This window comes from Halichoeres trimaculatus, unplaced genomic scaffold (assembly GCF_033239565.1).
Source record: "Halichoeres trimaculatus isolate MK-OKI-2021-1 unplaced genomic scaffold, fHalTri1.1 fHalTri1_scaffold_12, whole genome shotgun sequence".
NCBI classification, from domain to species: Eukaryota; Metazoa; Chordata; class Actinopteri; order Labriformes; family Labridae; genus Halichoeres; species Halichoeres trimaculatus.
Genome location: NW_027437190.1, coordinates 6,198,574 through 6,270,662, shown reverse-complemented (window position 1 = coordinate 6,270,662; position 72,089 = coordinate 6,198,574). Strand labels below are relative to the sequence as shown.

At 41.4% G+C, this 72,089-nt stretch overlaps 2 protein-coding genes across 3 annotated transcripts in view; both read left to right on the top strand.

Moving 5' to 3' along the window:
* Window positions 1–25,780, top strand: part of ascc3 (activating signal cointegrator 1 complex subunit 3) — a 211,888-nt gene extending 186,108 nt beyond the window's left edge. Inside the window, exons 37-42 of the mRNA XM_074683393.1 lie at window positions 958–1,182; window positions 5,940–6,091; window positions 7,015–7,165; window positions 12,839–13,045; window positions 23,635–23,810; window positions 24,032–25,780. Coding sequence (XP_074539494.1) covers window positions 958–1,182; window positions 5,940–6,091; window positions 7,015–7,165; window positions 12,839–13,045; window positions 23,635–23,810; window positions 24,032–24,179 — 1,059 coding nt within the window. The 3' untranslated portion in view covers window positions 24,180–25,780. The remainder of the gene's footprint in view (window positions 1–957; window positions 1,183–5,939; window positions 6,092–7,014; window positions 7,166–12,838; window positions 13,046–23,634; window positions 23,811–24,031) is intronic.
* A 4,810-nt stretch (window positions 25,781–30,590) lies between these two features.
* On the top strand, window positions 30,591–62,427 carry sim1a (SIM bHLH transcription factor 1a). Of its 2 annotated transcripts, XM_074683632.1 has the most exons (12): window positions 30,591–30,843; window positions 31,087–31,545; window positions 37,907–37,986; window positions 44,851–44,940; window positions 45,018–45,126; window positions 45,206–45,291; window positions 46,995–47,194; window positions 47,331–47,437; window positions 47,756–47,903; window positions 56,231–56,396; window positions 57,835–58,246; window positions 58,502–62,427. In XM_074683632.1, the coding sequence occupies exons 2-12, from the start codon at window positions 31,371–31,373 to the stop codon at window positions 59,218–59,220; spliced, it is 2,292 nt and encodes a 763-aa protein (XP_074539733.1). In that variant the 5' UTR covers window positions 30,591–30,843; window positions 31,087–31,370; the 3' UTR covers window positions 59,221–62,427. The 2 variants fall into 2 exon arrangements, with proteins under 2 accessions (XP_074539733.1, XP_074539734.1); XM_074683633.1 differs by having other exon boundaries at window positions 30,591–31,545.
* Window positions 62,428–72,089: the final 9,662 nt, after the last annotated feature.

Sequence of the window (72,089 nt, the reverse complement as noted above, 5' to 3'; positions counted from 1 at the left end):
CATCAACTGGGAAAGTTTATCACTTACCATGTTAAAACAGCACTTTAACAAATGCGGTACAGGATTTTTACAGGCATCCTACAGACCCGACTCCCTGCCTTCTATTTGTTTTTTTTTTATCTTTGCTCTGTAATTACTTCTTCAAAGCCCCAGCCTCTCCTTTACTTCCTCCTGCTCTGTCTCTGTAAATGTGACTGTCAGTGTGAGGCATTATGTCGTTGTATATGATGTCTGCTTAAAGATCTATAGCATTCACACCAGCACATCCATATGCAGACACAACGGCAGAGAGAAGTAAATCATTCCGAGATGATTCTTGTTTCTATCCTTCATCCCAGCCCCCTCCTCACTCAGGTCTTTTTTCAGGTTGAAGCTTTTTAAACCCTGGCTCTGGTCAGTGATGGATGGAGCTCTAACAGTCAGGGCTGGGGGAAGCTGTGACAAATGCCTGCAGCATGGCCTGTTGATGGGACTGCGTTAAAGGAAGTTAGAGTGGAGTGAATTAGAGGAGAGGTGCCATGCATGTTCATGCATTTCTTTGTAGATAAACCACACTAGGGCAAAGATGTTGGGTCCTTTGTTAATATTATAACAGGGTGTGGTCTAAACCTTCACTTTTTGTGAATTGGCCCTGTATAATTAAAGTTGAATTAGTTGAATATCCTCTTTTTAAAATCCCTCTGACCTGCTGCATTTCACTGTCTGTCAACAAACGTTAACCAGCTTTCACAGTTGTTCTTTAAAAACAGACTAGTCTGTGCATGGTTGTTAATGGGGGGTGTTCAGGAGTACTGTTAGTAAATCTGGGCTGTGAACAAAGAAGCAGCTGGTTTCCAAGTGAAACAAAGACGAGTTGGGAGTTCAGTGCAGCTGTTAGAGTTCAGATGCTCGGATTATAGAGGTCTCACTGCATCTTGCTTCAGACTTCCTGTTTCACTTTTGATCTCTGTCTCCCAGGATGCTGAGGAGTACGCCGAGCTGCCCGTCAGACACAATGAGGACCAGCTGAACAGCCAGCTGGCTCAGCAGCTCCCCCTACAGGTCAACCCCCACTCCTACGACAGCGCCCACACCAAGACACACCTGCTGCTGCAGGCCTTCTTCAGCCACGCCCAGCTGCCATGCAGCGACTACAACACCGACACCAAGACCGTGCTGGACAACGCCATCCGAATCTGTCAGGTACGATTCAAGCCCTCTTTCTGGGGGTCTTACATCAGGGCTATCTGGACAACTGGAAGTCCATTACGGGCCTTACAATGTCCATAAGTCTTGGCTTTATTTTCTTAATATTTATCTCTTCTAAAGCCATCAAACCTATACCAAGAAAACTCAGTGTATTGCAACTTACCATTATTTTTGTTTTCATTGATTTTGCTATCCCCATATAATACTGGTCGTATCTGTACCAACACCATAGCCAAACATTCTCGACAAAACAAGCGCCCCCTAGAGTACAGCCTCATCTCCATGAATTAGGATATGGTGAAAAAGTTTTTTTTTTTTTTTTTTCAGTAGTTAATCAAAAAAATAAGTTAATATACAAGATTTAGTACACACAAGGTGAAATATTTCAGAATTTATTTTTTCTAATAGTGACGATGATGGCTTACAGATAATGTAGTCTAATGTTATAAACTTTTGGTGTTACACTCTAATCAGGCGATTAACTGCAAAAACACCTGCACAGGTGTCCTGGGCCTCTAAACGGTCTGGGTCTGGTTCAGTCAGCAACACAATCATGGTTCAAACTGCGAACAGGAGACAGTCATTGATCCATAAAGTCCCATTTATGCTCAATGCTAGATACGGATACAGACACAGCCTTCTGTTTGTGCTCTGCGTTTATTTTGTCCGTATTTCTGCACGTTTCCATGAAGCTTACGGTTACAGACCAAATGGAGCAGTACCACTGGAAACCATTGGGCAGTGTTGCTGTTACTACCCAATACAAAGCTTTAGTGAGACATGGAGAAGAAATAGCAATAGAGGAACTTTCGCAATGAATTTAACTGCCTCACCGACCATCGCCTCCTACAACGTTGCTGCTGTTTTTCTCGCCATGCTTGTTTTTTGAGTTTCGTTGTCATACATTTTTGATTCTGGGCTGCCCCCCTGGTGGATGTATTGGTTAACTGCAGTGCCAACTTAAAGAACGTAGAGAAGGATGTGAGCAGTGACAGTAACATTGTTTAAAAGGGACAGATACATTTTTGTATGTAAAGGGGGGATAAATGGGCCTTTAAGAGGGTAAGACACTTAAGAGTGCGGGAAAAGTGCAGGACAAAAAGACAAACAAGCAGCAGAGATAACCACAGCCTTGGGGGAACTTAAAAAAAACACATTCAAGACCTTCACAAGGAGTGAAATGAGTCTGGTGTCAGAGTATCAAGAGCCACAACATACAAACAGATTGAAGAATTCAACCACAACTGAGGCTTTCCTCGAGTCAAACCGCTCCTGAACCAGAGATCACGTCAGAGGATTCTTACCTGGGCTGAAGAGAAAAAGAACTGGACTAATGCTCCGTGATCTAAAAACCTCTTTTCAGGTGAAAGTCATTTCTCGTTTCATTTGTGAATCAAGGACCCAGAGTCTGAAGTAAGAGCAGAGAGGCTCAGAATCCAAGCAGCTTGAAGTCAAGGGTAGAGTTTCCACAGTCAATGATGGGTAACCAGGAAATTTCAGAGCACTTCCTTCCTTCTGCTGACAAGTTTCATGGAGATGCTGATTTCATTTTCCAGCAGGACTTGGCTCCTGCCTACAGCGCCAAAACTACCAAAAGCTAGTTAACGGACTATGATGCTACTATGCTTGATCGATTGGCCAGCTAACTCACAGACCTCAAGTCTTTAAGAGAGAACACCCAGTGACACAGACAAGCTGAAAGCTGCTGTCAAAGCAACCTGGGTTTCACTAACACCTCAGCAGAGCGACAGACTACTAATGGACAAGATCCAGTATGAAGGCTTCTATGTTGTTTGGCCTGCTGATTTAACATGCTAATTGAAGCTAACTTTTTAGCCACATTGTTACCTCCGCCAAGGAGGTTATGTTTTTGGGAGAGTTTGTCTGTGAACAACATAATTTAGAAAGTAACAAATGGATCTTGATGACATTTTCAGGAAATGTTCAAAATGTGATAAGGGAGAAGTGATTAAATTTTGGAGGTGATCTGGATCACCGTCTGGATCCAGGACTTTTTTTAAAGGATTCTTTATCATTGTAAGATAGGGCTGTTTTCACCATATGTGTATATAACTCCACCATAAATGGTCAGATTGCTTTGCAAAACAATACAAGACAAGGTCACCATAATTTCAGACAGATGTAAAAGTACGATCCAGATCCTGCCAATATTCTGGATCCGGAACATGAAATATGTACTGGGTCATCATCATTTTCAACACTGTTAGGTAACAAATTATCGTACAAACCTGCAACTAACACCAAATTGTAGCAGACAGTCTGCTGAAAGGGATTATAACATTAAAGTAGGACTAAAGTGTTGGTGACAATCACAATATGCTTGGAGGAGGTCTGTGCTCTCTGAGTGCTCCCTAGTTTATCAGTGTAATACTTACGGTTTGATGCGACATGACGTGATCATTTTGTGGTGTTGCCCATGTTAGAGAAAGACCAATCAGAATCAAGCATCTCATATATGGAATTTAAGTTTGAAAGTGGGTAATAATAGTTAGATGAAGCTTAATTGTTGATTCTAGGACTGATAAAAATGGGATCATGGTCCAGAGAGCGCACATTGCAGGAAGCCAGGGTCGATTGAAGATGAAGCAGACTAAAGGGAATGTTGAACATTAGTAGATGATTTGTAGTTGAGCTGATCTGTGTCATAAATAACAGATCTAACACCCGACTCTCTCATTGTCTGGCAGCCACAAGCTGAAGCCGACAGCTGCATGAGGAAACACCTCACCTGGTTAAATTATCAGAGTAACTAACACTGATAACAAACACACACATCAGCAATGATTGGTGCATCGTACTTTGCTCCTGAGGCAACATTTAGCAGCCTCAGTTTCTAGCTACACGCTGTTTGATGTTAGCACCATGTCTAAACGCCTGTAAGCCATTGTCCACAGCTCAGGATGTGTGTGTGTGTGTGTGTGTGTACATGTGCTGATGATTTTGCATGCTGTGTGTCTGGCAGTGATATTGCACAGCTCGTGGATGTGGTTACTTCTCTGGGGTCCTGCTGCTACCGTTTACTGGAGAGGTTCTGCTTTGCTCTCTTTATGATGCTTTTTATTGAATGAATGTAGATTTCTACTTTTACTCACCGCATGCATAAATTCTGACAGATTGTAAACACGCAACATTTTAATTAACACTTGCAGATCCTCAGACTTCTTTTCCATTCCACTCATGTTTGTTTACTGCCTGATAAATAACTTAGGATGCAAGTCTCATCTGCATACTCCTTATGGCTTCCAGGATTCAACTTCAGCCAGCGGTTTGCATTTCATCCATCAGATTACAACCACCTTATTCTCAATTTGTAGGCTCCCTTCTTGTCAGGTCCAGGCTGTTCTGGTCCTGACAGTTGACTGTAGTTAAAAATAGATGTATGAGCTCTTTGTCTTTGAAGCAAAGAGATTTAGAGCTCCCTCTGTTGACTGACTGCGTATAAGTCATAAAATCAAACCAAGTTTTCGCTGTTTTTTTAAGCTGGTTTCTACCAATGATAACCGACAAGTTTAGTTTTAAACCCTTGATTATGAAAAGAGTATCTGACGTCATATTTGACTGCTGTGTTGAATAATGAAGCTACAGCAGCGCTGTTTGCACCAGATTATCAGAGTAGAGGAAGAACAGTAAAAGAAAATATAACAAACGTGAACACCAGAGTCATTGAACTTTACAGAACTGTCAGTGTCTGATTCAAACCCTCACAAGAATCTGATCTGCTGTAGGCTAAACTCACCTGAGGATTTATTAAAATAAGGGATGATGTCCCGATCAGCATTTTTTTTGCCCCCCATTCCCGATCCCTAACAATACTGAATAGTAAAAAAAATAATGGTTAAAGCTTATTAAGTCCATTTAACTAAGTCCAGCTAGTTTTGAAGTTAAAACCCTCTAGATCCCAAACACCAAATACTGCTTATTTTTAAATGGCTGGCATTCACAAGCTATTTGTCCAATCCAAAACCTCTGGGCTAATCGTCAGATTCTCAAGTTTCCGAGGGTACTTGAATGTATCACATTCAAATCTGGAAACATGTCTTAACATGAAGCAGAGACTGGAAAATTTCATCAATATCGTTTTGGATCCCATGTCTTCTCAGAACATTTGGAGAAAATGACCGGTTTGCTCGCTAAACTTAGTTGACAAAAATATCTAGGCTTTTTACAGCTTTCAGCAAACCTTGAATGCTGGACAACTTGTATGCATGCTTTACAGCGCACTAAAATCAGAGGCTGCCCTGAACGCAACTCTCTGAAGACTACATATTAGGCACCAACGGGACTTGACCTGAAGCATCCATGGCAAGGGATCAATCTAGTGTGCAGCGAGGCTCAGCAGAAAACTTCTGTTGTGAAACTGATCAAAACTGAACAAACCATCGTCGCATCCTCGCATGTTGCTGCGGACTGTGCTGTAGCTTCAGTGAAGAGGGCTGTTAAACCAAGTGTCTATGAGTCTATGAGTCCAAAAGTTATGAGTTAAGTAATAATATAACTTTTAAAAAGAGTAATGAGTAACATTGTACTTGTTTTTAGTAACAGGCCCAACACTGCCTACAAAACAAGCTCAGGGATTCCCAGAGAGATCCATGGGTAATAACTTGACCAAAACATGAAGACTGAAAGATAAACCAAAGAGAGACTGAAACAGGAGCCCTGTGTGTCAGTTTCCCCCACCAACGGTTTAAACCTAAAGCAGCAGTTTGTAATGATCAGTATCTTCTGCTCAGGCGATGCTGGATGTTGCTGCAAATGAAGGCTGGCTGGTGACGGCCCTCAGCATCTGTAACCTGGTGCAGATGATCGTTCAGGGCCGCTGGCTGCACGACTCCTCACTTCTGACGCTGCCCCATGTTGAACAACAAGACCTCCATCTGTTCAGGTAAGTACATAACAGGGCTGCACCATTAATTGCTAAAAGATCACACTCTCGATTCACACATGTACGTGATCTTATTTCTAAACACAGACGATTCTTGAGCTTTTTATTTGACAAGCTGTGTTGTAAACACATGCCCCCCAAACACTGCACCGCCGCTGCCTTCTCCTTCTTTCTCCAGACAGGAAGAAGATCTTTGGCTGATATTGTGACTTCATCTTTGCTGTGCTTCTAAGCTCATAAAAACAAGACTGGCCCAGTTTTTCCATCTGTAGCTCAAAGACAGGTCCTGGTCAAAAGTGACACTGAGGGTTCAACATAATTTGACACCTGAGCCAGATTAGAAATGATTATAACTGTCTTTACAAAAGGGCCAAACACATTAGTTTTGTCCAAAATCACTCATTTCTTACTACCTACTCACTTAACATTGAATTAGATGTAGTTTACCATAAAGTTCACTCACTTACACAAAATTAAAACAAAAATTCATACACTACGTACTCACTCGCCAGCCGCTGACAGTGATGTAGTCATTCTTGCACAACCAAAATGTTGCTCATGGATGGCTGAGGATTAATAGTTATAATTCTTCTTGAAAAGCAACATGGATCTCAGCGTTAATTAATAATATATTTTGCATATTTTTACACAATGATCAACTATAATTTAAAATAAATGTTTTAAACCTTATTCTTAATAAATGGATAAGCACCAAAAATACATTTTTGCCACAACATAGTATATTTTGGGAAACCTGCACTGCTAAGTAACGATGCGCAATCTCAGTACAAACAGTAAGAGATGGATGACAAGGCTCCACAGCCCCATGGTTAAAAACAGCAGGAGGTTTTGGAGTACGATATTTGGTAAGGCTGCTTTGTGATCATCAGTCTCTCCTGTCCTTTTCTTTGATTCCTCCTCAGGAAGTGGACCAATAGGAAGGGGAGAAGCGATTTGGGAGGTTTCAGTGGGCCAATCGAAGGACTTCCTGAGCTGATTGCTGCCTGCGGCGGAAAAGAGAGTGTATTTGCTTCTATCATCGGCCAAGAGCTTCACTCCAATCAGATCGCACAGGTACTTGTTACAACCACAGATCTTGAAGGGGTAAAGGAAGTAACACAAAACCAGGTTTTAAAGGCAGGGCAGTACAATACGGCCAAAATCCAGTTTCTTGATATTTGTAGGCTATATCTCGATACACGATATATATCTCAATAGTTTAATTTCTCCTCTAAATCACTATACTAATGTTAAATCCAACCTTTGATGCATAAAATGACATCAGTATAATGATCCAAGCATATCTTTTAGTTGGATTTTTAAATTTTGAATGCAAGAAGGGAAAAACCTCAATCGGGTAAACCAAAGTTTATGTAGTTACATAATTTTTGTTCCAGTGAAATAATTCACCCAGATTTATCCAACCGGCTGTTTATATTATTATATTGTATTATATTATATTATATTATATTATATTGTATTGTATTGTATTGTATTGTATTGTATTGTATTGTATTATATTATATTATATTATATTATATTATATTATATTATATTATATTATATTATATTATATTATATTATATTATATTATATTATATATTATATTATATTATATTATATTATATTATATTATATTATATTATATTATATTACACTTTGAAAATATCATGAACCAAAGTTGGAAATAATATTACTTTCATTTCCATAAAGCAGCTACCTGGATAATGTTGGTGATGCTGAAAGGACTCTAGTGACTTCTGTCTTTGAGCCTGGGGTCTGGTTGAATTGTATTAGATTTGGGTTTGTTTTCTGATAATATCCCAGCTTACAGTATTTTGGTATTCAGCTGTAAAATAGCATCAAACTCATCTGCTGTCACGTTTCGAGCAGTGCTCAGCTGAGTGCCGTGCCTTGACCGTGCGCTGAAAAGTGAAAGTGAACATGTTGCGTTCGCTTCTCGTTGGGGACAGTTGGGAGAGAATCAGGGATCATACAGGCAGCAAAGCAAACCCAAGTAAGCTAGTTGATCTAGAACAATCATTCCCAAAGTCTGGGTCCTGACCCAAAGGTGGGTCACCAGAGATTTTTTATGGGTCACCAAATTCGTTTTCAAAATGTTTACATGAAATTCATGTTTTCCTCAACCAGAAGAAGTCGCCCTTTGCCTCGATTTGTTAACTGATGATTGGCTCCCCACACTATCATAGCTGGTTATGTTTTCATAATGAAGGGTCATTGCCACAATGTTTACAGTGACTGGAAACATGCAACTGTTTTTCAAAAGTCTGAAGCCATGAGCTGGTGCTGCTGAAACAACCAAAGCCAAACCACCGTATGTTTCCTACTGTTTTACAGCACTCAGAGGAAAACGCTGTCACTGTGTCACCATCAAACATATGAAAGAGCTGACCCATTGATTGCTATCGTTAGTTTCCAAAAGGAAAGGTTTAAAGTCAGATTCAAAACCCGTTTGAGTTTGGAAGTCCAGAGTCACTGCTGGATCTTGGACTGGCACCAGCTGCAGAAATGGAGCTGTTACAGTTTGTTACAGCTATACAGTGACATCACGCTGAAAAAGAGGCATGGACGGATGCTGTTACCTTTATTCTGAATTAACATTGCATCTTGATATCTTATCCTGAATATCACATTTCTGGGATACATTTCTGAAAAGCAAACAGGCTAACCCTTATATTAAATATGCAAGTATTTTCAGAGTGTAAGCCTAACACAGCAAATATGTTAGGCCTGTTAGCTGGTACAAAAGATGGAAGATGATGCCAAAACATGATTAAAGAACCCTTTTTTTATCCTGTCAATTGAGTTACAGATGGTATATTTGGGATTGGGTCACCATGGCTAGTTTCCCTAAAAATGTGGATCACCTGGAAAAAAGTTTGGGAAACACTGCTCTAGAAAACAAGCCCTGGGAACCCACAACTCGCAACTGATGAGATGTGCGGAAGATAATTATGTTCTGACATCTAAAAACATAAGCGGAAAAGTTTGTGGTCAATGATTGTGATATTGTGATTTTATATATCTCACTTGCAAAAACCTGCGATACATTGAGTATATTCGATATATCCCCTAGCCCTAGTTAATGGTAAATTAGGAGTGTTTAATTAAATAAATAGAATGAAGGGTACAATAAAGGATCTTTTAACAAATTAAATACGACTGACAGAGGATGTTTTATCAGCTGAAATTCTACTAACAAGGATCTTTTATCAAAGGGCGTATTCAGACCTGGACTGTTTGGTCCACTTTAAACGGACCAGGGTTCGTTTCCCACGCTGGTGCGGACTTTCCATGCAGGTGTTAATATACCCAAACGAACCCTGGTGCGGACCAAACAACCGGACCGAGACCCACTTTTTGAGGTGGTCTCGGTCCGCCTCCAGACGAACTCCGCTGCGGTTCGTGGTTCTCTGGTGCAGGTCTGAATACAAACCAAGGTCCATCCGGAATAACTACAGGATACATCCGCCTTTTTGGCTTGTCAAGCCACCGTAACCTAACCGTCTTTGGTTCATGCCTGATCCTCCGTCTTCTGTTTAGCCACGCTGTTGCTGGCATGTTGTGGGTCAGGACACACAGAGCATAGCGTCTCCTTGCTGCGCACATTCGTCTTCGCTGCTCCAAAATCTGAAACAGTGTTGTTAAGCCTGCTTTGAAGGAGCTGCTCTTGAAACTGAAAATGATTTTGCAGCTCTAATAAGAGCACAAACACATGTTTACCTCCATTTCCAGGTCTGTACTCTGTGTGCCGCCCTTTGTCAGTGCCGTCCAATGAGAGCACTGATCGTCCCACACGTGGATGTGTTTACAGAATATAGTCCACTTGCAAAAAGTACAATCTGAATACGAACCGCACCAAACGAAAAAAATAAAGTCCGCTTTTGGTCCGGACCAAACAAGTGGACCAAAGGACTTTTCTGGTCTGAATACAGCCTAAATGAAAGTCCAAACTATGTCTAACAAAGAGCCAAGCCAGACGGGGTTTTTTGGGCGACAGGCCACAGCAGGTCAGTCAGCCTTTTTGAGAACTTCCTCACTGTCCGATCTCCGCTCCATTCCTCACCACTTAGCAGCCTGAGAGGAGGGGAAAAAAACACCCACACACCTAGCGCGCACACACACTCAGCAGCACTCATATGGCCAGGACTGTAACAAACTGTATTGTGTTGTATTGTACCAGTTGAATTATATTGTGTTGTCTCATATTAGCAAGCAGAAGATAAACAATCATTAATGTATCCCCTGATACCTTCACTGTAACCTTTTGAGGGTGTCACTGTTTCAGTAGCCCACTTGATGAGTACTTTAGGGTGACTGAAGTTCATCACCCTTTAACTCTTTCTTCTACAGATTTTACTGCACACTGGCCAAACTTGAGCACACCAGAAAGTGGTCTGAATGTGGTCTGATCTGCACATTGGAGGAAGTAAAAAAAAAGGAGCCAAATAACAGAAAATCATAAACAGCTTAATAATGGGCCTTTTCTCACATTAGGTGCTTGCAGATAACACACCCACACACAAGCACACACCATTATAAGAAAGGTGGTTTGAGCAGTTTTAACACCAAGGTCCTGGATACCTCCAGGATCCCCAATTATACCTCCGCTGATAGGGTTTACAGCTTCAATTTAAGTGCTAATTGCAGCAGTAATGAGAGTATCCGGGCACGACGGCAGGCCCTGTGGCTTCACCCAATCACTGTTCCTGCTTTCCTCCTTTCCCACCTTTCCTCCCCTCCCTGCCCCCGCCCCCCCACAGTGTGGCGGCCTCTCTAATTAAATAATTAGATGTGCAGCAGCGTTCCTGTCTGACTCGCTCAGAGAGAGTAATCCTCACATAAATAGCTTTTGCCGGGTGAATCAGAGAGGCTTTTCTCCCTCTAGCCGTCAATACGCTGGCATCCCTACACCACACACTCTCACGCACACACACACACACTTCCACCAGTATTTCTTGTCCTCCTCTCTGCTGTGCCTTTCTCTGTTCATGTCTTCTCCATGGTGGGGTTTTGAGTTGAACCAAATATTAAATCCTCCATAAAAACACAAATGAGGCTCCCAGTCCTCACCCTACATCAGCCGTTGGTTCTTTGTATCTACAGCAGACCTTCACGTCAAGCTCAGTATTACTTTTTAACAATCTAAGCTCTCATTGTGTACTAAAGAGCAGCTTCGTTACTCATATGTATCGCTCTATATAAGTGGATATAAAAAAGCATCAGGCCTCAGCTCCCTGCGGTCTGAAGCCTCAGTCATGACAAACCTTTTTGCGTGCTGAGAGTGCCCCTGAATCTACATGGACAGGAATTAATTTGTCTATAGGTAATTAAAACTACATGAGGAGTCCTCCAAGGCTTCATCCTGGGGCCCTCCCTGTTTCATGTCTACATCCTCCTACTGTCTCCAACAGAAAACAACCAGTGTCAGGCAACTTACTTTAAAAAAGAAATTACTTACAGTCACTTGTTACTTTCCCCAAAAAGTAATTAAATTAGTAACAGAATTACTTCTTCATAAACGTAATTGGTCACCAGGGAAAGTAATTCTTGCATTTCTTCCTCAAAAAACCTTTGATTTTGCATATAATAATTCAGTTTTTGAGCAGGTTTTGCTCTGGGACATTATGGTCTCATGTATCTTCTGCCTTTAAAGCTTTGACGTTGAAGTGGTGTCTGTTTACTCCCATCCTGAAAACGCTGGTTTTGGCTCAGCACTTGCAGATGTTAAACTTGCAGCCCCTGTCCCGCGTCAGATTGACCTGCTAACTCTCCTGATTTAGGAGGGATTCTCCTGCTTTTAACCCTCCTGACTTGTAATTTCTCCAGATTAACCCCTTATTTCAATTCTGGTCCTATTATCTCAAAAATTTTCAAGAGAATAAGACGGCTACTTGTGTCTCACGTTCAAACCTCAAAAAAGCATCCACCCCTCTCCCTGGAGTTGGTTTGATCCAAAGACGCTGCAGGAGATCCTCTCCGACTGAGGTTACACAGACACACACAGGTAGCTGTGTGAGATTTGTTGCTGCAAGTTTACCTTACCATCAGCTCTTTGTTAAAGATATGTCAACATGATTGTTGTCATCATTACAAGGGATAGACCGTTTATCTGCCGGCTCGATTATCTGGGCCGATATTTGGCATGTGGGGACATATTGGCATCGACCTTTTTTTTAATCCAATGGCTGATAACATAACCAATTCAGAACTGTTAAGATGGCCCTTGATGCAGCTGCGCCGCTGTCTGCAGTCACTACTCAGCCCCCAGCACTGTCCCACCCACAGTACCATCTGATTGGTTACAAGCAGAGCTATGGCTAGGGTAACAGCCAATCAGAAGTGAAAGCTGTGCGCATGCAGCACTGTCTCTCCCACACACACAACACATAGATAAAAAAAGGTTTCGTCATAAGAAGGAACTCTGGATAGCAGTGATGTGTTGAAGGTAAGTTAAGGCAGCAGACTCTCCCGAAATTGTGATTAACATCTCAGTCCTCTACAGCTCACAACTAACGTCACTGTAAGCCCAATGTTGTGTAAACATTGAGTGACGGTTCTGCTCCCTAGCAGTTCCTCCAGACGTGTCCGTTGATCACATGAATTAAGGTTGCTGATAATACTGATATGGAAATAGTCACAGTAGAAGAATGTGCTCCTTTGCACTAGGTGATATGCAGCTCCCTCTCATAACAAATGATAACAAATCATCCCTTCTCTCATCAGGCCTGGTCCTTCCTGAGTCACCTCCCAGTGCTGGAGGTAGAGATGAAGGTGAAGGGCTGGTGGGAGGACAGCCAGGAGCAGACGGAGCGTCGGCTCCCTTCAGCAGGAGCTAACCTGAGGGAGGAGAGCAGCTGGCTGGATGTCCACGCCGACCAGGAGTACGTCCTACAGGTGTCACTGAGACGTGTCAACCAGGGCCAGCAGAGGGTCAGTATGATCTAAGTATAAAAATATAATATAAAATGTATTGTACCTACATTTGCATCAGCTAGTCTAATAGATTTAAAATGGTTTTAAAGCTCAGATAAAAATTCAAACCATATTTAAACAAAAAACATGTCAGCCCCCATGCCAGGCTGTTCAGTTCAGTTCGTCTGTTTTATTTTGTGTAATTTTTTTATTTATTTATTTTTTTATATAACTGTACTTTAAGCCAGGACAAGCGTTTCTCAACATTTTGTTGTTTAATGACCGTTCACATTATTTGAAAGCTATAGACGGGTTTCTTGTGTACAAACAATAGGAGCTGCGCGCGCAGCCAGGGGGCAAAACACTGCTTCGATATAAACTGAGATCTATTGTAGATGCTATACTGATCGTAAGTTTCCCCTGACGCAATAAATGTCATTTAATTGAAATTCTCGCTCTCTTTCATTGTAGCACAAAGTAGAAAAAACACGTTCTGAAAGGTCCATAAATATCACGAAATTTACCAGATTGTGATGGTTATTTTTGCTGGAAACATCAGTGACAGCTAACAAAGTTAACAGCTAATCAAAGTAAGATGTTTTCGGCAATGCTATACTTCACGGCCTGCCGAAAAAATAAAAATTATTATTATAACTATTATGATGACTACGACAGTTATGTGTGCGAGCTTGTTAGCACAGCACATCTATGATTAGCACAGACATGGCTCAGGCAACTTACATCAATAGCTTAAACAGATCGGACTGTATAGATTATCATAAACTCTATCTCAGTCATGGTGGGAAATTACCAGACCCTTATGGTATCTCCAGAGACGAGTGGATCTCTGATATGTCCAAACGGCCTGTTATTATTTGGCCCGACATATATAATTACCTTATGGAGAAACCCAGTGTGTACACTAAAGGAAATCTGCGTGCCTATAAATCTTTGGACGCGTATAATTATGTACTTGGGGTCACGTACAAAACCTCAAGATTTATCATACTGGGTCCGGTTTTTGCGCATTGAGAGCAGGTGTCCTGCCCAGCCAGAGGCTGGGACTAAAGGTAAAACCGTATGATGCCTGGGTGTACGTTCACAGGGATCTAGGGTACATCCTAACCCTTTTTATGGCCTGAAGCCACAATCTCCTCCGGTTCTTCGCAAAAGGATGAGATCCTCTTGGAATATTGAACAACTTCCACCCATCATTTTGCCGGTTGGTGCAGTTAACCGCGCAGCAACTCCTTGTCATTTTCGCTCCTCTAATGCTACTGTCAACGAAGTGCCTCACTTTTTGCCCCCTGGCTGCGCGCGCACATATCGGTGATGACGTTGCACAGAAACCCGTCTATGGAGAGTGATAAAATGTTGACTTTATGGTATCAAAGGTAGAGGTGGGCCGATACACTTTTCTACATTCTGATCTGATCCGATCTATTAGAATTTAATTGTGCCGATACCCGATCCATACTGATACAGTAGGCAACATAGTAAAACATAAAACAAACGAAACATTCTCAATTTCAAGCCATTTATTAAATAGCGTTGCAACAACCTGAGTGCAGTATGTAATGGCATGGTATGTAGGGATGCACTGATCCAACTTTTCTGGTTCTGATACCGCTACCCATGCCTGGACCGATACTGATCCGATACCAGTGTTAAATAATAACCTGCATGCCCTGTGTGATAAAACTGGTAATGTTTTGGGTAAAAGGCAAAAAACGAGTAGATAGAAAACTGAAGTAAATTTTTTATTCAAATTATAGAATATTCAAATGTTTAGCACTGTTTTGAAGAAAAACAAAGCTTCAGAATGTACAGAAATTCTTTTCAACTGTAAACTTTATACCCTGTAGACTGGTAATGCAGCAGAAAAAAGTGCATCAAAGGTAACATTTTCAATCAAGTAGCCAAGAGCAATCTAGATCACCTTAAGCCCCCTTACGTGTCATCAGTGACGTGCTGATGGAAAGCTAATCACACAATCTCAGGCACATGTCCTAAATTTTGAAAATGATGAAACAAGTTCTTGTTTTTTTTCTGACAGTTAGCCTTGAATAACTGCTGTTACCTGTGGTGGGAGTGGGAATGTCAATGAACCTGCCTCTAGTTTCATTTACTCTTTCAAGCTTTATTCTAAATGAAAAATGAAACGAAATCACTTCTCATCTTACCTCCTTTCTGTTAATTAAAATGCCATCTACAACTGTTAAAGATGGGTTGCCAAAACCAGCTTAAAGTCACTGTTAGGTCTTAATTTTTTGAAGGGTTTTTAAAAAGTCTTAAAAAGGTAATGAAATTAACCTCAGGATTTCAACACATACCCTGTTACCTGACTCACTGATAAACCGTACTGCTTCCCAGCTCTTCCAGTGTCTGGTTCAGGAGGGGTCAGTGTTGTACTACTCAAGCCCAGGACTCAAACTTGAGTTCAACGACTGTATAAATTTATACATGAAATTTCTCAACGCAGCAGGAAACTTAAGGACATTGTAAGAGACAAATGCATAGCTTCATCCATATTTTAAGAAAAACTCTGTATGCATCTTTATTTACTGCGTGTAACTTTATTCATGATTTAAATCTCCTAGAATTTCCCAGAATCTGATGTTAATGAAACTGAAGTGTTTTCTACACATCTAAAAGGTCCCACATAGTCGATCCAGGATGATGGAGTATCCTGTCATTTCAAAATGAAGCACCGTGTTCTGGCTCCTGATCGTAAATCCCGATCGTGAACAGGGAGTGTAGTTTGCTACATCACAACAGAAATGCTACACTGTAATACTTTATTTTATTTAAGTGCAATTTTTTTGACAGACAGCCAATTTTATTATTATTGGTTTTTTTTGTTTGTTTTTTTGAAGGATATTTGAAAGTTATTGATATTCCAATTAAAATGGTAAAAAAATACACATGAGAAATAACATTTTATTGCATTTTAGAGGCTAAACTGTATTTTGTTTTTTTTTATTCTAGTACTTCATTTGGTCTCAAAATAATATTGTCAATAGCATCGTTGATCATCAATAGTTGTGGGACAATATATGGTCCAGCAATATTTGTTATTGGCCCAGGCCAAGGTGGGATTCCTGCAGGAATATGTGGTTCTGCGCAAGCCCCATACCACAGCGCCGTGCTGCACAGCACTCACGCTTTTTGTGTGATTTAGGGCTCAGACTTCACCAGGGTGATGACTGGACTTGAACACCTTCTCTTGAATGATTAGATTTAAGTTTCCTCTGGGCTATGTCCTATCTTCCTCTGAGGTGAGCAGAATTAAAATAATAAACACGCTAGAGGTTAAAATAATCAAAAGTAAATGGCAGAAAAAAAGGACATGAGAAAACAAAGTATGAAGTATGTTTTTTATCTTGTGTGTCAGTAGTTTAGATCTTACCTGTAAAAATATACATCCTCACAACTTTCTAACTTCCCCCTGAGGAAGAAGCAACATGAACAATTTGAAACCTTTTTTTTTTTGTTTGATGTTTTGTTTTTTTTATTCAGTTTATATACAGTGTAAGGTAACCGGAGCACCCGGAGAAAACCTACATAAAACAGGTAACATAAAAACAAATGCAGTCACATAAAAAGAGATGCACTCCATACGTTGGAGTCCATCCCTCTCTAAATGTTACAAAGATAACAATAAAAACAAAAACAGACACTTTGAGGGACAGGTGAGACATTCAGACGGCCATGGTCTTGTTGGCGAACATGAGCCTGTCATATCTGAGTTGCAGGTTGCTCTTGTCTCGATAAAGTTGGCGGTTGTCCCGCTTGAGCTGGAATATTTCATCCTGTGCTTCGTGCAGCTCCCTTTTGGTCCTTTCCAAGTCAGTGCCCTGGACGCTGACTCTGAGCTCAGCGTCTTGGGCTTGTTTGAACTTGATGTCGTATAATTCCTTCTGCTGTCTCATTTTCACAGCAAAATCCTCCTCAGTTCTCTGAAGCAGCTCGTCTGATCTCTTCCTCTGGTTGTCCCTGTGCTCTCTCATCATGTCTATCTCTCTGTCATAGTCGATGGCAGCCCTCTGAGCTCTCAGCTGCAGCTCGGAGATCTTCATCTGCTCCTCTCGGAGTGCGGCTGTGAGGGATGCCACTTTTTTGTTGCTCTCTGACTCTTTTTGTTGGAGCTGGTTGATTGTGCGCTGGAGCGTACTGTTGGTGGACGTCATGCTGTTATATTCCCTCTGAATGTCCTCTAATTTGGCCTTGATGTCTCCTTTCTCCATCCTCAATGTTTTCACGTCTTGGCTCAGACGCTCAGAGGTAGCATTGGCCTCTCTCAGCTTGTTTTTATAATGTGATGAGGTGGATTGATGAGGACTATCTGCAGCCTTCTGCTGAAAATACTGCGATCTCAGCTTTTCTTTTTCCAGGGCAGATACTAGTTTGTCTCGGGCCGTCTGACTCTTCTCTAAAGAGAGACTCTTCTCTTTGAGCTTTGTCTTAAGAGACTGAATCTTACAGTACGCTTTTGTGAATCGAGCCCTCTCCCTCTCCAATTCTTTCTCCAATTCGCTGACATGTCTTCCTGCCTGAAGTTCAGCCCGCTGTGATTCTTTCTGATTCTGGAGGCCAGCAGCCTTGAGGTCTTTCTCAAGGAAACCATTCTTAGCTTTTACCTTTTCGAGATCTGAAGTCAAATTGTTATTTCTCCACTGCAGTGAAGAAATGATGGCGTCCTTGTGCTCAACTTCAGTCTGTAAGGTCTGAATCGTGAGGCACTGTGACTGTTTTTTCTGCAGGCATTCCTCCAGAAGGCTGTTTTTCTGTTGTAGCTCTGAACGGCACTTCTTCAGGTCACGTTTGAGTTGGTCCTCTGATTTCTCGCTGCTCTGAAGCTCAGCTGTCAGTTCACTGATTATCTCACTCTGCTGTGATTTGCTCAGCTGAAGCTCTTCCTGTGACATCAACAGTTCGTCATATTTGGCTTGGAGAGACTGATACTGCTGGCTCTCTTTCAGGTACTTTACAAGTTCCTCCTGCAGCCGTGTATTTTCACAGACCAGGTCTCTATTTGTCTGTGTGAGACACTCTAGTTCTTCTTCAGTCTTTTGCAGCAGGGAGACGGAGTCCTCATGTTCCCTCTGGACAGAACTGGTCTTAGCTTGTTCTCTTTCAATGTCAGAGGACATGTAGTTGATCTGGTGCGCCTGCTGCTGCTGCTGCTGCTGCTGCTGCTGCTGCGCTCTGAGGCTGTCTTCCAGGTTCTTGATTTCTTCCTCAGGCAGGTCTGATTCAGTTATATCCTTCTCTGGATAAAGGAGGTCTTGTTTAAATCCTGGGTACTCACACTCAATTTCAACAAGGTTTGAGGATAGGTCCATTTCTAAGTCGGACTCAACCTGTTCAACAGACTCCTCAGACAGGTTCAACTCATCTTTTTTCATATCCTGTGGATTATAGAGGTCTTCCTCAATTTTTGAGTCCTCAGACTCATCCTCAGACTCTTCCTCAGACTCTTCCTCAGACTCATCCTCAGACTCGTCCTCAGACTCGTCCTCAGACTCATCCTCAGATTTGTCCTCAGACTCGTCTTTGGACTTTTCCTCAGATTTGTCTTCAGACTTTTCCTCAGACTTTTCCTCAGACTTTTCCTCAGACTTTTCCTCAGACTTTTCCTCAGACTCATCCTCAGACTCATCCTCAGACTCATCCTCAGACTCTTCCTCAGACTCGTCCTCAGACTCGTCCTCAGACTCGTCCTCAGACTCATCTTTGGACTTTTCCTCAGACTTGTCCTCAGATTTGTCTTCAGACTTTTCCTCAGACTTGTCCTCAGACTCCTCCTCAGACTCTTCCTCAGACTCTTCCTCAGACTCGTCCTCAGACTCGTCCTCAGACTCGTCCTCAGACTCCTCCTCAGATTTGTCCTCAGACTCGTCTTTGGACTTTTCCTCAGACTTGTCCTCAGATTTGTCTTCAGACTTTTCCTCAGACTTGTCCTCAGATTTGTCTTCAGACTTTTCCTCAGATTTGTCCTCAGACTCCTCCTCAGACTCCTCCTCAGACTCCTCTTCAGACTCGTCTAAGGATTCATCCCAGTCTGAGTAGCACTTCTCCTCACTTTGAGGCTCCTGTTCGACTGTCCTCAGTTGTTCACTCTCAAGATTTTTCTTGTCCTCATGAACAGACGCCTCAGACAGGTTCGACCCATGTTTATTGATATCCTCCTGTGGATTATGAAGGTCTTCCTCATTTCCTGAGTCCTCCTCAGACTCATCTAAGGATTCGTCCCAGTCTGAGTAGTCCTCCTTTTCTTGAGGCTCCTGTTTGACTGTCCTCTGTTGTTCACTCTCAAGATTTTTCTGGTCCTTATGAACAGACTCCTCAGACGGGTTCGCCCCATGTTTATTGATATCCTCCTCTAGATTATGGAGGTCTTCCTTATTTCCTGAGTCCTCAGACTCGTCTAAGGATTCGTCCCAGTCTGAGTAGTCCTCCTCACCTTGAGGCTCCTGTTTGACTGTCCTCTGTTGTTCACTCTCAAGATTTTTCTGGTCCTTATGAACAGACTCCTCAGACGGGTTCGCCCCATGTTTATTGATATCCTCCTCTAGATTATGGAGGTCTTCCTTATTTCCTGAGTCCTCAGACTCGTCTAAGGATATGTCCCAGTCTGAGTAGTCCTCCTCACCTTGAGGCTCCTGTTTGACTGTCTTCTGATGTTGGCTCTCAAGATTTTTCTTGTCCTTATGAACAGACTCTACAAACAGGTTCGACCCCTCTTTATTAAAATATTTCGATGATGATCCATTTCTGGTCCTCAGAAAGTTTTTATCTGTATTAATATCATCGAAGTCTTTGTCATCGTCAGAGTCCCAAGAAGAGTACCCATCTTTTTCAGTATGGTATTCTATGTCCTCTTCAACTTCATCAGAGGAATCCTCGAGGAGTTTGTTTGTGGCAGGGCCACTCCATTGAGACAAGTTAAATTTCTTGCTCATTTTCTTTTCGTGAAGAAATGACCAACCAGAAATAAGACAAAACGTAGCTGGGATTGAACCTTGCTATTCTGAGCCACCAAAGAGTGTGTGTGTCCACCGAGTCCTTTTCAACAAGTGAATGTAAAACAGAAACAGCTCATAGAATGATTCAGTCACACATGAAAGCACTATGATGTCATAAGGAGATTCAAACAAAAACATTCTAAAGCCTGGCTCACACTTCAGTCGTGATTCCAACATGTGGCCCCCTGGTGGGCTGGGAAAGGTATTGCAAGTGGGCCACCAAATCATTCGATGACGACAACGTTTGATTGATTTGTAGGGGTGCGGATAAAATAATATGAAAACGAAAATGTTGCAGATGCTGTGTTAGGGACCACGGAGCTTCCAAGATGTTTTTTCCTGTTGAAAAATAAATGGGGAAATACAACAAAAAAAAATCTACAAATAGAATTACATATCAATAAATCAATAAATAAAGGCTCTGTGCACTGATTTATATATATATATATTTATCTATTTATTTATATATATTAGGGCTGCTCCTTACGATTATTTTTAAAGTCGATTAATCTATCGATTATTTCGTGTTTCAACCTAATTTGGCCTTTAAAATGTGCAGACCTTTAAAATTTAACCAGAGTGTTGCATTCTCACTGCATTTATCCAGAGTTAGGTTCTCTCGTCTGATTGGTCAGCCCTGTGTCATGTTTGTTTGTTTATCTTTATTTCATTCATGATGACATAAAAACATAAGTACAATACAAAAAAATAAACAAATCTCGAAATGAATGAAGCAGGTAACAGGGAAATGAAGTTGTTGTATGCAGTGTTGGACGGACCACTTATTAGTGACTTTGGGCTTGTTTTCTAATGTTTATCTGTTTATTGGGGCTTGCTTTGCTCTCCGTATGATCCCGTCTGACTCTCTCCCAGCTCTCCATGACAATGCGTTTAGTTTCTTTTTTTTACATTGCTATTTGCTCATGCGCACTCCGCTCCTCCTCCTCTCCGCTGAGTGTTACCGGTGCAGTGTGAGCTTCAGAGCGAGAGCTCCATCAGATAAATGTCCCCTCTTTTAAAAAGTTAGGGGAGTTTTGACACCAGTTTGTGACTCAGATCCTGAAAAACTGTCTGTTACAGAGAGTGAAGGAGACTCTCTAACCCACGTTATCAGACGCTAAACTCCGGGAGCTGACAGGCTCCGTCAGAGCCTCTGTCAGCGCACAGCGCTCTCTGGGAGTGGAGATTTTTCCTCATGAGTATTCCACACGTAGAACTTCGTGATCTTTTCCCATTAAAGTATCCAATAACACAGCACCTCATGCTGTGAACTGAAGTTACAAATGAGTATTACCCCCTGGTATTTGATTTCACTTTGTGACAACGACGATGAAAACAATAATACGACGCATCGACTGTTAAAATTTGCCTCGATGAATTTTTATCGTCGACGTAGTCGATTATGTCGACTAATCGTGGCAGCCCTAATATTTATATATATATATATATATATATATATATATATATATATATATATATATATATATATATATATATATATATAGGAGCCAACAGCCAGAAAGAGGAAATTGCCACATGACTCTCAATTATTGTGTTTCCATTACAACTTTTCGCAAAATCAAAGCAACATTTCTGAAGTTTTGATAAAGTACAATTGTGCCTTGCTGGTGTTTCTATTACGACTAGAATTGTGCTCAACTTGAGTAAAAGCAAACATAACGTTCGTCCGGACGCTGCACCGATGACAATGCTGACCCATGAACATTAGTGTTTTAATTCAACGCTCGAACTATCGGCCGTGAACACTCCAACTCAAAACAGGCAGGAACAAAACACTGAATGAAACTCATCATCTCCAGCTTGCCTACTCTGTCACTCACACACACACACACACACACACACACACACACACACACCTCTGTCCCTCCCTCCTGCTGTACTCTTACCTGCTCACAGCCTTCCTGATGCCTTTTGTCTGACGCAAGTGAACGATGCAAGTGGAGGAAGGGAGGATAAAACTTTGGAGCTTTGAGACACACCTGATGTTTGTGTGCATTTCTCCCTGCATATTTCCTCTTTCTGTGGCTGTGGGCTGTAGGGCTGCAACCACTTTGGTAATCGATTACTTTGTCAATTATATTTAGATTTAACCGATGAATCTGGGTAAAAAAAAATTTGGGAATGCATGATAGTAAAATTCGCAAAATCAAACATGCAATGTTATTTTAGTTGATGACTATTGTTTGATTAATGATGTATACAAAGGAACAATGAATTTGAACATGCTAAAATGACCAAATGGCATGAATTTGTCACTTCAAGAATCAACAGTTTGGGAAAAATAACAGAAAATAAATTGTTGTGTCATCAGATTAAGAACTTAGTTGGCCGAAAAGGCAATTAAATAAGAATGTGTCCTCAATCTTTTCACCTGTAGGTCAAACACTACACCCCCTCTGCCCTACCACTATCTGTAGCAGCTAACGCTAATGCTAACACTGGTTTAATGAACTCCTAGTTGTTTTCGAACGGGATGACGATTTGATATAAAGACAAAACGAGTCCTAAAAGTCACACCATGCATTTCACAACGTTTAAAAAAAGTGTAAGTGGGATTTTTCAGCAACTCACCTCACTGTTGAGCTCCTGGCTCGTCATCGATGAGTCCAACATGTTTGGGTTTTAAGTGCTGGATCATTGCAGTCATACTGCCATGCCATGATAGGTCATTTTTGTCAGTTAACACACTGTGTACTTTTACTCAGCATGAAATACTCCCAAACTCTGGAATATTTTGCATGAAAGGCTACCTCCGGCTCAGCTTCTCCTCCACCACACTGATCTGTTTACATGTGACGCATACAGCCCCACAGCCCAGGTGACCAACACTCCAATTAAATAGGTGGCGGTAATGCCCCTTCAGCTAGTTGCCAAGCACTAAATAATCGAACAAAAAAGGAAAGTTTAACTGAAGAGAAACTAATACAGTAATGGCGCAGCACGGTGCATCCATTATGGACAAATGTTGTCAACATTTTTACTAATTGGTTTTTATAGATTTTATAGATTTGTGGTTGCAGCCCTAGTTGGCAGGCATACCTCATAGGGATGCACTGATACCCATCCTGGTAACAATGTATCAGTGCCCCTCAAAGCTGTATCAGCATCAGTAAGAAGGGGCCATCCATGGTGCTGATCCAGGCAACCAGCTATAATCCTATTTGTTTTTTTACCACCTCTCAGGACTACTTGATATGAATTGTTACCTTTGATGCCCTTTTTTTTAACTGCATTACCAGCCTATAGGGTATGAAAGTTTATAATTGATTAGAATGTAAAGACATTCTGAGGCATTGTTTTGCTGGATAAAAAAAAGTAATGTTTCAAAGTGTAAATAAATTTCACCTCAGTAATTCCATCCTCTAAATTTTTGCCTTTTACCCAAATCATTACCAATCTTATCCCACAGTAGGGCATGCAGATTATTACTTAACACTGGTATAGGATCAGTATTGGTATTGGTCAATATTCAAAGCCCAGGTATCGGTATTGTATCGAAACCAGAACCAGAAATCTTGGATCGGTGCATCTGTTTACTCTGTTCTTCTGTTGTTTCAGAGGAAACAGGACAGTAAGGCCCAGGCTCCTCGCTTCCCTAAAGTGAAGGATGAAGGCTGGTTCCTTGTGGTGGGAGAGGTGGACCGCAGGGAGCTGCTCGCCGTCAAACGAATCGGCTATGTGCGAAACCACACAGCTGTGTCTGTGGCCTTCTACACACCGGAGAAGACTGGAAGGTAAGCAGCTGGCCTCTCTGTGCACCGTAAGTGGACAGAGGAAGATAGCATCCTCGTCACCATCTTTTTCAGCCATTTACAGAAACTCTGGGCCATTGGTCAGGGATCTGTAGCTGATAGGGCTTTCCAGCCATTCAAAGACATAAGGAGGGGATTATCTTAAAGAAACAGTGAGACAAGTGATGCTGTGAAAGTGTAAACTACCCATCCTCTGTTCCCAGGTGTATCTACACACTGTACCTGATGAGTGACAGCTACCTGGGGCTGGACCAGCAGTATGACATCCACCTGAATGTAACACCTGCCAGCATTGCTGCTCAGGTCAACACAGAGGTGTCCGACTCAACGGCCGACCTCAACCTGAGCTGAGCACAAACACACATCACATCAGCAGAAAAGTTCCAGAAATGTCTGCTGCCTTCTTTTCCACTGGTCCATGTGGTGACAGTTTCCATCTCCTTCTGTTCTCTTTGTGTTTGGTTTTCACCTTTCACTCATCTGATGTGACTGCATTGCTTTCAGAAACATTAAAGGAGCTGTTCAAGCAAAAATTGATTTGTTTTTTTTTTTGCAGGTTTCAAGTCAAAGGTTCATTGCTTTTTTGAAACTGCTTAACTTTATTGACAAAACAAGTAATCTAGTCATAGCAGTAACATTATTTGGGGCAGTTTATGACTATGGTACTCCCAACAGCAAGTTCAGAACCTATGCAAGATTTGTGAAACAGACAAAGCCCTAGTTTTTATTCCATTATGTTTACATACAAACAATAAGTAAAGTTGTTTGATCGCTGGATTGGCGGCAAATCTTTTTGCTTTGTTTTAATGGTGTCAGTCACATTTCACTCAGCTTAATATGGACTTTCTTTACTTAGAATAGAATAGAATAGAATAGAATAGAATAGAATAGAATAGAATAGAAAATACTTTCTTTATCCCCAAGGGGAAATTCAGGAGTCACAGCAGCAATTAAGAAAACAAAAGTAAGAAAGTATATAGAAAGAAAACTTTCTTTACTTATACGCTGAGAGAAGAAGTTTTGAACTACTGCGGACATTTGGAGCTTCAAAACTTCTTCACTCGCATGGCATGTGACATATAATCTCCATCCCAAGCTCTGACACTTTGTCATAGACAAAAAAAAAAACTGAAATGATGTGGTTTCATAAGCCTGCACACACTAGAACAAATACTTTGTGGAAGTAGCTTATGATCGTATTCCAGCACCCAGTCTTTTTGGGTAGGCGCCCGTCAGCGTGGCACACCAGATGTGTCAGACTGAGAGGGCATCTCATGCAAACAGCCCTCTCTCTAGATCAGCTCACAGGTTTTCAATGGGATTCCAGTCTGGGCTCTGGCTGGGCTGTTGCAATACTTGAATCTTCTTCGAGTGAAGCTGTTTTTCTGTTGATTTGGATTTGTGGATGGGTCATGCTGAAAGATGATCCTCATCTTCAGCTTTCTAGCAGAAACCTGGAGGTTTTTTGTGTACACTCATATTTGGACCTGTTTATAACCCCTTCCACCTTAACTAAGGCCCCAGTTCCAGGTGAAGTCAAACAGCCCCAAAGCATGATGCCATACATCACCATGCTTCACTGAGGGTGTGTTGTTCTTTTTCTGATGTGCAGTGTTGTTTTTAGTATGTAGACAAAAAGCTATACCTGGTGTGATGGCCACTGCCACATAACAGTGAGCTTTCAGAGGGTGATGTGTCTGTCATGGAGCTTTCTGCCTGTTGTTTCTCCAGCTATGAGACGTGCCCCACAGCATCAAGGCCCATCAACATGATGATCAGAATAAATTACGCCATATTCAAGATCCCGTTTGATCTGTAAAGGCTGAGAGTTACTTTGTAAGTATAGTAACTAAGTTACTTCTTAAAGGAGTAATCAGATTACATTTTCAACGTACCTGGCAACGCTGCCTGTTACAGGTACTGTAACTCTTCCCTCTAAAAGTCGACCCTCCATTTGACTTTGTTTGGCATGAAGCAGCCGTCTGAATGAAAAGGTCTCGATAATAAACAATCTAAAATTTGGATCATTTTGATGTGTTTTGTGATAATTATGTAGATCTGTTTTGTCCAATATTCACAGAGGAAGCAGAAATCGCTGAGCTATTTTGAATTGTCACTATATCACAAACACAGGTTAGTCTCATAACCTCACAGTTTCCTGCTTCATTGACTGTCCTGTCTTCCACAAAGTAAGGTGTTAACACCTGAAAGTGTTATTTTAAAAATAATATTTATACATATTTTAGAAATGCACTGCTCGTTCCTCCCATGATATCAAAACAACAAAATATGGACAACAGACTTCAGTATGACTTATTAAAAAGCACATCACTGATTTTAATTCAAAGGCAAAACAGTTGTTTTATTAAAAAACAGAGAGAGAGAGAGAGAGAGAGAGGGAGAGAGAATGAAACCAATGAAATTAAAGAACAGTATAGGCTACACTAGGCCTATAAATATGAACAGTAAACATGTTATTTAATGCAGTACATCAGAGCAGGGGAAGGCAGAAACATATAGGTTTATTTGAACTGTTTGGATCAGTGAACTTCAGAGAGGTGTGTCCTTTTTTCAGACCATCATTTGGAGGGCTGTTTTAAGTTTTACACCCAAGGCTGGGCCTTATATCAATATTTTAATCATATCCACATATTTCTTCTACGCAATATAGAAATAGCTCTATCATTTGAATCATGAAAGTCATTTTGCGTATCATTCAGCTGTACATTTTTTTACGTGGTCCGCAAGACACTAGCCTGGAACTAGCAACAGCTCTGTTGAAAAGAGAGCAAGGATTCGGTGTTAGTGCTTGGTTAGTCCGATCACGTTTTTCCCAAGAGCCTGTTTGGTTTTCTATCTCTAAGAAGCCAAGTTGCAGGTCATTGTGTCACTGTAAAACATCAATACACCACTGCATACACAATTGTGCCATTGGTAACACTGTGGGAGCTCATCCTATGCATGAAAGTGATGATCCTGGCTTTGCAAGCAGAGACTGAAAAAAAAACTGCTACAGGTTACCTGTCTTAAGTGATGACTAATCAAATTTTGGCTGAGGTTTTGACACTATTTTAAAACATGATTCATTACTCAAGGCTCCAATGACACACAGTGCTTGAGTAGGACATCTAGTGGTCAATAAAATGAATTGCAATCGATATCAATACAGTAGTTCAGTTTGGAGAGGCAGAGGAAAGTTTTTATTATTATTAATTCATTTATACTGTGTTATAATACTGTAGACTTGACAGCTTTGGAAACCACAGAACTAAGTAGAAGAGATCCACTGTCACATCGGTCAACTCATGCATGGCCTAAGAAATTTATGGAGAAAGGGACAAAAATGGATAAAAGGAGGAGTGGACGATGAAGAACATCAGAGGAAAGCACTGCTCATGAAAGACAAGTTAAAAAAAGAATCAATACCTACTTCTTCAATACTTGTTAGTTTCCACATAATCATCTCTTCATTTACTTGAGTACATTTTTTAAGGTTAAAAGAGAGTTAAAAGAGGTTAGAGCTAGAGAGGACACCCTGTGTCTTTAACACCAGCAGAGAATAATGAGTTTGTCTGTTTCTGCTGTGAATGGCGCCCCCTGTGGACAAAGTGAGCCCTCTCAAACCTTTGCTCAATTTTCCTCCATATGTGAGAGGAGTTTTTCCAGAGGATTTGGCCTCGTGTTGGTTACTTTTAAGAGTTTAGCTGTCCTTCCTGACTGCTGGCAGGGAAAAACCTTTGAAAGAAAAATGAAACAGATAAGAACACTCAGGCTCTCAAGCTTTCATGGTCTGTATGTTGGAGCTGTGGGCACAGCAGTGATGGGATGTGTGTCTGTGTGGGGGTGTGAACAGAGGGGCCCTCCCACATGTTGGAGGGCTCTGCTGGGCCTGAGAGCTGAGTCACTCCTTGAGTAGATGGTAATCCAGGGTTGTATGTAAATAAATCTTCCAGTCTGAGTATAAAATGGTGATTTTAACAGAGATTGTTTTAGAAACTCAGGGAAAATCCTGATAACACAGAAGAAGAACATGATCAAGTTGTTTCTAATGCAGCCTTCCCTCTTACAGTTTATGAAAAAGTAGTTTTCAGCTCCAAACGTGTCACTATTGACTCCACGTTAACTGGAACATAAAACTGAGCAAACAGCAGGAGATCCTGAATTATCTTTGATCCTCCCCTGATGTGATCTCTGGAGATCTGAGTGTGAACTGTAAGGACTCTGAGTCACGTGGTGTGTTTTCTGTCATCATATTTTCCACAGTTTGTCAGAGTTTCCACAGCATAATTATCAGAGGGTCTACATGTGGGGTTTAAGTGGAGGTTAAACCGGCGTCAAACAGTCCTTCAGCATCCCGCAGGCTGGATCCTTTTAAAGTGAGCAGCCACACCATCTTAGGGCAAAAAAAGAGGTAAGGTGGCCCAAACGTGCAAAACAGGGTGACAAAATGACAACCAGAAAAATAAATGAATAAAAATACAGATTTGAAGGAGCAGTGGCACAAATATTGTGAGGAAAAACCCACACATAAACACAGTTTGTACATTTATACTAATCAGCAGCAATCTCTGTCTGAGCAGGTACCTGCCTTTTCCATTTTTTCTTTTGTGTTTGTCTTTTTTTCTTTTTTGCATTTGTCTTGTCTTATGCGATTGTTCTTTTTTTTCTCTGTGCATTTGCCTTTTCATTTTTAAGTTTGCCTTGAATTTTTTCTTTTTTGCTTTTTCTATTTTATGTTTGCCTTTTCTCTTTTGCTTTTGTCTTTCCCTTTTTTGTAATTGCCTTTTGGTTTTGTTTGTCTTGCTTTTTGCTGCTTCTCTTTTTGGCATTTCTCTGTCTTATTTTTTATTTGCATTTGCATTTTTTTTCCCCTTTTGCTGTGTTTTTTTTAAATTTTCTCTTTCTTTCTTTTTCTTTTTCGCTCCCTTTTTTTTCACTTGAAGGCCACCATATAAGGGGAGCTTGCGCCATCGTCATCATCAACACCATCATCAACACACTTGGCTTCTCCTAAATCAGAGGAAGAGAAGAAGAGGAGTATTAGTCATAACAACAGTCTGTCTGTTGTACTCAAAGGGGTTCTGCATGTGGAAGAGTCAGGATGTTTAAGGGCCCATGACTGTCAGGGACCTTTATTTTATTATTATTATTATTATTATTATTATTATTATTATTATTATTATTATTATTATTATCAAAAACAACAACAGCGACTGACGCGCCAATAAATCAATTTCTTCCCTTAAATCGTAAAAATAACATTCACAACTTCTACACTGAACAACCACCCCTGTGTCTCAATGAAATGGTTTGGTCCTGCTTCTACACCCGGTGAAACTGCATCCTAAAGTTTAGAACCTGGGAAGTTTTAAAAGTTTCTGGGTGAAGTTTAGCCACAGTACAAAGAGAGTGTACAACCCACTGTCACGCAAGTGGTGGAGAGAGGACAGGTGTGTGAGTGTGTGACACGGTCAGGTAGTGGGGCCAGGCCTATGTCCGTAAGGCTGAGGTGCGTCATGGGCCAGAGGAGAGTGAAAGGTATAACGATCGTTTAAGAGCTGATGTAAGGCGTCATTTAAGGACAGGATAATAGAAACTGTTCTGCAGTCTTAACTTATTTCATTCACCGTGATCACATTGAAAAGTAAAAGACAAGTTAAAATGCTTCATGCAAACGTGAGCGCAATCAGGGTCTGCATCAACATCTGATCCAAAATACAAACCAAGAGCAAAGGGGTAATGAAATTTGGTTCAAATTCTCTCAATTTCTATCAGTAGTGCATGAGCAGGGGGGAATTTTAAACTAAATTCTAAGACTTATTCTAATCAGTTATAGTTGTGTGGTTTATTGGGGTTTGTAATTAAAAAATAGGACCCGGTAAGGGTCTAAGGAGGGCCAAACAAGGGGGTTGCACAAAAGTGATGCTGTGTATTCCTTTATAAAGAAAAAACACAATTATTGCCTGTATTAGCCTACTGTAAAAGTGTGGTTTCACCAAACATTTAACACAAACCGTATTTTTTTTCTGTCTTTAGCCTATATCTGATAAATGCACCAAAAAAGTTTACTCCCCAATTTACAAGTAGCTAATAATCTTTTTATTCGAAGTCCTCAAAGAACCTGCTCATCTCATCTCATCTCATGGTTTGTATGTAGATCGTGTGCAGAAAGCATGCACGTATCCAAAACCCTATGCATGTTAAATGAGTCATGTAAACAATATGAGCATCACCTCGTCTCAGTTTATCTGCGAGGCCTCTGTTGTAGAAATGAAAGAGTAAAGTCCCGATAAAAAGTAGCCGTAAAAATGTGAAACTGCCAGTAGGCTATCTCAAAATATGGATTAATAATAGATTTTAAAATAGGCTACTGTCGACCATAGGTAGGCTATTTATGTAGGCCTACACAATATGAAAATAAATGATGTAAAGTTGACCCCAGTTTGTGACAGTTTTAGGTGATTAACATTTTAAAAGTAGCTATGTGAAACCTGACGGCACGTTTGGGTAAATTAGGCTACATTGAGTAGCTTATTTGAGTTGAACAGTAAGATATATGTGCCGAATAAAAGAGCACCTAATCTGATTATCTTTTTAAAATCATGTTTATTTGTTTACAGACAATAACTCTTCAAATTAACAGATCTTTAAAGGAAATTTGTGGTCTCGCCGCTCTAGTGCAGAATGGACCCACTCGGGGCTTTATTTCCCCACTTCGGGCCAGAGGTGAACATCAGCACACGCCAATCCCCGTTTCTTCTGAACAGCGTCATCGTTCAGTGTAGCCAATTGTAGCGCGAGTAGAGAACGCACTCGTCCAATGGCGGCAGAGATGCCTGAAGTGGGCGGGACTTTGAGCTGGAATCGCTTAGCCGGGGTTTGGAGCCGCTTCAATCCTCAATATCAGACAGAGTGAAGAAATGCGAGAGCGGGGTTTTATGGGGGATCTTTCCGGATACTTTTAAAGTCTGCAGGCCTCACCTTCGAAGAGAATCGTGTTTATATCTACAGTGGGGTGAGTAAATAAGAATTTTTGAGATAGATTTTTTGATAAATGTTAATTCGAGCTTTTAATTTCAGAGTAAATATTCAAACAAGTGTCCTCGTGTGTTACGCGCTCTGTTGGTTTCAGCTCCCCCTTTTTTCCCACCGAAACAAACTAAAGGTTCCTCCTCCAAGCTGAAGGTTTGTCTGGTTAATTACTCCATCTTACAAAGCCTAACGTCTCCACCTGTTTCTCAACTACCTCTATCCTCAGGTATGATGAATCCATGTGTGAGGTGAGCCCTCCAATGGGCTGACCGAAACATCCAATACACCTTTACAAAGATCCAGGAATTAGCCGCATCCTGCACGTCCATAACTCACGCGAATACCTGGAAATATGGGGATGTGTCCACGCGCCTGCAGCTGTGGATTTTAGGCCGAGCCGGGGAGGAGATTTGACGCGTAGCCTGCAACTCCGGTAGGATGCTATGAGAGCAGCGGGCAGGGAGTGAGTGCAGCTGGACCGACGGGGGAACAGTACCGAGGTTTCAAAAGATGAAGGAGAAATCTAAAAACGCGGCTCGGACTCGGAGGGAGAAAGAAAACAGTGAATTTTATGAACTGGCCAAACTACTGCCGCTGCCTTCCGCCATCACCTCCCAGCTGGACAAAGCGTCCATCATCAGACTGACCACCAGCTACCTGAAGATGAGGATCGTCTTCCCTGAAGGTAAGAGAGGCTCTGGAGACAGTAATTTTCTTCATAAATACAGTTTTAGATTTGATAAACATTTTAAAATAGCAAACTAACACATCCATTTTTTATACAGTAGCTGGTTTAATTTCTCTTTAATATTTCAACCTTCGTTAAGCTTTCTGGTTGCCACAGAAATGTGCTTCTTGATTACATCTTTATTCAAAAGCGTGTTTTTTTCCACGTTTTCAGAAAATTCAGAGCCAAATAATAATAATACCCTTGGAAATATATGTTTAATCTCTTGTCTTTGAAAAATTTCCACCCGCCATCAATCAACACAAACTCAGCCTTTCTTTACACCTATAGGCCTACACAGTGCTCTGCATGAATATAATTTCAAAAAGCTGAATGAATAAAACAAACTGTTTTAAACAAACACATCAGAAGGCAGCGTTTTATTTTACACCTTGTCCGGCTTTGGCGAAAAAGAAAAGATCCAAATGCGCGTAAAGTGGAGGCAGAAATGTGCAACTTTTAAAATTTTGAATTAATTTTTCCACTTGAATTTCACTTCATGACTCTTTATCGTGTTTATCAATTTTCGCCTTAAGTCCTGGAGGAAGTTGATGATTTCATCCATGAAATAGAAGCAAGAGTTGTTTTTTTTTTCCTGAGCAGATGATAAAGTGTGTTTATGTCATAAATACATGTTTTTTAATCATAGCCTTTTCTTTCTGATGTGATGGGACAAAACATCAGATTCGGGGAGTCCGTAAGTCGGCGCAGAGCTGTACGGCCCGCAGTGATGTGGTTTCTCTCCGGGGGCCCCTGGTGGCCCCTGGCAGCAGATTAGCTGAGATGAGGCTCCATCCTTCCTGCGTGACTGCTGCAGAGCTGCGGATATTAGTATGATGTGCACGTCTGATCCCCCAACATATGGAGCTTCTTGTAACAGTAAAGCGGGAGGTGGTGCAGGAAGGTGGAGCGACGGAGAACATGGAGGCTCAGGCTGCAGAATGAGAGACGCGTTAGAATAACATTTAAAGGGAGATTACGCATTTTTATTAATGCGGTCATGAACGCAATTTTAATCTGATCAGCAGGGGGAACAGATTATTTAAATTCTAATTTTAAAAAAGAGAGCTCAGTTTTAGCTCCGTGTTTGACCTTTTTATGCACGCTGCAGGGCTGTAAACTGTAACCCTATGAATTAACATTTATTTCAGAAATGATGTTTGAGAAATCGTATAAATCAATCTCAGCATCATCGGTACATTAAAACAGCTATTCTGCTAAAATAGCAGAAATCCAGGAGATGGGAATTCATTTCTTTTTTTAAATCTGCCTTTTTTCTCACTGTTAATCCATTCATTGTATCCTTAGAGTGTTTAAAAAAAATACTAGAAATACCCCTCCACAAAGAGCAAAATAATCTCTAAATTCACAGCTATACTATGTTCATATTTATTTCATCTTTATTTAACCAGTTTATTCCTGTTAAAATCAGATGATTGCTTGTTCAAGGAAAACCTGTTCTACCTGAAATATTAAGACCTGATATATTAATATTTTAGCACTATAAGCACTGCAGCACTATAACTTGTGAAAACACACTCCAAACATGCTCTTTTATTTTTCAGTATGTAAAAAGAAATGTCTAAATATAGTCAGAAAACTGCTTTACATCCAAAATTGATCCCTCTGTTTTTGTGTCAAAAAAAACCCAATCATGGATAACAGTGAAAATTTTAACCCTAAACATTTCAGGACACTTAAATTTCAAAATAAAACACTTAAGTTACCATCCTTCCTGTGACTGGTTAAGCTCAGGTTTCAGGGTTGTATGCACTGCTAAAAAAGTAGCACAGACCTGTAATATTGTTTTATAATTTCAGTTTTAAACCAACTCGTGCTTGTTTTAAAGAAGCGTCATCAGTTGACTCTTAATTTCACTCTTTCAGTAAACCGTGGTCTGCCTGACGTTTCCAGCTGTAAATGTTAAATCTGTGAGCAGTATAAAAGTCATACGAGTGTGATAATTCCCTCCAGACATTTCTGATTCTTCTCCCAGGAGAAAAAAGTCTTTAATCTGAGAGAAGAGTCTTAAAAATGTCATCATGAGCCTGAAATGTGTGGATTTAGGATTCATTGTTTTGAGGGCCTGTTGTAGGTTTTTGTGTGACTCTGTTTCATTGAGAGTTCAGTGTTTGGTTGGGTAAAAATCATTTCAATGTATTTTTGTTATCCTCTGCACTCAGTCTGCACAGGAGTGAAGAAACTCTGCCGTCTGAGCTGGTTCACGTGTGCTCCAACATCGGCATGTTGGTGAATAATTCAAAAGACAATCTGTGTCACACAGAGCTGCAGGATTTCACTCCTTCCTCCTCTGACTGCACACTGTGCTGTGTTTTTTCTCATTAAATCAACTCTGCTGCTTAAGAGAGCAGGCCTCCTCACACACACACTCACACTCACACACACACACGCTCCACATGTGATGATTGAGTCAGTGAGGAAGCTTGTCTGAAGAGGCTCTGCAGGAGAGGGGAGAGGAAAAGCTGAAAGTGTTCTTCATTTGAAGGAGGATTTGTTCTTTTTGTCTCAGCCAGTGTGTGAGTGTGTGTGAGTGTGTGTGAGTGTGTGTTTCAGGGGGGGGGTACACCTTTATTTATGGCCCTGAGATTGGTCAGCATTGTGACCCTTGACCTCAGCCGTGTTGTCTTAAATTACGTGACACCACACACCACAAATATCTGGCTGAATTCTCAACACCCCGGCTCCCAAACAAGAGCTAACTGCTCAGGGAGCAGAAATGACTGTGATCAGATTATCTGCTGACTGAGATAATCTTAATTCACTCTTTATTGTGTGTTATTAGAGATTAAATCTGATTATAATCCTCAGGAGCACAGAAACCCTGTGTTACAGCCGGGTATGAGTGAGTGTAATGAGGATCAGGATAACAACGTGTGATGTTGTTGGACAATAAAAATCACAGCTCAGTGGATTCTCACTCTGATCGCTGCTCATTGGTTACTCATGTTTTGAGGGTAAGACCTGTTTGAGAAAAATTTACACACTAAGGTATCAATGTTATTGGCTATAGTGTTTTTTAATTTACATGAGAATGTTAATGTTTTCCACCACTTATCGGCTGAGAAGGCTTTAACTTCTCATTATCAACCAACAAAAAATAAATGAGTCGATTTATTTTAATTATTGATTAATTGCTAATCTTTGAACAGTCATCATTCAGTTGTTTTACAGCTGGTTGTAGTTTCACAAACTGGATTTTATTTATTAAACGATATGTTACCTCGACTATTTTGTGGCCATTTCAATTTTTTTTCTTTTTCTTTTTTCTTCGTACGTGTTATTTAAAAAACACATTCAGCCCTAAATCCTCGGGTTGTGTCGCTTCAGTTTTGCCGTTCGTGCTTGAAATATGAAAATATATTGACCGTTCAAGGTGACTGGGAGAATACCTTTACAAAATAAACAAATAAATAATTAATTTAATTTAAAGACAGAGAGAGTACGCGTTGGGTGATTATCCCTGTGATTTTTAAAGGTCACCGAGCAGAAAAGAAACAGAATTTTATTTCAAATAAATCAGAGATTTGAACAGTGATTATCCGATACGGCAACTCTGTGGAGAATAAAATTAAATTTATCTTCTGCAAAAGAAACAAATGAATAAAAAAAGTGTGTTTAGTGTATCAGCCTTTCAGTGTGTATGAAATCAAAATGGGCTAAAACTCTCATTACCGTGTGCCCTTTCACAATAAAAGTCCTGAGTTGCCCGTATTCGCATATAATCAGTGCCCATTCTTTATTAACCACTTTCTTAACCCTATTAATTAAACTGCATTCTAAAGCTGTGTGACTATATATTTCCATAAAGATCCTGCTAACAGTTGTGATGCTGTGAAACAGGCCCACACGCCAAACCCACTGTGTTCGTTACTAATGTGCAGCTCGTTAAATTGCTTCTCATTAAACCGCTGAATGTCGATTATTCAGATGTCATTCTGGGTTTCTTTGAGCTGCACACATCACCACACTTTAATGACCAATAAAACAAGGCGTTAAAACAGACGAATTACCCCAAATGTAACGAAAAAAATCGCAGATAATGATAAAATAATCATTAATTTAAAAAAAAGGATTAAGTCTTTAAAGACAACACCGAGCTTTGAAACCTGTCTGTGGGGATCAGTATTTAGAAAAGGGGGAATTGTTATTATTTATTTATTCTATCAACATTTCTTTAGTTTATTTTATCTTGTTAGATTTATCGCTGTGTTTTATTGTGAAGTCTCTTGAATTCTTCACGTAGAAAAATGTCCTTAGTTGATTTCAATTATATGGAGAAATGATTATGTGACAAATTTCATTATTATTATTATTATTATTATTATTATTATTATTATTATTATTATTATTATTATTATTATGTAATGCCAAAAGAAAACACTAAAAGAGATGAGTCGTTCTATTTCCCCGGTGTTGATTATTTTTGCTTCAGTATTTCTCTGTATTTAATAACAGCTCAGCGGATTTTCTGCGTGTATTTTTCTAAGCAGTAACCAAACGTATTTACTGACTCTGTCTTCTCATGATCTCTCCTGTTATTTGAAGTGGAAGCCTGAGATTATTCCTGAACACAGTTACGGGTATTTTTGAGAGGTAATCATGTTGTGTTGTTTCATACAGACGTGGAGTCCATCTCCGCTCCGCCTGAAGCGTGCGGGCTGCGGGGCTGTGGGGCTGTGGGGCTGCTGGCTGCGGGGCGCTGATCCCCGCATGCCGCCTGTTTGCTCTGCAGAGAGGGATTTGCATGTCAATGCTTTGCAGAGACTCCTGTTTGCTCTCAGCCTCCTCGGTCCAGCCCAAATGTTAGTTTTCACTGCTGCTGGGAAATGTATTTACAACTCCTGCAGCGATCCGGTGAAAGTGTGAGCGGGTTTAATTTTAGGTTTGGTGTATTTTTAGGGGAAGCATGGTCAGAACGGCACTTTAACGAGCCTGTGCTGTCCAAACTGGAAACCAGCAATTCACTCTCCCTCTCTGCTGACATGCTGTTCCCACAGCGGAGACTTGTTCTCATTTTTCTGGCTATTTTCATCTTGATGTTTCTGTTTCCTGATCACATGAGGTCGAGAAACACTCTTTAATAAGAGTTGTTTTTCTCTGTAGATCCAAGGTTTGCGCAACAATTAACATGTGGAAGTGTCACTGACTCTGTCAGTCTGTGAAAGCAGAGGTTAGAGGAATGTTTTCCTTCTTTGATTAAAATTCATAGTATTTGAAACCTCTCTGGCTGGCATGTTCACTAATAGCTACTTCTAGATTGAGATTAATAACATTTTGGATCAGCTAAAGAGAGACCGGAAGTAGAGTTTGGGAAGTTATGCTGTCTCCATTGAAACTGGTTCAGAGAAATATTGTCCATGATTGATTTTAAAGGTAAAATGATTTAGTGATAACACATTAGAATGTCTGAAACATGCAAAATGATCCTTCAATAAAATACACCAGGATGGGTCATTGGGTCCTATTGTGTTCATTAAATCAAAAGAAAAAAAAGTTTAATTTAATTTTTTCATTAAAGTATTGATATTTAATACTGTAATTGTGAAAAAGGAGTCAGGACGAATACTTTTCAATAAGCTCATATTTTGTTTCTTATCTGTTGAATGATTCAAAATGTAAACAGTACCTTCCTGCTGAGCACTAACCAGGATATATTTTTTTAACTTTGTAAAATCAATTTTGATATCATTCAGCACCTTTTTAATGGGCTAAATTAAGACATCAGGGCATGTGAAAATGCATTTCAGTTTTAAAGATTATTATCATAGGGGTCAAAGAGGATGGAATTTATTACTGTGATTTTGTTAAAGGTATTTTCCAAGCTGTAGTGAAAACCTATGTAGATGTTACATCATCATGTTTAATTTCTATTAAAAAAAATCAGTTGAAGGGCAGATTTTGGAGTTTGGGGTGTTAACAAGAAGGTTCAGTGTGATCTAAAGCAGCATTAAACATTCACACAGGAGAAGCAAAAGAAGACTACATGCACCGAACATACAGCTCCCACTGTAGATGTAAGAAAACCCAAATACTCTCGTTGATACATACAGAGGGGCTGATGTGCTGGAGGCCTAAGGTTTCAGTGTTTTGCAAACCCTGGAAAAAGGAAATTAATGTGTGTAAATGGAAAAACAATCTTGTGGTGTCTACAGATTTTTTTGTGAAATCTGGTCCAAGGAAGACCTAAAAAACATCCATTCTTCAAACAGTTTCTTAGGTCTTTTTAGGGATGCCCCCTTTTGACATCATTTATTTGTTTGTCTATTTTCAGACTGTGTGTGTGTTTTTTGTTTCTCAGGTCTGGGGGAGTCCTGGGGTCACGTCAGCCGCAGCAGCTTGGATGGAGTCACTCAAGAACTGGGCTCTCATCTCTTACAGGTACTTTATTCTGTGTGTTTTATTCTGCGTATGAACACTCCAAGAGCAAATTCAGAAAAGCTTTACAAGTGACCGAGCTGCCACAAGGTCGCCTAAACGGTTTATTTACCATGTTAGAATGAAAAATTAAAATTTTTACAACCTATTCAGCAAAGATTATTCAGCCTTAGATGGAAGGGAGTGTGAGTGCGTGTGTGTAAGTGTGTGAGTGCGTGTGTGTGTCTGGTTTAGTGGCTGCTGCCATCTGCCTCTCACTGCCTCCATTCTTGTTGCTTTAAGAGTGAAATGAGCTGAACACATTCCTGGTCACGCACAGAGCCTCAGCCTGTCCTGCAGCCCGTCTCACATCAGCTGCAGCACAAAGGAGCAGGACTACAGAGTTACAGCACTCCAGGGCTGCAGGTTCACTAATACAGAGGAGGACAGCAGCAAAGAGGGATCAGCTGGGCTTTAAGATTTTAAATAACTCTATGAAATGGCTTAAAGTAGTTTCATAATGACTGACACACACTAAGTGATCAATCCAGGCAGCAAAAGACCAGCCAAACTGGTGCTCTGTGGGGTAAAAACCCTGTGTTTGTCTGGAGGAGTCAAAATGCTTTGTGTACTGTTGTGATATGTGGCTGTTTGTGGCATCCTTTTCTTTCTCTGCAGTTTATTTCCATTATCTACAAAGACACAAAAGACAATAACATGACAAAGGGTTTATAAGAGATAGACAAAGAGTAAGAAAGAGGAAAAACATAAAATTCATAGAAAGAAGCCCTTTAAAATTATAGTTGAAAAGACAAATATCACAGCGCTATTACTTTTTTAACATGCATCTCAGTCTGGAGCACCATCGCTAAGGATACTTTTCAACTGCAGGAACTTTCCCAAGGGACTTTTTAAAGAACTACAGATGCTTTTTGAACCACAGGATCTAGGGTCTGAATTAAGTTTTGGGGTCTACTTTATAGGGCAACATCTGGTTTGGAAAAATGAAGCCATTGCAGAAGGGCTGAAAGTCTTCACTGAGAATCCACTTGAGGCTGGCTGCAGACAGAAACCATGTAAAAATCAAGTTAAAAAAAAAAAAGACTTTTAATTGGATTTTTTTTTCTAACTCTGTGGTTTAGAAGATATAAGGATCACAAGTCTGTCCAATCAGAGACACAGCTCAGTTCATGTGACTGTTGGGCGCCCATAGCCATTAGAAAGGGAAGTTCAAAGCTTGCATCAGATCCAATATGGCCATATGCGACAATTGGCTTAATTTTACCGTATCAGGAACAGATGGGTGATGTCATGGAAACTATGTCTATATAATACAGTCTATGATCTGCCCCTTGATATGGCCCTGTCTGGGGGGTAGTACTTTCCAGAGGACCTGGGGGTTGGGTCTGCAAGCTGAATGTTTCTGATTGGTGAAGCAGCCATAGGGCTCTACTTTCGTGGGGCAGCGCAGGGGGTGCAAGCCTGGCGCACCCTGCGCAGTGCGGCGCACCACCATGCGCTGCCAATTTGATAATTTGGTAGACCGTTTGCGCAGAGATGGGTGTGACGGCGCGCCAGAGGGGAGTTGACAGCGCACCAGGGGGAGGTGTCAGCAGATTCATGTTGGCGCAGTGACAATTTTGTGCCAAAAAAGTGTGCTAGGCAAGGCAAGGCAAGTTTATTTCTATAGCACATTTAAGAAATGCAATTCAAAGTGCTTTACAGACAAAACAAGTTATAGAAAACAATTAAAATTCAATTAAAAATGAGATTAATTGAAAAGATCCAATAAAACAAACAACGACAAAAAACAAACAAAAGATTAAAATAGATTTTAAAACAGATTTTAAAACAGATTTTAAAACAGATTTTAAAACAGATTTGAAAAACAGATTTTAAGATAAAATTTGCAGTGCAAAATTAAAGACAAGATATTAAAATGATTTGTTAAAATGTTCTAATAAAAGGCAGCTGTAAAAAGGTGGGTCTTCAACCTGGATTTAAATGGGCTAAGAGTTTCAGCAGACCTAATATTTTCTGGCAGCTTGTTCCAGATATTCGGAGCATAGAAGCTGAATGCTGAAAGCTTGCCAGCTCCAACCTGGTCTATCCTCGGCGCAAAGCGGAGCTCACCCTCCGCAGCTGTAATTTGGTGACAGGCGCACATGTGCGCACATGTCAACAAAGCCTCAGAGGCAGGTTTCCAGAGTGTCAAGCACATTTTAATGCAGTAAAAAAATCATAGCAATCACTATTTAATTTAATTGGCTGAACCAGCATATACATTTATATCTATATTAACTATCCCGTCACATCTGATGTCAGATTAAAGCCGTTGGTCATAATGGAAAGTTAACCTGACGGCAGCTGGAAGTTTGATGCACATCTTACAATTAAACAATAAACAGCCTTAACATCAGATACTGAGTATATATCTGGTTCTCTCATTTCATTTAATTCAAAGAAAAGAGGGAGAGAAAAGACGAAGAAAAAAGAGAGAAAATAAATGTATGTCACTCAGGATTTACCCGTGATTTCCCATATTTCTCTGTTTTAGTCTTTATCTTTAACGTGATCTAAAAAGATGGAGTACATTATTGTAAGGAGGATGAGGTGGAGACACTGGGAGAGTATACAGTATATCACCAAAGGCTCTGCTTGGCGATGACAAACCAGGAGTGCAGGTGGATCAAAAGTATTCTGAATGGATAAGCCAGCTGTGTAACTGCCTCTTAATTTTTTACTCCTATTAATGACAAAGGAACAGATTAAATCTGTCCCGGGAGCTGGCCCACATGGTGACGTGCTTTGTGTCCTCCGATGTGCCCCGCTGTCCATTCTCCTGCTGCAGGGACAGCAGCTCTGACCGTCTCCACTGCCGGCTCTTTCCAGCATATCTTTTGCGGTGCTGGGGATCACTCAGACCAATCAGACGCTGCGCCTCGGCTGCAGGGCATTTAAAGGCGAGGAGAGGCGCTCATTTAATTGGTGAAAACAGCGTTTGGCTGTGTTAAACCCACTCACGGCTTTTCTCCTCCCTCTCTGCCATTTGCGCGGAGGGAGGTGTGGACGCGCAGCTCTACGCTCCTCTGCGCCTTGACTGCGCCTCTCTTGGCACTGCAGGAAACTTGCAAAGTGCGCTGGTTACGCCCTGTCCACGCGGAGGAGGCCGGCGCAGGACAGGTGCGCCTGGTCTACGGAATTAGAGCTCATAGTGTTTTTCCCCCCTCTCTTCATCCACATTAACATGACCCCCAGCTGTAATGGACTTGGTTTAGTATCTCCAGAGCTCTCCTCTGAGCCTGATACTGTGAATGTGTCTGTCAGCTCCCGGTGTTCCAGTTTAAAGAGATACCCTGTAAACTGGAGACCTTCAGCTGAATGTGTCAGTGAATATCCAGTTTACAACAGAAAGACACACAGAAGAAGTCATCAGGATTGCATCCTAGTTTCATTTTTTGATATACGTGTCAACATAGTCTCATCACATAACTATACAGTAATGATTTAAAGCTGTTGGAGAGGATGCATCCTGCTGAAAGACATCAATCAACAGAGCTGCTCTTTTAGCTAGAACACTAGTTAATCTCTGGGAACGTCATACACTTTGTCACTCACGCTCGTCTCTTTTCAAATGTTGATCAACAAATCTATCTGCAGTGTGATAAAACACAATTAAAACCAGTACAGGCTGAATATCCTCAATGCTAACTGGCTAACTGCTGTGTTGCACACAACAAAGTTGGCCTGTTTTTGTCTTCTGTTGGTGTAATATTTCCTGAATGGCCTATATTGTTTTGCCTTACTGTCCTCTACTGGTCTTGTGGTGTAGTACAATTCTTTTTTGTGTCTCTCCATACGTCACTGGACTAAATGACATTACCTTCATTGGACTCCAGGCTTCAGTGGAAACAAAGACAACAGGAACTATTCAGTTTTCTACTAAAAGCACCTTATGATGTATTTCCAAGCTGCATCAGGTGCTCAAATGATACGAAACACATGCAAATGTCCATAAAAAATGCTACAGTAGAAACAACTGCTAATGAAAAATTCATGATGCAAAAAGCCAACACAACTGATGTCAAAAAGGGAATAATGACTTGACTAACAGGCGGGCACTTTGTAGCTGTTTACCCAGACTCTACAGTCTGGCTTCAGAGCCACCTCTTTTCTTTTTGCTAAGTCGACCAAAAGACGAGTCAAAATTTCCAACTGTCATCTTTTGGCTCCAAAACTAAGCCCAGAGGGTGACGTCACTAAAACCATGTTTTATACAGTCTGTAGCTCTTCCAGCTGTGCAAAATGAGCCTGACTGCTACGCTGCAGCTCTTACTGAAAGAAAGCAACCTTTGTACAAAACAATAGTAAATAAACAAATACACCAAATAGAATGGGCCAGACCCCACTGATCACAAAAAAACAAAACAGTGTAGTCTCAGACACGATGAGGGTTGCTGGTGCTGCTCTTTGGTTTGGGTGATGTACAGTGAATAGTGATGGCTGGAATTCAGCCCCATTAAAATGAACAGTTCCACTGAAGGCATCGTTAGACGAGAGGAATAGGGCCTCTGCAGGAACATCTCTGTTGATTTTTCAGTCCTCGATCAAGTCTCCTTTTTTTGGAGCAGTTTTGTAGAGATCAGCAGCTTAGAGAGTCTCTGACCAACTCTGCGGTGTGTCTAGATTGCAGGACAAGGTGCTGCTCTTCCTTTCTTGATCAGAGATGGTTGGGCTATGCGTCATATTTTTCCCATTATTTCCCCCATCAACGATGGCCCTAAAACTCTATATCAGAAACAAATGGGTGACATCATGGAGACTATGATCATGGATTATATAGTATATGGTTATTTCTCGACAAAATTGGGAGAATTTGTGCAACAACTTGTGGTGGAGATTCACCACTTTTTGAAGGAATGCCAAAAAAAATCAACTATACTGAAAAAATCATTTAAGAAAGCTCTATTTATCCAAAAAGAGGATGGAAGTGAGAGTTGATTCTAGATTGATCAAATTACTAGGGTAGGGAATCTACGGTTTATGTTCAGTCTGTTTGTAAATCAATACGCTAACCATCCAATGAAAACGTCCATCTTACCATTATGACAGGGGCAGATGATTGGCTTATATCCATCAAACAACAAAGTCTTGTTTGTGCTCAGCGCCCTGGCCTCCCTATGTTGTTATCCATCCATATGCTGCAGGTCATGGAGAGGGGCCTGTTATTCAGAACTTCAAACTTGTCATTTGAAATGTTTTATGGGAATCAACAGTGGAATAAGAGGCCAGCTGTAATTTAGTACTCAGCAGATTGGCCGAGATCCCCAGACCCTTTAAAGTACACTGTTATTTCTCACATCATAGCTGCCAGCTGGAGAAGGCTTCTGAAGCTGTTTGACATGCCTTTTAATCAATATGTAGGTAATTTAGCCAAGTTTGGCTTAAAATATATAATCATATAGCTCCCTTCAGAATACATGAAACAAATCTTGGGGAAAATATTCATCACAACTCTTGTCAAAAGTATCCAGATTATTGATATATGCCTGATTGTAATCAACACTTTAAGATGACATTGGTATTAAAGATAAACTAAGACATCACATGTACAAAAGTATTCACAGTCTTAGCTTCAAACTGAGCTCAGGATCATCCTGTTTCCACTGATCATCCTCAAGATGTTCATAAGGATGGTCCCAAGGCACAAATCTGGAAAAGGGTCCAGAAACATTTCTGCTGCTTTGAAGGTCCCAATGAGCCCAGAGGACTCCGTCATCTGTAAATGGAAGAAGTTCAGGGCCACCAGGACTCTTCTAGAGCTGGACCCCATCTAAACTGAGGGATCAGGGGAGAAAGGTCTTAGTCTGAGAGGAGCCCAAGAACCTGATGGTTCCTCTGTCAGAGCTCCATGGTCCACTGTGGAGAGAGGAGAACCTTCCAGAAGAACAACCATCTCTGCAGCAATCCACCAATCAGACCTGTATGGTAGAGAGGTCAGACTGAAGTCACTCCTCAGTGAAAGGCTCATGGCAGACCACCTGGAGTCTGCCTAAAGGTCCCCGAAGGACTCTCAGACCAGGAGAAAGAAAATCCTCTGCTCTGATGAGACAAAGATTGAACTCTTTGGCGTCATGTTTGGAGGAAACCAGGCCCCGCTCATCACCTGGACCATACCATCCCTACAGTGAAGCATGGTGGTGTCAGCATCATGCTGTGGGGATGTTTTTCAGCAGCAGGAACTGGGAGACCAGTCAGGATTGAGGGAAAGATGAATGCAGCGATGTACAGAGACATCCTGGATGAAAACCTGCTCCAGAGACCTTTAGACCTCATACTGGGGCCACGGCTCATCTTTCAGCAGGGCAACCACCTAAGACCACAGCCAAGATAGCCAAGGCTGTGAATGCTTATGTACATGAGACATCTTAGTTTTTTTTTTATTTTCAATAAATTTTTAAAAACAAAAAATGTGTACAATTTAAAAATTATAATAGTAAAAATTCAATTTTTGGAATGAGACTGTAACTTAACAAAATGTGTAAAATATGAAGTGCTGTGAATACTTTAAGGATGCACTCAGACCTTGATTTTGACTTGACACATCTTGTAACATATTTTTCTGTACTTTTCAGGTGATTTTAGCTGAAGTTCAGTCCTCTGTTATAATATTTACTTGAAATAAGACACTTGATTAGTTTTGAGTTTTTGCAGTGCACTGCAAACAGGACACAACAGCCTGTGTACATGAGGCACAGGCTTTAACTGCTGAGCTATACTTGCACCCTTTCTACTCTGTTTGTTAGGATGGCAAAAAGTTCAGAGAGAATAATGCTGATTTAATGATAGAATATAAAACAATAAAGCTCTGTTTCTTCTTTCTTTCAGACATTAGACGGCTTCATTTTCGTGGTTGCTCCAGACGGTAAAATAATGTACATATCAGAAACAGCCTCAGTCCACCTGGGTCTGTCACAGGTTGGTTTGAAACTCCTCTCCTCACACCTCCTGATGTCTGATAAATCACAGCTCTGAGGAAATGTTTACCTCCACAGGTAGAGCTGACGGGGAACAGCATCTATGAATACATCCACCCAGCCGACCACGACGAAATGACCGCCGTCCTCACCGCACACCAGCCTTACCACTCACACTTTGTCCACGGTAATGAACAACACATGCAGGTTGAATAGTAAACAACCTGTTTTATATCAGCGCTGACTTGTTTCTTTGTTTGCTGCAGAGTACGAGATGGAGCGCTCCTTCTTCCTGAGGATGAAGTGTGTCCTTGCAAAAAGAAATGCTGGTCTTACCTGTGGGGGATACAAGGTAGTACTCCGCTCTGCTGAACTTTTTATTCCTTATAAAAATATGAAGTCAATGTGAAGTCTAAAAACCTCTTCAAAATACATCATAAACTAAAAAAAAGGATGTGCAAACTCTGTGATAGTTTTTTGTGTTATATTTATGTAAGGTAAATTTTCAGACGTACTTTGGTTCCAATCTTGAAACCCACAGATAAGTCCTTAACAACAATAATATGCTTCTGGGAACAATTACCAGCTTTTCAAAAATAATAAAGCAGTTAGTGATTAACTATTTCCATCCATGACTTAATCTGCAGTGCACTGCATTTTCAGTCCTGTTAACAACTAAAGAAACAACCATGTTTTCAGATCAAAAGCAAAACAAAGTGTGGAGTGGACCAGTTTTGTTTCTGCCGAGTCCCAGTTTCATCCCAGTCATTAGAAGTGACTAAAGTCTTTCATTCACTTCTGCTAACTTTAGCGTATGACCCCTAGAAAAGACAACTCTTCTCTTTTGACTTGCTCCCCATCATCATGTCCTCAGTCCACTGAAGTAACAGCAACTTTAGTGGTTGAAATACACCAAATGTGTCCACAGTCCGTCTCCACCCATGGCAACAGGATCAGATAGGTTTTCATTCAAGGCAGCTTACACTGGATCTGTTCTGTTGCAGTCCGTCTGTGTGGTTGCTCTGTCATGTCGCAGCCATCTTATTTTTGCCAGACCTGGAGCTGTGACAGATAAAATCAGCATAAGTAAGATTGAGAGGGACAGGAAGTTGTGACCAGAAACGACTTGAAACACCCAGTGATTTTCAAAATGTGTCAAAATCAGTTTGTGTTTCTCTTGACTATGATGATAAATGGACACAATGAGTGGAGCCAGACCAGGAGTCAACAGGTTTGAGGTTTTACAGGCCAACATGAATGAAGAGAGACTTATCAATGGAGAGGGAAGAGCAGGAACTCCTCGGTCTGTGACTCCAGCTGTCTGTCAGTCAAACAGACAATGACTGAACATGCAGCTGGTGTGAGTTAACAAACACAGTCAACACGCGGGTAGTAATCGTGCTACTTTTTTTTTTCATTTTTCCCATTTTTATTTCGTCACTGAACAAGTTTTTTTTCTCTTTTCACGATGAACATTTCATCAGGTCTTAAAAAGTGTTTCTGAGTCTACAACCAAGCAGACAGACAACTGATAACAAAAAACAATAAATACTCAGAAGCTTGCTTCGTCCCAACTCTGATATGGTTAAAAAACATGGCCAACAGTAAACCTGGAATGTGATGCTGTCAGGGCGCAATACCTTGAAGGAAAAAAACTGTTTACAATGACAACCAGCCCACTTGGTGAGATCAGACCAGTGACAGAGGGTTTGGAGCCTATGGACAGGGTCTCTGGTGGCTCTGGAGCCCACAGATGGGCAGCTGAAGTAAAAACAAAAAGACTAGAGTCAAACAACCCAACAAACCGGGAGAAAATCATGCAGCTCCTTTAGGGCATCGGCGGGTCATGATGGAGGAGGACTCCTGGTGAGGATGACGCGCCGCATGTTCCTTACACATGTGGCACCATTTAAATAAATTAGGGCTTTACAGTGGTACAAGCTTTGTTACCAAGAGGCATTGTTACAACAAAGAAATAATCTACCACACACTGGTTTTCTTTATTTTTCTGCTGAGCTTGTGAATGAAACTAATTGAGCATCATTTCTGGCCCAGGTGATCCACTGCAGCGGCTACCTGAAGATCCGTCAGTACAGCCTGGACATGTCTCCTTTTGACGGCTGCTATCAGAACGTCGGGCTGGTGGCGGTCGGTCACTCCCTCCCACCGAGCGCGGTCACGGAGATCAAACTGCACAGCAACATGTTCATGTTCAGAGCCAGCTTAGACATGAAGCTCATCTTCCTGGACTCACGGTACTTCCTGTGTGACTGAGCGCCTTGTGGTTACGTCTGTGTTTGTTTGTTTGTTTGTTTTTTTGGCAAATATGGATGGACTTAGAATAATCCAAGTGTGTGTGTGTGTGTGTGTGTGTGTGTGTGTGTGTCTTAGGGTTGCAGAGCTAACAGGATATGAACCTCAGGATCTGATCGAGAAGACTCTGTACCATCACGTCCACAGCTGTGACTCTTTCCACCTGCGCTGTGCTCATCACTTGTGTGAGTTAGGTTTGTTTAACCTTCCTACAAACTCTCTAAACACACTCACAAAGTGCACTAAGAGACACACTGTATCACTTGGTTTTCCTTGTTTCTTGTATGAGTTGCTCTTTTAAATTCTGTGACAAAGGAAAAGTTTCAGTCATCATCATGTTATGGGACGTTATGTGGATTAGTCATACCAGAGAACAAACCATGCATTTATACTCATGTTCCACTTTAGCATTGAGTGTATGCCTGTTGAAATATCTGCTGCAGTTTGTCTCATCCCTCCTACAGAAATCATTACGTGTCTTTTTCCTTCTCTTTGTCTTGCAGTGCTGGTCAAAGGTCAGGTCACCACAAAGTACTACCGCTTCTTAGCCAAACAGGGGGGCTGGGTCTGGGTTCAGAGTTATGCAACCATCGTCCACAACAGCCGCTCATCGAGACCTCACTGCATCGTCAGTGTCAACTATGTTCTCACGTGAGTATCAAACACCAAAGCCTGTGATGTGAATATGTGGAAAAGCAGTTTTAACTTGAGACAAAGGTGTTGATTTGATTGTGTCTTAGAGCTGTGTGGTTGTGTGGTTGTGTGCAGCTAATGTTTGGAAAAACAACTGAGCCGCTATCAATGTATTCTTGTATTATAACTCTGTGTGCATTGGTTTTTAATAAGCTGAGAGATTTAATGTATTCACATTGTTGATAGTTGTCCCCTGTCTTGAAGTGACACTGAAAAAAAACTTGAAAACTGCATGAATTTCTCAGAGATAGTGCGATGCTCACTTTTTGTCAATGGATTGGGTATTTGGGTTCAGCAGTTCCCACAGATTAAGTTGCAACAGAATTCTTGCACTCTGAAACTCTTGCAGTTTTTCTCGCTTTGGTGCATTTCTCACATTATTATAAACATTTGCACAACAGTCAATGCATTTCTCAAAACAATCACTACAAACTTCTAAACCTGATCTATAACCTACAAAGCGTCACTTGCTCAAAATGGTTATTTCATTCCTCAACGCAAGTTTTCATGTCAATAAAAGCGTCAGTGGCCTGGCGTCATTATTCATGAACAAGAGAGTCGAATGGCTTTGTCTTGTTTTCATTATGACAGTTTACTCTGTGTTTTCAAATGCAAAAATAGTCAGATCAGGGTGACACCACCTGAAAATGATCAAGACAGGACCATTGATAAAACCACAGTACACGACTGGTCTTTAACCAGCCCAAAACAGCACGTCATCCCGCTGTTAATCTCTCTTCACTGGCTTCCAATCAAATTCAAAGCTCTTCTTCTGGCTTAAAAAAAAGAGACAAGAACGTCTCCTGCCTACCTGGGGTCCCTCATCCAGGTCTACACTTCCTCTTGCCCACTCCGCTCTGCTTGTGAAAGACGCCTGGTGCTCCCAGCCCAGCGCGGCTCTAAGTCTCTAGCCAGACTCTTCTCCTCTGTTGTTCCCAAATGGTGAATGAATTACCTAACTCTATACGATCCATAGAGTCCCTTTCTACTTTAAAGTCATACTCCGGGATGGAACAAGTTGGGTCCTATCACAAGGTTTAGGGCAGAAATTACCCCTACAGCAGTGTTTTTGTGCAGCAGAAGCCCAGAGCGCTCGCACCAAACACCCCCTCCCTGCTCCTCTGCCGGTTTCCTCTGCACTCAGACGGGGCCATATTTTACTTGACCAAAAACACAAATAAACAGACGAAAAAATCTGATATCAGTCTGCATTCACGCTTTATTTAGAGAATTTTCAGCGAGTTACTTTCACACAAAAACACCACTAAATACGGCTCTAGTTCTCATTGTGTCGTAAAACGGCGCTACCTCCGCTGCAGAGCCACAGCTGGCTACGAGGCGCTCGCCGCTTAGTGTATCAGTCCGCGCGCGCGCGGCGTGTCAGATATAAACAAACGCAGGTAGTCTGCCAGGACGAAGAGACAACACTTATGTCCTTAATCTGAGCCTTCTCCTTTTTGTCCTCAGGGGTAGAATGAGCCAGAAGGTCTCAGATCCAGTTCTTAGTGAATTTTCAGCACTAATTAGTGAATGTTGTTGAAGGCTGAGGTATATTGTTGTAGCAATTAATTGTGGTTTGTTGGCTAGATTATTCTACACTACTTAAAAAAACCCACACAACATCACGCACAACTTTATCCAAAGAAAATGCTTTTCTCTGTTCAGATGTGTCAGAGGAAAGGGTTAAAAATACACCCTATCCCCCAGCCTCTTGTGATACTTTATGTCAGAGTTGTGTGTGCACCACAAACAAGGTTTGACCAATTTTAAACTTAAAATAAAAAATAAAATAAAATAAAATAAAAAAAAAACCTAATAAAACCAAACTAGAACCGAACTAACTCAGATTCAGCTATGAGCGACTATGCAGAAGTGGCTCATCATTGGTTTCAACTAATGCTTCACATACATACTAATGTTTTTTGTTGTTGTTGTTGTTTTCCGAGGAAAAAAAGTGATTAAGAAATTTATAAAAATTTCTTAACAGATTTTTGTATTCAATAAAATGCAAGCAATGGAATGAGGACTGTTATTTGACTGACATTACATGAGCAAATGATGATGTTAAAAACAACAGGAAATTGTATGAAAGCAATTGATGCACATCCTAAAGAGTTTGCAATTTGTTGGACAGAATAAGAAACTGATACTACAATGTGCACAAATGACTACACATTGTGCAGGTTGAACTAACAGTTATTAGAATTTTAATTCTAATGTGAAAAATGCACCAAAGCAACTGAGAAAAACTGTAAAATGAAAAAACTGAGGGGTTAAATATAAATGTTTCTGACAGCTGTCAGTCAGATGTGTTTGTGGTCTGACAGCTCGGGTTAAAGATCTCTGCTGTGCCGTCACTCCAGGCTGTGATGAGATAATGAGTGTTAGCAATAGAGATTTACGCAAACACTTGCTGTGAGGCAATCAACTGGAGGTTAATTGGAAATAAGACACACGTTTGTTGAAGGATAGAGTGCAGAGACGGGGAAGTTTGTTCAGCCTTATTCTGCTTTTTATAGTAACAGGCTGCAACAGAGGAAGTGTTGTGAAATTAAAAAAAAGAGATTTTCTTCTTCTTCTGCTCTTGGCTGTAGCAGACATTCCTGCTCTATCACTCACTCTGCTCCCCTGTACGTCAGCGTGTCTGAGCCCTTTGTTACTCAGTTTGTTAAGTGTGCTCATGTGTTGGCTGTTACCTGTGGTGGCCCCTCTCTCAGTCACCTGGTACAGTTTATCTGCTCTGCCTGCAGAGTGAATAAACACAGACAGGCGCTGAGGCTGCATTAGGCCGGTCTTTATCCTGCTCAAAGAGGGAGCAGAAAATCCTCTTTACAAGCTGCTTTTTTTATTCTGTATCAGTGGAGAATTTACCGGCACAACAAGCATCTCTATTCACCAAGTGATTGACTTTTCTGCAACAAGGAGTGGAGAACATGATCTTAATCATTGTCCCACAAACTTTTATTTCAAACACAAGAGGTTTTTAATCTGCTGAGAAGAGTAAACACATCATCCCAATGTTCATGCACAACTGAGTTACATACCTGACCCCACGGCTTTTAATGTCCCTGAACACCCGAGCATGAAGAGACGAAGAGAGATGAGCTGTGAGAGTCAGATCACCACCAAGGTTCTGAAGTGGATGAACCCACATGGGCAAATGACACCTGGAGGAGGCTCAACAACTATGCTATGGTGACCTATAACCTGATCAACATTATAGACCAGCTGAAAAATGTCATGGTTTTACATTTTGCTCTGGTGGATCTTAAGAAGTTTTAAGTAGAGTTTCAAAAATATGAGTAGGCAAAAAATATGAGTAGGCAAAAAAATATGAGTAGGCAAAATATTGAAGACAACATTTAAAGTAAAACAGTCTGTTCAACAGCTGATCAAAAGTTTCAGACTTCAGCTCAAAAAACCTGAAACCCCTAAAACAGAAATCAAAGAGTGAAAAAAGGAGTGAGTGATGAGGAGCTCCACCGTTCTTGTTGATCTCTTCCTGCTTGATGTGAGTGTTTCCAGGAGGCTGTGGGAACGTTGCTCCAAGTGGTGAAGATGTCTTCATGGAGGATCATCCACTGTCTGGACCTGATGTCCATTTCTGTAAACGTCCCTCTCCATCCATCCCCAAATGTTGTCAGAGTGATTTAGATCAGGGGAACATCAGGATGGTCCAAAGAGTGAGCTGATTCCTCTGGAAGAAGTCCTTTGTCAGGCGCCCATTGTGACCTGCAGCGTTGTCCTGTTGAAAAACCCAGTCATTCCCACACAGACCAGGGCCCTCAGTCATGAAGGAGGCCCCCTGCAACATCTCCACAGAGCCAGCCGCCGTTTGACGCCCCTGACCAACCTGAAGCTCCATTGGTCCATTGAAGGAAAAAGATCATGATGGCGCCCCCTCCACTGTGCCGCCGTGAAAACATCTCCAGTGGGATCTCCTGGTCATGTCAGTAACGTTGAAGCCATCAGGACGTCAAGGTTCAGTTTTTTCTCCTCAGAGAATCAAACTTTCTTCACCTTCAGTGTCCCATGTTTGCTGCTCTCTGAAAAAGTCCAAACGGTGAGTTTGTGGTGTTGAAGGAGACGAGGTCTTTGAAGACGTGTTTTGTTCTTAAAGCTCTTCTCTCTCAGATGGCGTCTGATGGTTACTGGGCTGCAGTCGGCCCCAGTAACAACCTTCATTTGAGTCGCCCCATGTCTTGACGTGTTTCTGGGTCTACTTCTGGACTTCTTTGCTCCATAACCCTCAGGATCTTTGAAGAAATCCAAAATGTCTGTCTTACTGCGTTCAACCTCTTTTAAAGGCTGTGGTCTCAAACTTTTGATCAGTTGATAAACAGACTATTTCAGTTCATTTGTGATTTACAGAATATTGCCTTCTCATTATTTTTTGTCTCTTTTCAAGATCCAACAATTCAAAATGTAAATTTGTGCATATTTTCAATCAGGTGTTTATTCATATAGCACGAGATCTTCGTGTGACTTGCTGGAATGATGTCATCACATAAGAGGTGCTAACAGGTGCTTAGGGATATGCTGTCACTGTAACCATCTCTGTCTATCTCCCAGCTTTTAAAGTATCTTCCGTCAAAAGCTGTAAAACAAAATTAGTCTCACATACACTGATGTTGTCACTTTTAGGTTTCAGTCTGTTGTGTGCTGGTAGAAATAAAGTCTTAGACGTTGAGACCTGATGTCTTACCGTTTTACATCCCTGTGATGCTTTTATTTTACGACCCTGATGCTCAGTTTCACAGATGTGTGTGTGTGTGTGTGTGTGTGTGTGTGTGTGTGTGTGTGTGTGTGTGTGTGTGTGTGTGTGTGTGTGTGTGTGAATCAGGTGTGTGTAAAACGCTCCATTAAGCAGGGAGGCTGTCTGCATTCACAGAACAGCTTGACACACGTTTCCTCCACCTCCTACCTCAAACCTGTAACAGCTTTGTGTTTACAGCCTTTTAATTGATGGGCTGTAAACTTGATGAGTGTTTATTGGCTCCAGCGTGCTGTGAGAGGACTGAAGCCTTGTTTCTCTGCTGGTTTTAAAACCTGTGTTAAATACTGTGAGGTTTGAGCCATGCGGCAACGTGGAGGTGAGACTTTATGTGTGGGGTAGTTTGACCTGGTAGCTGTGGTGTGTAGAGCCGGATGATAAGACCACTTCACCTGTGTGTGAACTCACTGTGTGTGTGTTAAGCTCTGATAGCCTCTGACTCTGCTGCTGCTGCTAACACAGCCTGACAGTGATTTATCAGACCTTTGAATAAAAGCACGTCTGCTGCTGGAGCGCGCAACACCAGCTTTTACTCACAACAGCCACGCTGTTCATTCGCAGGATTTGTCGCTGAGATCTGATTCTCTGAACTCTCAGTGTTTAATGAGCTGCCTCATTTTACCAGTTGACATCTTCTGGGCTACTTGAGGACAACATGTTGGTAATGCACACATATGTGTGTTCTGCAAGCATGAAAAATAATTTCTTGGGCACGTCATTGATTATTCTTTGCTCAAACTGCTTTTTTCTTTGCTTGATTCCAATTTTTCCACAAAATGTACTCTTGAGTTCTTTCAAAAAAGTTTCTTTTGGGGCTCAAAACTGTGCCATAAATTTATCTCCATATTCTTCTGTCATGTTGTCACTGTTACATTTGTGTTGTTCTGTTTGCAATCATGTTGTTACTTTTGCAAATTGTCCGACACCACATGAAATAGAAAACAGACAGATTTCCATGTATGCATTTAAACCAAACAGTGTCGGATTGTCAAAGTGCTGGCTTGCCATCTCTCCCCATGCATCCGCCTGTGAAGGTATTTTCTCAAACCACCTTTTCAGTCACCTAAAACTCAGCGTAAGACAAAAAAGGAAAAAAACAAACAAACAACAAATACACAAAACTATCTACTTGTACTTGAACGGGCTTTAGAAAACGTGGTTCTCAGACTCTTCATGCGTTTTATCTGCAGCAGCTCCTGAAGTCTCATGGAAGCTTTGACGATGTGGTCACTGGTTCCCAATCTGGGTGTGTGGACGATTTAAAGTAGGGCTGGATGATACAGCCAAAATCCAATATCTTGATATTTTAGGCTATATCTCTGTACACAATCTCTATAATTCTGATTTCTCCTCCAAATCACTATGCTACTGTTAAATCCAACCCTTTGATGCATAAAATGACAGTATAATGATTCAAGTAGACCTTTTGGTTGGATTTTTAAAATTTGAATGCAAAAAGGAGAAATCTCAATCAGGTAGAGTTTCGCAAACCTTTTATTTAAAACCAGAGGTGCGCAGAAAAGTGAAAAGAGAAAAGTGAAAGTCAAAAACATGTCAATGTTTCTCATTGTGGAGAGTTGGAAGAGATCATACAGGTAGCAAAGCAAACCCAAATAAGCAAGTACACTCTAGAAAACAAGCCCCGGGAACCCACAACCAGCGAGTGATGAGAAGTGTAGGCGACTTTCTTCTCTCCTAATACCAAAACACGCATGTGCAGGAGAATTTTTCTGAGTGGGCAGGGGAGCGTGGTGCTCTCTGTGAGAGAAGCACCAGCAGAGCAGCAGAGAGTGACACAAGTGAATCAACAAGGAGAATTACATTCCGATGTCTGAAAACATTTAGGTCATTGTTATTACTATATTGCCATATAGTCAGTTTATTCACCTCACGTGCAAAAACTTGCGATACATCAAGTATATACGACATATCCCCCAGCCCTGATTTAAAGGGCTGCCCAGCTTCAAGTGAAGCACGAGCCTCTTCTTGATTGACTGTCTTTCTTTTGCTTTCCATTTGGAGGCCATATCTCTACCAGCATCCAACTGCCTGTCGGCTATCTGACTGCTGATTGGTCAGATACGACCTGAAACTAGTCAATCTTTGCAGCAGTGTGTTTGGTTTCAGATTACTCATCTCTCTTTTTTTTCTCTCCTGCCTTGGGCTGACTTGGTGCTCTATGCATGCCTCACGGCAGCGATGTGCATTCTTTGCACATTAGCTGAGAATTCCATTTCCAATTCCGAATCCATTTACATCAGAACTGGTAAGTGGGGGATGGGGATGACAGTTTATTGCCAAGATGGAAAAACTTGACATGACAGCAATATTACATAATACAAACATCAAACAATACTTTATATAAGGCTGATTTAGTGCAACAAACACCAGTCAGAAATGCTAAAAAAAAAAAAACAGAATATAGCAGGAGCTCAACTACACCCTGGGCAGCCATCTTTGATAGTAAACTTGGTGGTGGTGTGGATCCGCCGACTTCCCAGAAGGAGGGTCTTACCTCGAGGGGCATCCAGTTGGGCATGAGTTGAAATTTCCCACTCGAAACTCATAAATCCCATTTTCTGAATACAAATGGAACGCATCAAAGGCATCCTCTTGGACAAAATAGGATGGATTGTGGGGTGTGAGTTCTGCGCAAAGGGAAAGGCTAAAGCTAAAATTATTATTTTTGTTTGTTTGTTTGTTTTTTGTTTGTTTTACAGCTAAGAAAACGATACTTTTAATTCCTATATTGGCTGCATGTTAGCATTATGGATTGGTATTATCTAACATGAGTTATATTCAAGAGCCCTTACCTGATGTTACTGATGCAAACCCTCTGAAACTTGTCTGCATGTATGAGTGTGTGTGTGTGTGTGTGTGTGTGTGTGTGTGTGTGAGTGTGTGCACAGAGAGGCTGAGACAGAGGACAGATATGTGCAGATGACAGATCACTGTTTGTCCAAAGTAAACCCTGTCCAGGTTTTCTGTTGTCTCAAACTTGATTCATCATCCGTGGTGAGATCTGCAGAACACTTTAGCGAGAAATCAATTCCCATTTCCCAGAAGTGAGATGTCCAAGCTTCTCCTCTGGGCCTGATTTAGCCAGACATAGCTTTTAATCTCCCGGTGTATTTGATTGGACAGCTTTCCCTCTGTAGAGTGTTTGTTGAAGGCCTTGCTGCAATCCTTCTGGTAAAACAAGCATCCCAACAGCCCTCCTGGCAGCTTCACACACACACACACAAACACAGACAAACACACACACACACATCTCTGCATGCTAACCCTCTCGGCACCACGATGAAGCTCTAATTGCTAAACAGATGTTAATGGGTTTTTGCACCTAGAGGGAAACAAACACGGTGGTACACATGGGCTGTTTGTGCTCTTTAATAAACAGCCTTTCCAGGGACCGGGATCTCTGCTTGTGTAATTACTGACTGTACTAATACAGTGCAAGCAAATGCAAAAAATCAACAATAAATAAAAGAAAGTCTGTTTGTGTTCTCAGGGAGACGGAGTACAAAGGCCTCCAGCTTTCTCTGGACCAGGCAACATCCAAGGCCTCTTTCCCCTACAGCAGCAGCACGTCCAGCAGCCTCACAGAGACCTGCAGAACGCCCAAGAGCAGAATATCACGGCCCAAGACCAAAGCTAGACTCTCGCCGTACACACAGGTGAGGGTTTTATATCTTAGTCGTGGAATTTTTTAAGGAGAGGATAGCCTGAGTCCAAAAACAGCAGGGGTTGACTCCACCAGCTGCACTGAGAAGTGCGTGCAGAAAGCAGAGCTCTGGTGTTGCAAATGGCAGCAGTGCAGAAACTGCAGGACCTCAGGAGTCCACTCGAGGTTGGAGATCTCTTTTAGTGTCTGTGGTAAAATATTTTTACTGTGAAATTGAACAAGTTTACAGCCCGGTAACAGAAACAGTTTTGACTTCTAACACTAATTTCTATGGTTATAACAGCTGGGTGGGATATTCTTTCATAACTCACCTATATTGGGTTGTATTTAAGCTTAGACTTATGAGAAACAAGGCTTATTTATGGAATAATTTGCAGTCAAGTGTCTAATGACATCACTCACACCAGTGGACGACTGAAGTCGCAGCACCAGTGTTAGGCTGCTGTGCATTTAAGTCTATGGTCAGGTTCAAGTTGTATGTTGGAGCCAGTAGAATAACAGAAAGCAAAGTAACAGAGTTAGCCTACTTTAGACGAATGTCAGTGACTTTTTCACTGGATTCCCTGTTTACTTACACAATCATTTTTGTTGCAATGTCTGGGATGAGCCACTGTTAATTTGTTTGTGAATGATGAATCCATTCATTTAAAGTCATCAGCTGTAAGAGTTGTTGATTTTCTGCAGAATGTACAGAGCGTTAGTTTCATACATGTAGCCTATGCACAGTTCAGATGTAGCTCACTGAGATGTTGGTTTTCTTCGTGGCCTTGACAGGAAATGTTAATGTGATCATAATTTAAAACATAATTCATTTCAGTGCCATTGTTAACACATTGCAAGATGAAAGCTGGGGGCTGTATGAAAATGGACATCAGGCCATGTTTGCCCCCTATTGAACATACCTGTCTTCGTACCTATGATAGCTGCCGTGCCCTAAATTGTCGTTGTTTTTTGCTTTGATCTAGAGTTAATGAAATGTAGAAAATGATCCAAACATCAAACAAACATCAACATTAGGGATGCACTGATCCGATCCTGGTATTGGCACCGATCCAGCCCCTCAAAGCTGGATCGGGTATCAGTGGGAAAGGATCGGTCCAAACTTGACACTAAGGCTAAACTATGATTTAGTCTTCAGAGTATAAAATTTTACAATTGAATTGTCATTTCTGTAAGTTTATGAAGCACTGGTTTAACCAAACTGCTGTTAAACATTTAAACACTTTTAGTTAAAATAAATATCAACTTCCATATGTACTTTTTTTTCTTTTACTCAAAGCATGCAGGTTATCATTTACCACTGGTATCAAATCAGTACCAGTATAGGTTGATACCCAAAGCCCAGGTATTTGTGTCAGGATCAGAAAAGTTGGATTGACTGAGGTTTTACCAACTCTCTAAAAGCTTCTCTACTCCACTCTCCTCTGCAGTATCCCAGTTTCCAGACAGAGCGGTCAGAGTCAGACCAGGACAGTCCGTGGGGCAGCAGCCCCCTCACAGACTCAGCCTCCCCCCAGCTGCTGGAGCACGGTGAAGGACTGGACGCCTCCTGCGTCTACAGACAGCTCTCTGATCCTCGGGCCCTCTGCTACAGCTTGTCTGAAGAGCAGCATCACTCCACCACTGACGGCTACACACACCTCCACGCTCACGGTCAGGGTCAGAGCTGTGAGAGGGGTCGGTGCGAGGCTGGGCGGTATTTTCTAGGACCTCCTCCGTCGGGTAGGGATGCATGGTGGGGGACTGCTCGGTCCCTCATCCCGCTGAGCAAGAGCTCAGTAGAGAACCAGGAGGGATATGACAGCAGCATGCCGCACATCACGGCCGTCCACAGCTACCATGGTGAGGACTCAAACCGTGCACCGCAGCAGCAAACTCACTGAACTAACCTTCCTGATTTTCTGTACTTCTATAAACATGTGATCAGATATTTGTTCCAAATCCTAGGACTGACTTTTGTGGGGCTGACCTCAGGTTTCTGCTGTATGTGTGAGCTGCTGTAGTGCCCTAAAGCAAGCAGTTGGTTTTCATATGAAGTCAGAGTTAAAAGCAGAACTAATGCTGTGAAAGTGACTGATGTCGTTGTGCCCTGTGCAGGTCGAGGTCACTGGGACGAGGACAGCGTGGTCAGCTCTCCAGATGGAGGCTCGGCCAGTGACTCAGGGGATCGATACCAGGCTGACCACTACCGCTGCAGCCCCCAGCAGCCCAGCAAGATTGAGACGCTGATCCGAGCAACGCAGCGGATGATCAAAGAGGAAGAAAATCGACTCCAGTTACGTAAGGGCCTTCTGGACGCTCCTTTGGGGCCAGCCAATGGACTGCCAAAGGGCCCTGGACCATGCTTAACCCCAGAGTATACCCAAGGGCCTCTGCCGCTACAGACGGTGGTGTGCCGAGGTTTGAGTCAGGTGATCAGCCCTGCGCAGAGCCCTGTTGCTGCTTCTCGGCTCAGCAGCCCAGGGTCTGAGTGCCTCAACAAGCCCAAAGACTACCTCCAAACAGACCTGTCCCCTCTTTCTTTGCCCTTACACCACCCATTTGGCCGGCCAGGCCAATATTCAGCTTCCCCTACCCCAGCACCAGCCCTCTACCCCTCCCACACCCATCCACGACCCTACTTGGACAAGCATGCAGCATACTCCCTGACAGGCTACACTCTGGAGCACCTCTACGATCCAGAGAACCTCCGGGGCTGCTGCTCCTCTGCCAGCACAGGCCCCACCCACTACGATATGACCCCTCACCTCCGCATGCCGGCAGAGCAGACCTCCGGACACAAAGGCACCTCTGTCATTATCACTAATGGCAGCTAACAGTCATCTCACACACACATACACACACAAACACACACAGGGGGACTGTACCACAGCATGGATCTGGTTAACTCCATCAGATGAAAGACCATTATGAGGGATCCTGTAAGCATGTTTTCATCATGCTGATCAGTTCTGATACAAAACTTATTCTTTATGAGGGTCAACTTTAATCTAAGTGCTGCTCAAACTCGAGTTTGTTTCCTAGTTTTATATTTTTGGGGGTCTAAAAGTTAAACTGAAACAAAAACTGGGCAATGCCAAATGTGGCGTCAGGCAGCTACTGAAATGTGGTGAAAGAAAATCCATTGTCCCCTAAAAGAGCCAGAATTCTCTGACTACATCATATACCAGGTGGAAGTTAAATAGTTTGGTTACTGACGCCCGGTTCCATCCATTCTACCATCATATATCTTCCACTTATCTGGGTCCGGGTCACAGGGGGCAGCAATGCCATCAGTAAAGACCGATGACCCCATCCCTGGCAACTTCCACCAGCTCCTTTGGGAGGATACTGATGTGTTCCTCGGCCAGCCGAGAGATACAATCCCTGCATTGTGTCCTTGGACTACTCGGGGCCTCCTCCCAGGTGGACATGCCCCAGTGACCTCATCTGGCTCCTCTGGAACCAGAGGAGCAGTGGCTTTACTCCGAGCCTCTCCTGAGTGTCATAGCTCTGAACCTTACCTCTAAGGCTGAGCCCAGACAAACTGTGGAGAAAGCTCATTTCAGCTGCTTGTACTCACAATCTTGTTCTCTCAGTCACTACCCACCCCTAAATTGAGAGACTCCCAGGTCATAGTCAGCTATTTTGGATCCAATACAAGACAAACAAGCCAACCAACAAATAGAGATACACTCATCGTTGGAGTCTGGTGAACTTTTCTGTCATTTCAAAAGGAAGCTGAACCCCTACACAAGTCTTTCATTGCAAAGAGGCATTTTTTGTGGTATGGTATTTCTTCTGAAACGCTGATCCTAGAAAGAAATGACCGCTTCAGTGTACACAGCATAGCAAGGTAAGGTCTGTCTGGACCACACAGCTATCAACACTGTGCTGTAGGCTTCACTCAACTACAAGTGCTGGGTAGAGTAATGACAAGATTAGAAACAGTATTAGAAACAGCTACACGTCTGCATAGAAACGACTCATCGCTTAACACAGTTTAAGTCTTTAAGCCCAAACAGACTGGAATATGTCTGTGTCTCATGTAAACAGATAGAGATGCAGATAGGGATGGGAACCGAATTAGGTACTTTTTTAGGTACCAACCGAATTCTGTTAAAAGTACCGAGTACCGATTCACGTAGAATCAAAATACCTAAATGCATCCTTGTGACTGTGAAGAAGTGGAAGAATAGGTAATTTTCCATGCTGGGCATGAACACAGCATTACTCGGTTATACACTGAGGAATAGATATGTTTGATTGAAAAAAATGTATACTTTACTATTAAACAAATTGATATGTTTTTGAACACAAAAAAGTACCAAAAATTGGTACCGTTAAGTACCGGTACCGATTGCCAGGTACCGGGCATCGGAACCGTATCGTTTCAAATGTGAAAGGTACCCGTCCCTAGATGCAGACATATTTGCTGTTCTTGTCTTAAGGCTGAAATACACCAGATGCATCTCCAGTCCATACGGCAAATGATCAGATAGGTTTCCATTCAAGTCAATCTGTCAACTTACACTGGATCTGCTCCATTGAGGGCCGGATGCATAGCTGGTCAGACAGGTTGCAGGTAATACGCATAAATTCAGCACAGAAGATTCGAAAGGAAGTCATTAAAGGAAACCACCTAAAAACACCCAGTGACTTTCAAAATAAAACAAACCGTGTCAAAATCTGTTTGTATTCATCTTGACTACAATGATAAACTGGCATATTGAGCAGAGCAAGACCAGGAGTCAACAGGTTTGAGGTTTTACAGTCCAACATGAATGAAAAGAGACTTAAACTAAGAATGAAGTCTTGTTGAAAAGAAACTTAACAAGTCAAGTTTTCTCTGATTTTTTTTAAGAAATTCAAGCATCATTTAGTGTTTGAGTATTTTGAAACAAGACATTTTATCTGGACAGGAGGTGCAGTGCAATAGTCTTATATTACGTCTTATAAGATTCTAAAAAAACAAAAAAAACAACGTAAATTTCTCCTTAGCTTTCAGTTTTTGCGGTGTTGGCTAAACCATGTGAAAAACCTGTACCATGAGGGTCAGTGGAAAGGATAAAGTCAGGTTGGAGCATTTGGTCGTTGGAGACTCATCTTTGCAGGGATGGTTCGAGCTGGTTGGTGACAGAAAGGACTCTTTAGTTCCTCATATACAGCTGGCACAATTCCCTGGAGCATTTCAAGAACCTTTGGTTACCATAAAATTATTAAACCCCCCAAAAATGTTTCAAGTGGAGTTAAATTCCAGGCCAAAAGGTACGTCACACAGAAAAGAGAAGCAGCATTTCTTCAGAGCTGATCAGCGTGATGAGAACAATGACGGTTAGAAAACAGCTGGAGTTCTGCTTGGTGTGTCTACTGTTTTGCACTAAAAGAGGGTCATTTTTGGTGAAAGGGTCACGTTTTGTTTGTTTTGATGCATTTGTATGAGGGGAACTGACAGGGTGGGTGTGGTGCACTTTGCAGTGATACAAACCAATCAAACATCACCAATTAATATGCAAAGCCATTCTTCTTCTTTTTTCCTCTTATCAGGACAGTAAACTCCAGAAAGACAAATGCTGACACAATAAAGACCGGTATGTGTACATGGTAAATATGATTGTCCAGGGAGAATCATGAGCACTGAAACAGTGTTTGATATCTGCTGCTTCAGTTTGTGATGAATAATCTTGTAAAGGAGAAGATTTGTGGTTAGCAAGGCGATGAAAAGACCTGGTGGAAACGCTGCAGCCTTTTTGTACCAGAAACTCATACACCAACCTCAGAAATGACAGATCATGACACAAGTTTCATATTTTTTGTGTCTTCACCCTATCTGAGTGACTGTATGATAACGGACTGGTTTCCATATGCAGTGTGACCCGTTTGAACGCCCTGTGAGGCAGCTCATGTCATCTACTTATCATGAATCCCTAAACAACTCTTACTCATCACTATCTGTGCATGTTTGTACAACAGGATTACTTTATTTTTTTTTGGATTCTCTTCTTTACATCCTCCTCAAGTCCTTAGATGAAACTATATTTATACAAGTTTGGATTTTTTTTGGTTTGTCTCAACCTGAAATGTGCTCAAAGTTATTTATGGTGAACTGTAAATAAGCTCAGAAAAGATAATCCTGCCACATTTAAGCACATTGGCAAAACCTGTATTTATTGAGCAAATGTTTCTTTATGATTTTGAAGTATAGCTGCAATCAAGTGTGTGTCTATTGAGTGTGTTTTTGACTGATTATAAATACAAAACAAGACAAAATAAAAACATTTTGCAGAGATGTCATTCTCCATAATTCTTTATTTCATCCAACATGGCAGTTCATGCGTAACAAACCTTCATTTTGCAGGTGCTCAAAGTCAAAATGTTTCAGTCACAGAGGAAAGGAAAAACTAAGATAATACTTTTATTTCCAGGTAAAGCTCTGAACAGTTAGTCATATGATTTTTCTGTCACTGCAGATTTTTTCTTTATATGCGCTGTGTTTGTCACAGCACAGCACAGTGAATAAACCCTGCTTCAAATCACCAATGCCACACCACTGTTAGCCTTATTAGGTCATTAAATTCATTACCAGGCTGAGTCAAATACTTAAGTTTGATTGGTTGCTTAACAACTTTTGGTAACACTTTCCTTTAGAGGTCTGCAAATTTCATCACACTTAGGTAATAATGAGACAAAGTTTTTTGTTTTATTTCTTTGAAACTAGCACACAACTTCTTTAAATAATGTCTAAATTTATTCTTGCAAATCATAATTGGTAGGTTAATGTTTTTTCCAGTTTCTTTGAAATTTACTCCAAATTACAAGGTAAGAAGGTGACGATTGGCAAATAATTTATCTGAAATTAAATCACAACCCACCACAAAATGTTTTTAGAAGTATCCCAATGTTTCTGCTATTTCCAAAGAAGCAGGTGATAAATAGCTTCTTGGTTCTTGAAAACAGAAGTTAGCCTCATTGTTTCCTCTGATAATTACCTTTGAAATGTTAAGTTAATAATTCAATTTCTCAATAAGCAGTTGATAGTTAGCTTTTTGTTATTTAATTTCACCAAGTTCTTTAGTACCCAGTTTGTTGATATAAATAATTGAGATCACATGCAGAATGATAAACCTTTATGATTAGGCCTGTATTGTTTTACATGATACAACTGAAGGCTTCAGGTGTGATATTCACCAAGAGTGGGGTAGTAAATTGGCCTTACCTGATTGTGATAGACACTGCGAGTACAGGAGCACTGCAAAACTGAATCTGGACAGAAGTTATGTGCTAATTTTCACCACATTCTCATGAAATTTCAGGGGTAATTTCAAAGAATTAAGAAAAAACTTTGTCTAATTATTACCTAAGTGTGATGAAGTTTAAGGATCTATAAAGTTAAGTGTTACCCAACTTTTGATGATCAGTGAAGTGGATGATTTCACATACCTAGTTTTTGTCTGGTGTAGTTTTCACAGGTTAGAGGTGTAGCTGCATGAGCTAATAAAAATGCAGATGAAAAAATAAACAGCTGGATTTCCTTTAAATCCCTCAGATGAGTGAACATGTGGAGGTCAGAGATGAAGGCCGCTCTCAGCCTGATGATTGTTTAATGTTTGCTTTAGTCGTCTCCGCTCCGCTGCTGCTGCTGGACTCTCTGGGGCCTCCGCCTCACCTCTTCCCTTCACATTAAAAGCCTTTTATCACCCTAATGATACCTCACTTCAGCAGCTTCTGTCCCCTCCTGCAGGTGTTTCACTCACTGTCAGTTAGTGCTTTGTTTGACCCAGAATGCGATGTAAGTCTCACACACTGGGTCATTGATATGATGCGACTGCAGAATCAGTTTCACAAGGCGTAATGATGGCAGAGCTTTCATTTCATGGGAATGCAGTTAAAAGCTCTTTGTAAAACATGGGCATGCCTCAGCTGTAATCAATTGTTTTGTGGACAAATAGCTTTGGTTTATGGTGTGAGAAACCGCTCTGATCTCTTGTACAGGGACACAAATAAATGAGCTTTTTACTCTAAAACAGTTTCCTGAGCAGGGCTGTAAATATGAACGTTCCTGCTGTAAAATAGATGTTAAATACGGGATTCAACAGGAATTCACAGGCTTTATGGACCAACCTTGTGTGGACGCTGGAGGAACTGCAGCTTGCACTTCTTTTTTTAAACAACAAACACTGAAAGTTTCATGTAAAATTCAATGAAATTTTCTCAGCAATGAAGGGAAATAAATACTTCATGGAGGAAATGTGTATGTTTCTGTGCAGGCTGAAATCAGAGAAAAGATATCTCAGAGATCAGACATGCTTGGTCCCCACCCCTTTATTCTCTATATTCTCCCAGTGGGTGACATAATCTGTCATCATGGTCTCCGCTTCCACTGCTATGCTGACGATATCCAACTTTACATCTACACCCTCTCCAACCTCTCCACCCTCTCCGCCCTGACCAACTGCCTGAATGAAATCAAATCCTGGATGCAGGCAAACTACCTCCACCTCAACTGTGATAAATCTAACCTCTTGATCATTGGTCCCAAATCCCTCACCACACCCACCAACAACTTCAAGCTCTCAATTGGTGATGCGTCCCTCACACGTCCACAACTTTAGTGTCATTTTGGACTTCCATCTGGAACTTCAATCAAATTACCAAAACTGCCTCCGCCCGTCTCTCTGCTTTTCCACCGCAGAAACCCTACATTCATGCATTTATCACTTCCAGACTTGATTACTGCAACAGCATTTTACAGTTTACAGTTTTATTTAGAAGACATTTTTGGCCAAAGCGACATACAACACAAGCAAGAATTTAGACAGAAGGAAAAACCTAGGTAGTGCGACAACAGTGCTACAAGTTATCTTCAACAACATTCATTAATAATGCAGAAAAAATCATCAACAGTTGAGTCTTAGACCTACTGGCTCATTCTACCCCTGAGGACAAAGAGTAGAAAGCTCAGATTAAGTGCTCAAGTGTTCCCTGAACAGATGAGTCTTCAGATATCTCTTAAAGTAGAAAGGGACTCTGTGGATCGTAAAGAGTTAAGTAATTCATTCTACCGTTTGGGAACAACAGAGGAGAAAAGTCTGGTTAGAGATTTGGAGCCGAGCTGGGCTGGGAGCACCAGGCGTCTTTCACAAGCAGAGCGTAGTGGGCGAGAAGGAGTGTAGACCTGGATGAGGGACCCCAGGGAGACAGGAGCCGTTCTTGTCAGTGTTTTGTAAGACAGAATTTTCTACAGCCTCCCTTCAAAACAACTGAACAAACTGCAATACATCCAAAACTCTACTGCCCTCTGCTCACTCTCACCTGCTCTCAAAACCACATCACCCTGTCCTCTAAAACCCTCCCTGGCTCCCCATCAAACATCAAATTCATTTTAAAATCCTCCTCCTCCTCCTCACCCACGAAGCCCTTCATAATCAGACCCCTGCTCCATCACTACACCCCCTCCTGTATACTCCGACCTCCTAGAGCCCACCTCCTCTCCCTACCACCTGGGACTGGGGAACCTGGGGGGACAGAGCGTTTGTTTCTGCCCCCACCCTCTGAACTGCCTGGACCTGTCCAGGTTCAAAACACTCACTAAATCCACCGTTTAATGCTTTTAATGTGTGACTGCCTTTAAACGGGTTCCATGCTCTTTCTCATTTATGTATTTATTATTGGGTTGTTCTACATGTTTTTTTTATCCTCTGTTTGCTTAGAAAAGTTTTTTATAAATAGAATTTATTATCATTATAATATGAAAAATATTGTTTTTTGGTGAGCCTTTTTTTCTAAAAATACAGAAGTGGTTTAAGATGTTGCACAACATAGTAACTTTTATTATTTGAAAGGCATCAGTGTTACATCAAACAGGAGAGCTCTGGTTCAGCAGAGACAGGTGAAACTCTACAGCCTCAGAGCCGTTGTTCACTTTGAACCACTTCCTTGTAACAACGATCGTTTGTTCTAATTGGATTAACTTGTCTGTTTCCTCAGAGTGATCTGACTTCCACCTCTCCCTTCTCCTCCTCCTCCTCCTTTTCCTCCTCCTGTATGTGGCTGGAGGCAGCAGTGCATGTCTAATGGAGGCTCCAGGAGGTTAACTCGCGCCCTCATTTGTTTTCCAAGCCTGCTCCGCGGACTCACATTCACGTCCTTACATCCATTCCATCTCACTGACAAATCATTTACAGATGTTTTCAGCTGCACGCTCTCACCTAACAGGCATTTAACAGCAGCCTGGACTCAGGACACTTTGTGAGATGATGTCTTAAAATGCAACCGCCTTGGTTTCTCCAGCAGGACTGGATTAGACAGAGACAGGGAGCACTTTGTCTGGAACAGCTTGGTGGAAAGTAAGAGTGGACATGTCAGGAGGAGATGGACAGAGGCTCTGGTGACCTGAATTTAACCCCAACCTCAAACCAGAGACTCTGAGTGATCGTTGAGTCTGTTTTCTCATTTAACCATGACCAAGCAAATTTAAATGAAGTGTCAACCTAAACTAAAACTTTAATATCTAACATGTCTAAATCCTAAGACCATTGCTGCTGCTCTCCCGGCCTTGGGTTCCCTGTCTATGTCAAAATTATTAGTCTCCTGTGAAATTTTTTTTTAGGTCGATGAATTTTAAACACATCTTTTCCAAACATCCTGGTTTTATTTTGGATGCTTTCATGATTTTACTTTGCACACAGAAACAAATTGTTTCACGGAGCAAAAACTTTCAGGGTCAGAGTAATCTGCCCCCTTAAGAACTGACCGTCTTATTGAGAAGTGTGTACATTCAAACGTCACCCCGCTGTTAATCTCTCTTCACTGGCTTCCAGTGGCAGCTCCAGTCAAATTCAAACCTGGCTTACAAAACAGTAAGAAGAACAGCTCCTGCCTACCTGGGATCCCTCATCCAGGTCTACACTCCTTCTGGCCCACTACGCTCTGCTTGTGAAAGACGACTGGTGCTCCCAGCCCAGCACGGCTCCAAATCTCTAGCCAGACTCTTCTCCTCTGTTGTTCCCAAATGGTGAATGAATTACCTAACTCTATATGATCTGCAGAGTCCCTTTCTACTTTAGAATAGAATAGAATAGAATAGAAAAGAAAAATACTTTATTTATCCCCAAGGGGAAATTCAGGAGTCACAGCAGCAATCAATAAAACAAAAGTAAGAAAGTGTATAGAAAGTGCAAAAAGGTCCACAAGAAAATAGATGATGACTTCCCGTCCACCACTTGTCCACCACTCTCCAGCCCAGCCAGCCTCCACCTCCACAGGGTCCAGGACTGAGCCTCCCCAGCAGTCTGTTCAGTCTCTGTCTCCTGGATCCTGTCTGCTCACAGCAGGTGAAACTCCTCCAATGTGGCGCTGGCGTCCGATGTCAGCTCTGTCAGCCACGTCCGTGAACAGCACGATGCCGCTGGGTTAGCACGGCTAGCTCGTCCATCCCCCGGGGCTAGATCCCACGTTCCCAACAACGATGGATGGAAGGACAGGTCCACGTCGTCACCTCCCAGCTCACATCCGAGAACCAGCACGTAGTCCTCACCTCCTCCTCCTCACCTCCTCCTCCTCCATTGACATGCTACAGGCTGCTAACAGCTAATTTCACATGCAGCCATGGTTACATGTAGGATCTCCAGACAAACACAGGAGAAAAGTAGAAAAAATATCACTGAAGCCACAAAAAGTTTGGTGTCCATGACCAACAATGAACCATACAAAGTAATGATCCACTCCAAATACAAAGATGAAGAAAAAGAGACGAAAAAAAAATATAAGAAACGGACAAAAATGAGAGAGCTACTGCAACAGGCAGCTACTTGGGCAGCGCCTAGCAACGAAGAAAAGAGATGTCTGAAGATTCATCTGTACAGGGAACACTTGGGGTCAATATCTGACCCTTCTCCTTTTTGTCCTCAGGGGTAGAATGAGTCAGGAGATCTCAGACCCAGCTCTTAGTCAGTGTTTGACACTGATCGTTGAATGGTGTTGAGGGTTTAACTATAGTGTTGCAGCAACTAATTGTGGCTAGTTATGGACACATTATTCATCATGAGGAAAAAAATCTTTTTGCAATTAATGGCAGCACCTGCTGCAAAATAACTTGTAGCACTTCATCGAAGGTTTTTCCTTCTGTCTAAGTTCTTGCTTGAATTGTGCGTTGCTTTGGACAAAAGCATGTGCTAAATGAACCTGTAGAATTGTAGAGAGAGAGACATAGACCAGAAGAAGTTTGTCAGAGGTAGGAAGACACAGATTTCAAACTGGACTCTGGAAAGAAAACTAGAGCGAGATATGTGTTCCTCCAAAGAGCTGAGAGCAACTATAAAACTACACAAGTTCATGGCTGAGCCGTGTCAGAAACTGTCACAGCAACAAAGAAGACCATCCCTAGAGCCCTGATGTGACAGAAATGGACAGCTCTGCACCTCTACATGTTCATATGTTGGAGAAATGTCTGTGTACACTAATCGAAATGTTCTTTTGTAAAACATGGAAAAATAAAAAAATAGCAACAGCTCTTCACTACACTTGCTAAAATGATGAGGTCATCACATATGGGGTCAAACACCAATTTCTGCCCATAGCTCTGCCCCAACTGGCCTCACAAGGGCTGGCCAATCAGAGGAACGGGGGATTGTGGAGCAGGGAGCCTTAAAGAGACAAGGGTGTTTTAGACAGAGGCTGAAATAAGATTTTCTAAAACACTGGAGTGAAGAGATACTACAGATGTTTCTTTTTTAAAATCTGTAACTTGTGTAAAGCTACTACAAGGGAACAAGAGGGACAGAACAAAGTCTAAACAACCCACAATAACCTCTCTTTGAACTACTTTAATGCTTTTGCTTTGCCTTTGTCAGCTATTGAAATCCTGACACATTCTAATCCAAGACATTAACCACTTAAAAAGGTGGTAACAAGTCAAATGTGTGTTCCAAATTTTGACCTAATGTATGAAGCCTTTTTAAAATAAAAAAAAATAAAAAAAAAGAATCTTGACACATCCACTTGCTACATTTAAACACTGGCAAACAGATGCATGCAGCATAAATTTCAAACCAAACAAGCAATTTTCTATCAGTGTATCAGAGCCAACAAGAAAACAACGTCAAACAAATCAAATTAAAGACACAAACACACATTTATCATCTGTAAAGAAACGTAAAGATCAGTAAACAAAGCAAATTCTCTCTGCAAAGCTCTGAACACTGGTAAACCGCATGTTCCAATAAAACACTGTGTGTGTGTGTGTGTGTGTGTGTGTGTGTGTGTGTGTGTGTGTGTGTGTGTGTGTGTGTGATTCAGGATCTGTGTTCTGCTGTCATATTTAAACCGTCTTTATGTCTGAGCGTACCTGGAGCTCAGCTGTGGAAAGAGCAGCGTGTCTGTGATATTGATCCCTGAAAAGACAACAACAGACTTCACTGTTAGTTTTTGGGATTATCTTGATTCTCCGTCCACACCAGGCATTTCCATCTCTTTTGAGATGTGTGCGTCCATATGTTCAAATGTCAGAAAATGTCACAGCAGTAAACAACAGAGGCGCCTGATGCGCCTGCTGGAAAAAAAAGGTTAAACAACACAAATACAGACGGCAAACCTCGGAGGAGGCAGGAGACAAACTGTATCTGCAGGTACAGGAAATCAAACACTCACGTCTGAGTGTTCAGTCTGTGATCATCCTACAAATATTTGCATGAAACTTAAACATAAATCTCATTCATCTGTGTAATCTTTACATTCTTTGAGTTTGTTTCCACTTTCTGCCTAAAGGATGATTAAACACACAGTCACAAAGAAATTGATTTATTTGGTTTATGCTACAGCTCACATCACTGATTACAAAGTATTACTGCAAAAAGTTATGTTAAAAAAAAAAAAATCAAAAAAATACATAAATCGTGGAATCAGGGAGTGAGTCTGCTCTAGGGTGTACCTCAGGGATCCGTCCTGGGTCCTGTTTTAATTTCTTTATTCTTACTCACACAAAGCCGAGGCAACTTTCAGGGCATCTTGTACCCTCATCACCCTGATGACTTTAACTGTATGTCATGCAGAGGACATGAGCACCACAGCATTTATACCCCTGATATTCTAAGGCATCTTAATTTAGGTCTCCTTTTACATTTGATTTAACTTTTTCTAAAGAGGTGTGTCTTTGCTCCAACATAAAAAACAAATTAACAATGAAGAAATTTTGCTAAAGATAAATCAGGATGACAGATGATCACTGATGTACCGTGATAACCTTTCAGATCCTCTGCCGGACTTGTGTGTGAGAAACAGAAGGATCGGGGGGTTTCTTTATATGAGGAGGAATGCCAAAAGCTGCTGCTCTGGAATTTCATTGCCATTTATAAAAACTCTCATTCACATATTCTTATTGCCCAGCAGTCAGGTTGTGTGCCCCATTAAGGTTAGCCCTCAACGTTTGTCCCATGGGTCCAGCCAGCAGCTTCTTCTTCGTGCTCTCACCTTGTTTCCTGCTCTGTCCCTTATCCTGTCCTCTCTGAACAAGGGCATAAAGACTGAAAATAAAACCTCAAAACAAAATATTATAATCAAGACTTTTTTTTTTTAAAACAAATCCAGAGTCTCCAAACTAAACAAACCTAACTCTTAAAGTCTCTCCTCCTTTCAGCTCTATACTGTTCTTATCTTTGTGGTCTCCAATGACACAAACTTTCCTTGGACACAGACAAGACCCAGGTCCTCATTATCTCCATCATGTGTGTATCTGTATCTTTCTGACTGACATTAAATTAATCTGTTCTATGTTGTTCCACAAGCTCAGTCAAAGACTATAGTCGTGGCCAAAAGTTTTGAGAATGGCACAAAGAACAACCCAGAAGCTGTGATCCACGCCAGGTGCTGATTAAAGAAGAATGGGCTGCTATCATTCAAGATTTTGCCCAGAAACTGATATCTAATATGCTGGGACAAATTGCAGAAGTCTTAAAGAAGAAGGGTCAACACTGTAAATATTGAGTCTTTGCTTAAACTGGTTGGATTCTTCCATAAAAAGTTGGCATGCGTATGGTGTGCTTGAAGTTGTACGTCATTATACCATATGAACATCTGACAAAATGTTAAAAAAAAATTGGAAGCAAACCTTGTGAAATCCAAAATTTATGCCATTCTCAAACTTTTAGCCTCGACTGTAGAGCACTTTCTTTTTCATCTGACACAATAAGTAAGGGATCCTTGATTATATTTGTTCAAGTGCCAAACATTTTTTACAGCAGACCCTGTGAGGGTCAGATTATCTCTTGAAACATTGTTTCTTAATTCATTTATTATTGTTTGATGTATTCATTTTATTCCCAGTTAATGTTACTATTTAGTATTTCTCTGTGTAAACAGACTTGCCCTGAAAGTCTGTCCCTCAGGTCGTCTGACCAGCTTCCAGTTGTTTCTCCTGGTAACAGATGAAAAAACTGATTGTGCCCTGGAGATTATGATCTTTAAATGCCTTTTATAAAGCTGCATTTTTATAGTTTTAGCTTGTTCCTAATGTCATAAAATAATTGTTTATTTTTTCTTATTTTTATTGTAAAATCTGATGTGACCTAGCTCTGTGGAAGGTGTTACACCAAATACACTTTCTTTTTCCCATCGAGCATTTCTTCAGACACTGCTGTCACACTTTGATGCTCCCTTCTGCTTTTCTCATTAATGTCATCACAGAGTAAGACAAGCTGGTCTCTATCCATCT

Excerpts from the sequence above, each read along its gene's own strand:
- sim1a (XM_074683632.1), top strand. The coding sequence starts at position 31,371 with ATGAAGGAGAAATCTAAAAACGCGGCTCGGACTCGGAGGGAGAAAGAA. Across the intron at positions 37,987-44,850 it reads TGGGCTCTCATCTCTTACAG|ACATTAGACGGCTTCATTTT; the intron begins GTACTTTATTCT and ends TCTTTCTTTCAG. Across the intron at positions 58,247-58,501 it reads GGCCGTCCACAGCTACCATG|GTCGAGGTCACTGGGACGAG; the intron begins GTGAGGACTCAA and ends TGCCCTGTGCAG.